The following is a 62,875-nucleotide window of genomic DNA, read 5'->3' on the forward strand; positions in this document are numbered from 1 at the left end:
ATATAAACACACGCAGGCAAGGAAGAAGTACCCACCCAACTGCGCACTGATGATGTCTCCTCGTATGGTGACGAAACGTTTGCAAGCCAATTGCCAAGCTCGGCGAACAGATCAACAGCCATCTGATCAACAACCAATAAACTCACCCGAGCTACCAAAATTTCACCATATTACCAGTTCAATAAATCCTGGGTCTCCCACAAGGGCCGACTGCCATTAGACCAACAAATCATGAAAATTTAGAGTCTGAGTATACCAAGGTCATCTCCATGCTCAAATTCACCGGCATTTTAATCCTGTCAACGGATGTGTAATCTGGAGAAAGGGGTCCGAAGCGTTTGTTCACTCTTTAGGTTTTATCAGCTAACGTAAATGGTTTTATTAAGGTTATGGTTGAACGCAACATAATGTTGGCTCTTAATACTCCATGTTATGTATGCTCTGCTCCTGACCTGGGAAGATCCCATGACAGGCCGGAATGTCGTCAGTTTTTGTGACTTTTCAACGTGGCAAGAAAATTATAGGTTTGGATAGCCACCTCAACGAATTTTAAAAGGAGTGAAGTTTTACTCAGCTTTGAAAGTAGTGACCTACACTACAGCTTTGTTTTCTCGACAGTGGCTCTTTTCTATTTGCTACGTGTTCGTTTGTGTAAGCTACAAGGATAAGCCCGTTTTGTACCCACAAAATGGGAAGTTTCACCTTGCTTCGATTCTGATCATCATCATCATCACCATCTTGAGATCAGAGTCAAGAATGTACTCATGACCACACGCAAAAATAACGTGGTTATCGCTATGGATCTGTCCAGTCGGTGTTGAGCAAATGTTTGTTAGTGTACTGGATTTGAATGTCAGGGACTGAAATTGACTAAAAATCGGTGCACCTGAGGCGTAGAATGGTTTGCTTTCAGATCATTTTCTCTTTGTACTAAGAAAAGGTTATGATATTTGTTGCTGTGAAGCCCTCAACTAAGTCGCCATTCGTCTACAAATACAAGACTGTTTTGGATACTTCAGATTTCAGAAGAAGCCATTCATAATATCTCCTTGCCATACAACCATTCATTATTCTGACACTCATGACTTTGCTTAAGCCATTTCTTTCTGTTGGGCCTCTCGTTATATAATCACCCGTTGAGATATCCACAATATGTCATCCAGATCTGGTTTTTTTGTTTGCGGATAACATATTTTTTCAGCGTACATTACAGTAAAGATCGCCTAACCATGATGATAGTTCCTTCTTTATGGAGAATCCTATTTATAATAACTCCATCAGTATAACACTCGACTAGCGGAATTGCTCCTCAGCAACTCTACACAACCATACATTCACTTTGCCTCTGAAACCGAAATCGACAGCGCCTTCAGCTTCTTGGACACTGAATTAGTCCGGGTGTTTTATTCGGAGATCTGCCTACACAAAACCAAAACGGATGGGATATTACACAAAATTCCATTGCTAATTCGCCCAAAGCCAACGGTTACCTAGATAGACTCAGAGCACAGAATACGTGTGGACGCCGTATCCAACCACTTGCACTAACTGTTGCAGATAAGCCTAGTTACTTGGATCTACTTTACAAACGACATCTGTTGGCATGCATATTCAGTCACAGATTGTTGTAGTTTGGCGCAATATGTTCGGTGGACGATAAGGCAACTCGCTAAGAGAACACGTGTGCATCTCTTGCTGGAACATCATTAGACCAAGTGGTTCAACCGAAAGCTTGATCGCACTACACATTTGACATCGGCCACGAGATCAATAAAAACGAGAAGTTTCGCGTTATCTACCGAGCATCTAATAGACTATCGGTGTTGATCCAAAGGTGCGAATCGACTAAAGTCGAGGAAAGGCGATTATGAATTCCGGGTACAATGCTGTCAAAAACGATTCGGTCAAGCAGTGAGTGTATCTTGGTCATATGACACGAATTTCTTGACCCAGTTGCTCAGTGACTCTTTGAGCCACCTCACAGGGTCTATTTAAATACCATAAGGGTTTTCTTGGTAAACAATCGTCCGTTTTCTCGCATTTTCTAATTTGTTTTGTTAGCTCTGACTGTTTACTGTATTATTTACTCATATTTTAACCACTGGATGTATACTGACCTGGCTAGATCGGACCTGACGAGGTCCCAAAAACATCAATGTTCAACACTATGTTCTTACTTGATAATGCCTTCTGATGTATGACCTATTGTATGACCACGAAATGACTTGATAGCACAGTGGCGGTGAATTTTGGCGAGGTAACATCCTGGCGTGATCATGCGATATCATCGGAGGAAAAGACAGACTAGATCCATAATCTTTGCTTCCTCATTAGTAGTGCACTCGAAATTTGATCTTCTTTATTTTCATCGTCGGTGGAAATCGCCCATTTTGCATATCTCACGGAACTCCAAATAGTGTAGAACTACGATCTTTGAGCTATTGGTTTGAAAACTTGACCGTCTGGCTACAAGCGGCTGATCAATAAAGTGGTTGATTTGCCCTTTAGACAGGATGTAACGTCACCATCCGTTCAAATAAGAATCCACCTCACGGGCTGCTGTTTTAACTTGCCGTACGAATGACGAGTTGTCAGACATAAGTTTCGCCCATCAGGTGAATTCTTTCATCCTCTGAGCTATTTGCAAAAGGTTGGCAGTGGGATTTTTCATCCATTCAATTGTTTTTCGTGCCATTCTGTGCGCAGTATAATGTGTACTGCGGATGATTCCCAATAAGGATGGAACAGCACACCTGATCGTAAAAATGAGAATGTATATTCAAAGTCTAATCACAGAATCCCTGAAGGTTACAAAAAAGGCACCATTAAGAACATCAACTAGACAGAATGTTTTCAGAGGAGGATTTCCACTTTGCGGCCGACTAAATATCAAAGAAACATCATAAAATACCGTGTTTCATAAAGCAGAAGTTGTATACATGAGGAGATTTCAGAGGCTTTTTAAGCGAATTACTTTTTTGTCTATTTGATAACAAAATGTTGACTATGTGCTCCGTCAGCCATTTTCCCGTTAAACGTAGTCCTCGCGATGTCAAAATCACCTGTTACCGATTACTTCGAAGCAGCGGAATTCATAGTTCGGGTTGAGATGTACTGTCAGAGGGTTACTGTAGTACATACGGAGACCACTTGCGACCACTGTTCCCAGCGATTACCTGACTTTACTACTGTTTTTGGTTTAATATATATGAATATGTGGTGCCGTGAAATGTGTAGGTTTACCCGGGATATCTGCAACTGGATTGTGGGATGGCCCCTTGACGTGAGCGAACTAAAAAAACTATACACTGGCTGGAAGGCTATCTACTGGTTTTCGTACATCTTTTGCTTGGTTACCCAAACAACTAATCTCTCAGCGGCTTCACCGATTTTTCCACGCGTCAAGGGGACTTTACTGTGATCTCGGTGCTCAATTATATGTGAGCTGCCACATCTCATTCAAGGACCCACCGGTTTGCCAAAAGAATCTAACACACAATTTCGATTTTAGTTTCCATTTTATTCCTTCAATTTCAGAAGCGATTCACTTGAATTTCTGATTAAATGTCTACTTTCCATGTGCATGTCTACATTACGTAGGATGGCGTCCGTTTTTAAGTGAAGTCCTGTACATGTTATACACGATATGGTGGACAGTTTCCGACGGTTACTTAGGTTAAATGTTACTCTCACTATATTTGTCAAGATATTCCACCGGCCTCAAGTATCAACAAATAAGGTGATTCAGATAGGGCTGCGAAGCGGTGATGCGAGATTACCACTTTTGCTTCCGAATGAAAGTGCGTGCTGTCAGATCTATTCAAGCAACCAATTCTATAAGCGAATGTGCTCTCGTGAGGAATACTAACTAGCACAACAAACAGCTTAGAAAACGTCAAACATGTAAGCGTTTTTTACCTGGATCTGTTTCCCGATTGGTCAGTTGGTTCAGACTGTCAACCAACCCGTGTGCGGGATACGGGTAGAAAATTGGCCGTGTTCGATCTCTCGCATTGATGTTTCAGTCGGACATTTAGTAGTTGCGGCATTCAGGTCTGTGCACAGATGCACACAAAGGATGAATCAGCTCATTGGGCCTTACGCTTTGAGATTTTGTGCTAAAATGTTGTGGCCAATAGGATGAGCATATTGTTACACAAGCTGTGGCCATTAACCATGGATAAAATTGGCCCGCAAAAGGAATTACAAAACTGTCTCACTTACACATCTGATTCAGGAAGTGAATTTGAGCGTACAGTTGCTAGCGCGGCCATCAAGTCCGAGGAAACTGTTAGCCCGGAGATGGCGCGGCATAGTGCAAAGTCTTTGAAAACCAAAGCAACGAAATGGATCGCTACTCACGTGCCAGGGCGCACACACCATCATAATCACGAACACAGTGATAGTGGAAGTACACCATGGGATACCGCGCATTGGAGTGAACATGCTAATTATACGTTCCATTTAACTACAAGCGACCTCATCGATATGCGCAAAGGATCGAGTAGAGCATATCTGAATGTGGGTGGTGAACATCATGAAATAATGTGGAGGACATTATGTAATTACCCGAATTCTAGATTAGGGAGATTAAGCTTATCCATGGATCCCTTGGAAATCACGCAGCTTTGTGACGATTATTCACCACAAAAAAATGAGTTCTACTTCGACCATTCGGCGCGATCTTTTAGCTCCATCCTGGATTTATATCGTACCGGACATTTGCATATTCTTGACGAGGTATGTGTAATGGCATTCATCGAGGATCTGAATTACTGGGGCCTCAACGAGTGTCTACTTGATGCCTGCTGTCTGACGCGATTTGTCCAGCGCAAAGATCGCATGGAGGAGGATATCAAAAAGACATCTAGTGCGGGCTTGCCAAGCGATGATTCGGAACAGTTTGGACAAGGAAAATGCGCCGAATTTCAGCGGCGATTGTGGGAGGTAGTGGAGAAACCGCAGACGTCTACTATGGCCAGAGTAAGTCAGTAGGATAGCTATCAAATAGGATTATCCAATGTGCAGAAACCTTTCATGTTGTTTTATTAAACAACATACTTCGGGTAGTAACAAATTATAGGTCGCAAAATATCCAATATGCACGAGGGTGTGAGCGTTTTTGTAGGAGGAATAGTCACGTCCGATTTGTTGAACCACGTAGTATATAGTATCTGTAGTATATAGTATATGTAATGATATAGTAGCAGTAGTATAGTATGTAGCATGTCGCAAGCATGCATGTAGCTAAAATATTTCTGCCACTTCTGGACTAAACTGGTTTTTGGTTAATGATAATAAAAACATTTGGTAATCCCGCTACTCACGCGATATGAATGCCGTATGAAGATCAAATTTTCGTGCCAACCAAGTGCATCAGAAACGTATAGCTGACATTTTGTTAACGGACTTGAAGGCCTTTGAACGGATTTATTTGTTCTGTGTGCATGAGGAACTCGCAGCTACATCGGTAGTACGGCGACGCTAGTTGATATTTTGATCCGCCACATGAAAATGTGGTATGCCGCATTATAACATAGTCAACGTGCAAATGGTGTATAAAAAGAATGGGTGGGCCACCGTGTCACTGGAACAATAAGTGTGGAAAATGTACTAACCTGTGAGTTACGATTACGTACGGGTAAGATTGAGTGACTTAGAGGCTCATTGACATGAAGAATACTTGAATTCACCATGCCTTTATTTTGTGGGGTCTGCGTGGCCCAGCAATAAAACACTTATGCTGGAAAGTTTACCTTTTTCCAATTTGGATTGTTGACGCTCAAAGAGATGTTGCTCAAACATCATTACATAGACGTAAAGTTGTACAATTTCCTTTCTTTTCACCGCTGGCTCATTTGCACCCTAACCCTTTATCTGTTTAGTGCACGTATTTTTTAAGGCTGCATATGCACACAAATTTTTTTTACCGCATGGTGAGCTCGGAACTATTCAAAAAAAGAAAATGCCGACTGAAACTGATGCTCCCATATTCGTTATTTTTGGTCCTTTCGTATGGACTCTTTTTGATGGTTACTAAGTATAGCGTTCCGTTAAGAAGAAAGTCAACCCAAAATAGCTAACAATGGTCTGAGAAGAGTTTGACATTTTAACAAAACATTTCGGCTACTCAGGTCTCTGACAACTAAAACTAGGTCATGTTTTTGTCTCAGAGGGGCTTTCACCCGGATATCTAATTGCCCTAATCTTCGTCCGGTAGAAATTTCATATAATATATACCACAGAAATTATGCAAAGTTTGTGGGCTGAAAAACCGATTAAAGATGCTCGGTAAGAAAAAGCGTGGACCATCAGTTAAGAAGATGCAACCCACAGTTTTGTTGAAATGGTACTGAAGTGGTTTTGAATCTGAAGGTAAAACAACAGCAACGAAATCTGCGACGATATGTCAAAATGGTGTGTGCCTATGTTTTTGTCGCAGTTGTTTCACCATTAACGATTTAACACCAGCTGCTCGGAATAATGTCCCCGGAAATTTATGACTGCTGTTTGATCTCTGGCCTACATCTAGTATTAGAACCCTGGTGAAATACTTGATAGACGCTAGTGTTTTGTAGCGGGTTGCAGTTGCTTGATCAAAACCCCACACGCCTGGAATATGCGTGTTTGTTATGGTGGATGTTGAATGTAGGAAAGTTAAATCCGCTTTTTCAGATGACTAAATTAGCCTTGAAGGACTGCGTGATACGAAAATAAACACAATAATCACGAAATTTAGTGTAAAATGAGTAAAAAGATACGAAAATAGACAAAATTTTCTGATAAGATGGTAGAAAACAGGTATGGAGTTCTCACTGTCACCTTGATATTGTGTTGATTTTATCGGATGTTTTACGAAAGTAAGCTTATGCAAGGTAGATGATGAAAGTGACCTTAGAGAATATGTGCTTTGTTGTCATCTGTGCACTGTTGACCTAAATGAGTTGACATGGAACGGTCAACACTGGCTTTATTTTTGATTCTGTTAGCAAGGATAATTTATGACCGTTGGATATCACAATGATGGCCTGTTCTGTAAATAACTGATGAGTTTTCGTCCATTTGGTCGGTTCGGCAGTTCCATTTGAGCGATGTCTGAACTTTGAAGTCTAACGAAGAAATTATATTTGCCCATTGAGAATGACTGCAGGGACAGATATCAATGAGCCGTAAAAAAACAAATAACGTTTGCTTGGGAGTAAGCCGATTACTCACTGTAGGTTCCGGTGTTCTTACACTATCTTTGCTAATAAAATCAAAGGTGAAAATGTGCATTTCTGTTTTTGAGATAAGTAACATCATTCGACATATCTAAATCGTGTACGTCTGTGGACACTTAGATCAAAAGACCTGCAAACCCAGCACTATTCAACAAGCAAACAAGGCCAAACTCAACTTGGAAATTCTGTTCCTCCTTCTGCGTTTGCGGCCTGTTTTCATTAAATTCAATTAGCAAAAAAGCGGTAACCGCTACTTTTATTCGAAATTATCGTCATTCTATCCTGTAGCTTTACCATGAGCACCAACTGAAAGCACATCCATCTCCTAAGTTAATCTTTTATGTGGTCTACTCTTGTGATCGCTTCGTTCCAATTTCCTTCAAGAAATGTGTCTCTCGCAGGAAGCCACATGTTGCCTACACTGCTGTTTACTGTAAATCAGCCTATTCGTGTTTAGGCTCGCAGTGGGCCAGCTTTCCAAAATCTTACGCACAATCAGAAATACATTTTAGACGCAGTCGGAATTTAAGGCGTTAGCTCGTTTTTCAACTCCGCTCAGGACTACCTCATGCATCAACTCACCTGTTCATAAAATTGCATCCAACCTAGATGACGTAAACAGGTTCTATGAATTTCGGTTTGTGGCACCGGCTCATTTCACCCGTGAGTAGGATTAGCATGATTTTTTTCAAACACCACGATTCAGAAGAGAACAGAACTGAACTCTTATGTTAATCGGATGTGACGTTAATGACTGAAGTTTTAGTGTTGGTGGTGATCTAGTGTCGCCTACGATACGTTTCTGAACTTGTGTATATATCGGAGTCAGTTGAGTGGTATTAAATTTCAAAGGGACACTTACTTAATGGCCTTGATAGCTGTGTATTCTTCTGAAGTATTTTTGGATAATCAAACATACCGTTTTGGTTTGTCCCTTCTCTTATCCAGGCGTTTAAGATCGTAAGAAATGGAGTAGGGTCAATGTGAATGACTGATTAGTCTGATTTGATTGTCATGTGTCTGGAATCACATGTGATTTACAACGATTTGGTGATGATATTCGAAATATGAGGTCAAAGTTTCCATGTGATGTGAATTAATAACCTGTAGAACACCTCTCGGTAAAGTAGTTTGGGTTCTTCGCTTCTTCCCATGACTTTGTGGATGGAACTACAAAAAATGCGTGCGGTATTTTGTGTGAAATCACATATGTTAAGTTACACATCACTGCTTGCGTAATGGCAAAAGAGTAATCAAATTTTTCGGCACCCAGCGGACAATCTAAAAAACCCAGTGCTTGGTTTTTAAATCACACTCCTCAAAATCAAGTCAACGATGTTATTTACCGAGCGACATTATTCCATACCAAGGCATTGTTCACATGCATTTTGCGGGGGAATATTTCGTTACCTAGTTTCCTTTCGCGAGAAGAAAAAGACCGCTTATCTGAAATCCATAAGTTTTTTCGGCCTTGTGCTTAGTGTGTCTTGGCATCTAGTATTTCAGTCCTGTTGTATGACTTGGAACGCTCGACACCCAGTCGAATGCATTAGATCATCTAAAAGGGGTTGTGAACTGGACATATATGGTCTCCCAGTTTCGAAGCTTAAACCCTCTGTACGTGAAGTCACCGGTTTTGTAGACTTAAATTTTTGCAAAAAGCAGTTATGAGCACCTTACGCAATCAAAAAAACAAAAATTGGAAGATCATGTTAGGCCATGAAATTCTCAAACGGCGCGCTTTGAATGGCAGACGAAATGTAAAGCTTAAGCGAGTTATTCTCGAAAAAAATTGTCAGCACTGGATCGCATGGCAGCGCCGCTCCTTTGTCCAATGTTAGTCAGCGAATAAAATTTATCACAAGCCCTGAAATCATCATCGGGATTTTCTGGCTGATTTCAATCAAATCGTATTGTTTTTCTTTCTTAACAATTCGTGGCAAAAGAAATTTGGATAATGAGTGGATTGGACATGATTAGTTCTGGGGAAGAAATCCCCCCTATAAAAGTTTGTTTTTAAATGCAGAAACAAAACAGGACCAAAGAAATGCGGCTTTATCGGTGACAATCTTTTTAAGCAACCCAAAATATCTTAGTGGTAATGTCTTTATAAGCCAATAAATTGTACAAATTCCACATAATATCATAGCCAAAAGACAACGAAAATTATGGGAAGTGGAACATCATCCTTTTCTTGAGGCTGAACGTTGTGGAGTACAAACCGTGTTTAGTCAAAGACCCCATTTATTCACAAACCCACGGTTAAGTGATCCAACGGGATAAAAGGAACTGTAGTGACGAGTACAGAAATCTACGGAAGGACGCATAAGAACGGCTTGGAAATTTGAATTTTTCCACACCATTAGCGAAATACACTCATTTACAAACCAATTTGATTTTACAGGAGGCTCACCTGGAAACCAGCTGAATCTCTCGTTTACGATGTTTTCAAGTAACTGAATGTGCTGCACCAAGCCGCCTCATGTTTCATTTGGTACGATATTCAAGATATCGCAATATATTGCAGACGTACCACACTACACATAAAAACATCATAAACGAGAGATTCAGCTGGATTCTGGGTGAGTCACCGGCAAAGCCAAGTTGGATTGTAAAGAGCGTATTTTGCTAAGTTCGTGAGATTTGGGTTCAAGAGGAACATAAGGTTGACGGAAACTCGGAGACTGCGCCTACCTGATGGGCCAAAAGTATGGCAAAAGCGGTTGGCTGTTGAAGACTAGTGTATTACGTTATCCACACCATGTTTGCAAAGCGTCCGTTCTGTCAATGTCGTGTTTTATTCTATCAGTCAGAGAGCAAGAGAAGAGGCTTTGCAAGTTTTGAATTGTACAGCAACCTAATCCTTTTGGTAATTAAACAGTGAGCTTCCTTTATTCATTCCGTCAAAACCGTCAGAAGATTAACAACATGTTAACGTTGATTTTGCTTATAAGTCCAAGGTCAAATGTAAACACAAAATCAACGATGCAGTAAGCACTAACAAAACGACTGTATTATTTGGTGCGCTTGCTTGTGGCGGAGGGATTCATGGTGAATTTGGACGAATATGCCTCATAAAATGGAAAGTTTGACCTTCCACATCACAGCTTCGTAATAACAAAAAACTTTCAACGTATAACTAGCTAAAGTGCATAAGATCAGCGATGATACACGTTTTAACTTAAAACTTATATTTGCAAGATGAAATTGAACATGTTCCAGCCTAACCGAGGCATATACTTAAATCAACATGTCCTCTGGATCTTAGTTGAGTATTGATCGCTAAGTGGTTCGGATCTCGAAAGACATAAAGCGACATATATCTGGTTCTCTGTCATGTTCTGAGATTACTTCCTATCGTTTATCAGTTGTGATGTTTCATTGTTAATCCTCCTATAGTCGGAAGTCAAGAGGCTGACGGGTGTGAGATTAATGCACCTTGGATTAGTGAAGTGGTGCATACGTTCTTGCTACTTAAGAGTCTACAATCACAAGACACCGTTGTCATAACAAACGGAGTATCTGGTCAGTGAATAGGTTGGTGATATCCTCTTACATGGTGATAAAATGCTTGGAAACAAATAGACAAACTAACAGAAAATATGCTCAATCTGTTAATGAGTCAACAAATTAAAATGAAATTTTCTTATTTAAATTTTTTCAACTTGGGTCGCTGACATACAAAAGCAAAGAGAATTTTCACCTTTTGTTTTATGCTTTGATGAACGCCCCCAGACAGAGCGAACAGAACAAAATTGGTAAATGCTGTATTTGAAAACGAATTAGCAACTTTTAGGTCTTTGTAGATGGACTGGCCTCGGCGCCTTTAGGGATAATTTACAGAAGGAATTTACCAAACGGCACACGTAATAAGCCAGGATAGGTTTAAATTACACAGCAGATGCCGGTGACAGATTCAAGTCACGCAGTTGTTTGAATTTAGGTGTCATCTATCGGATGTACCTTCACTGTGTCAGTTAGCGTCTTAGGAATGTTCAAAAGTCTTCTGCTGGAAAATTTATTCTAGTAGAAATCTGCCTACGCCAAACGTCACAATTAAGTTTTTGTACGAAGTTACTTCAGAAATTTAGTGAAAAAACACGCATTGTGCTCATGGACTACATATGATCGTCCTAACAACCACAACTCTTTCGGCGGCGATGTACATTCCTGAATTATCTATGCATTTTAGTAAAATTTAATTTCAATCAGGTTTACATGGAGCACATTTTTGAATGAAAAATCTATTGGTAAGCCGCGTTCACTCATGACGACCAATTTTGTTCAGTCCGAATTTTGTGGGATGCTATGTCTGGATCACATCAGCAGCTCAGTAACTTGGGATAGGCAAATGCATTCTTTTTTTAGTTCACCCAAAACCGTCTGGCGGAAGGGAGGCTGGTAAAAATTAAAACAAATCCCATTTGCATTTGAATGCACACAGCTTCACTGTCACGAAAAACTACGGGCTTATCAATTGAGCGGAATTCTTACGGTTGTTAAAACGTTTCGTGTCAATACATCGCTTAAGCAGAAAATGAGACTTTTTTCGGCAAAACGTTTACAATAAGCTGTATCTCGGAAACTCCTTTGGTTCGTTACCTAACACACATTTTCTATAGGTAGTATAGGCAAGCGCCAACAAACAGACTATTTGTTTTGGAATCCAGTCTGTCTTGGTTTCTGTTTCCCCAAGTTATAATATAGTTGGTATTATTTTATAGCCAGTACATTTGAAAAGCTTGGTAGATTTATATGTAGGGTCTCTTATTTTGCGTATCCAAGCTTCTTGTTAATTATCGGGTCTGTTATTCCACAGGAAAGATCTGCGTTTTGTTTGGCAACAAAACATTCTGAGACATACACGAGGATTTGCTTAGGTGGTTCAGAAAACCTGAGAAGTACCAGTATGACTGCCTTGGAGAAAAAAGATGGAACGAAGTGGAACTGCCCGACAGGATACAGAAATCAGGTATACAAACTATTTGCAACCTAAGTAGTGGTACTCCTCCTTAATCCAGAATGTCAAAGCACTGAAAATTCGACTGTTCCGAATTTCGCGTTTGACGCAAAATGGCCTTCTAGCAACTCATTTGTAGGCATTTCTCATCCAAACATTCTCTTGTTTAGAAAACAAAGTTTCACCATCTTCGGGTTTTCATTGACTCGAAAAGTTAGGTGTACTTTGAAGTACGTATGGACAAGAGAGTGTAAAACATCCAATGAAATTCATCGCCCCCCGTGATGGATTCTACAACAATAAGCACAAAATTATTTTAGCGTTTTGCTGTTACTGTCAAAGTCTGTTACATTTTCGTATTCGGCGGAACAACAACACAAATTCAAGTGTAGTTGGTACTTGGTAGACATTGTAGGTCAACATGTATGAACATAGTTGGACTTCCTCCTGTGCGTGGGCACTGCGCATCAATTCCATTAAATACTATTATTAATAAAAAGCTAACGAATGTTGCTGAAGATATAGAAAACGGATTAATGGATACACACGCTGAAAACTTAGAGCGCTTTTTGAGATATGGATCGACTGTTCACTTATTTGTTATCAAGCAGAGCATCAAATATTGTAGTACCTAATATATAAACACATCAGGTTATCCATTTCATAATAATTTGCATATACTTACAGTACATAAGTTATAATGATGTTTTATAATCACATGTTATGAACTGTACTGATGTTATATGCCATATATCAACTATTGCAACATCATAATAAGTCGTAGTGCTATGTTACCGTACATAAATTTGAAGCTTTTGTTTATATTCTATTATTCTTCCATAACCCAATCTAGAACTATCGTTAGTTTAGAAAATGGTGAAGGAAAATTGTAGGTCGAAAGTGCCTGTTGAGGTGCAAACCCTACGTGTGGACGTCAGAACTCAGACAATGCATTCTACTGGCGGTAAATTTGCCGGGGACTATGGATCAGTTGAAGCTATCAGCAACAGGCTTTGTCGCTGAGTCTACTGAGCTTTCATTGCATTATAATATGCAATAATTGCAACAGGACATGAAGTAAAACACAAGAAATAATGGTTAGGGTATAACTAAAGAGCGCGTGGTAAGCGTTTACACGCTTCGGTGGCCCAGATATTTTGTCAGTTAAATCGTCTATTAAAGCATACGAAATAAGTCCGTTCATGTTCAAAAAATTTGGTGACCACAGTAACACACTTAGAATATATATTTTTACTTAATTCTTGCTACTGGTCAAACACATAAGATTTATCTTTTAGTTGTCACACCTGAATAGACATATATGTGTGTATATATAGACAATCTAGTGTAGTTTGCTAGTGAACTGTGCTGATTGTTTTTTGATGGTGCTAATTAGGTACCGGTCACCTGAAATTCCCCCAGATAAGATTGCGGTTTTCAGGCCATTTTTTTACTTTTACTGATAAAGTTTAGTCCTTGAATTAGCTCATTTTTCCCGTCCTCTTTGTGCCACTATTCCCTTTGGTACAACATTTTTAGGTACAGGTTACACTACGATATATTGAGATGGATAAATCTAATGACAGCACGTACAACATGGAAGGTTATTCTACTACTTAGTGACAGATGGAAAATACTACCAGTAACAAGGTTCATAAATCCGTAAAAGCGACTTATAAAACTCAATAAATAGATGAAGATAAATATATACCCGTGCAGCAGCTACCAGTTTGTAGAATTAACTAATGGATGCAGCCCACACTGGTTTTGGTATCATATTACTGATAGGCTGATTAGGATGAATATTTCGATTAAATAACGGAATGTCTTCCGCTGGAACTTTGAAGAAAATCATTTTTGAATATTCCTAGATTTTACTTGGTAATGCCGAACTGTTTCTAAAGCAGTTGATGAGGCAGCAGAAATTCTATGAGGCACCACGCTGTACTTCCTGTTGGGGGACGCACAAAGTAAACCAAGTTGATTCTTCTGAGCAAAAAGCGCGAACAGAACAGAAATGAAAATTGTTTTATGCTCACGATTTTTGTTATCTTGTGATGTGCAACTGAAATAACACCGAAAAATTTACCTTTTGAATTGTAGGTACTGAAACTCTGCATTTTCCGCATTGTTTGTTTCACCTTCCGTGGTATGTTGCATTGACAAAAGTACAAAACTTCATTTCCGAACATGAGTGCGGCCAAATGGAGATTTTGTGCCTTAATACCAGCGCTCAAACGGCCCCCACGAATGACTGAGTGATAAGGCAGCCCAAGAGATATTCTGACTCCTGTATAATAGTGGTCGCCTTCTGTTTAGATGGTGATAATACATGAGTATTATCTAAGTATCAAAAAAAACCTCAGTGAATTGTCCAACATTGTGTTTGGATTTCGTTTGAAAAAGGCCTACGCAAAATTTGGACCCATAATTTTACAGGCACAAGCACCTTTAGTTAATTTGCTCCTTTTTTCTAACTCTCTGGTAGGGAATCAGAGGGTATAGCCAAGTGTTTGAATGCAAACTACTCAAGTAGTGAATGTCGAGATGGATATCATGTGCAAATATTTTCTGGTATTTCTATTTATGTTATATGAGTTATCCATACACCATTTGTTCTATGCAGATAATCTGTCATATTCTCTGGACGACTTTAAGTTTTCAACCTACAATGGGTTTTGAAGCAAATTCCTGTGAACTGGCCGTTTAGGACCAACCAACTAACCCCATGCATGTGATAAATCCCATATTGGAGTAAAATTTTAATAGGGTTTCAACTGTCTAGTACTCCCCACATAATTTTTGATCATCTGGGAATGGTTTTCGATTATATTCCATTGGGTCTATACAGCGCACACAGTGGGAAGCTGAATGCCTATTGGTTCGTTGGCTTTCGGTCTGGTTTCATGTGACACAGATTACTTCGTAAACGGGTGTCAGCTCACTTCGGTGCAAGAAAACCGGCTAGCCTACTGAATTGATGCAAAACACTCAGTTTCACTCGCTGTACTATTATGTCACATGCTGCAGTAAGGTAGTGATGATGTCGCTAAATCATTTAAGGGGACTATTGACTAAAAATTTTGCCCACTATTATTTAAGCTATGGTGAATTAGTTTCAGGCGCAGATAGTTCTCAGGCAGTTTGTCTATCTTTCGCGTCTATATCAACAACGTGTTTATCTTGATGTGCGAGGCTTTGATTTGCATGCTTTTGAGCTCAAATTCAAATTCAAATATGTCTTGAGGAGGTGACCAATATTACGCTGCCTTGCTAGTCGAAATAGGTTAACATTTACTCCCGGGTTCGAAATAAGCCTCAGCTTGCCTTAAACAAGTGATTAAGGAAATTGACCAGAAAATTTTGTCACGGCATTAAAGGACTAAATAACTATTTAATCATACATATAAACACACGTATACATAAGTCATTCTCCGTACTGAACCTCTACAGTAGATAGAGCTATGATTGAGCGTGGCGTCTAATGGCTCTTCCAGACTGTATAGACTGCTCTTACTGGTTCAAATACCACAAAGTAAATCTTGTATGGCAAGATATTATAAAAGTCAACTTTGGTTAGTATTTCTACTCTTTTCGTGTCATCGTGATGCTAATTAAAACATAAACAGACCTCCTCTTTATAGACCAGGTCATTCTGACTGAAACTGTCCAAATTAATGAAACACTGTCCCACCTTCTAAATGGGCAACTAAAATGAATAATAAATAATTGCTGTTTGGATTTTGAACCAAGTGGACTTCAGCAAATATTCGTCGAAATTCACGACTGCTTTAAAGCAAGATCGATTTTTATTCTACCCAGATGCTTGCACTGAGAGGCAACCGGCCAAATGACATACAGCCATACGACCTATGTTTGTACGCCATCACTGAAGAAATGGCCGCGTATCTTTCCATGCAGTATAAGCAAGCTCTCTACATTCACTCCCCTCAGTTTCGTTTTCTGTCTACCACTGTTGGTGTGACACAGTTCTTCGCGGTTAATGCATCCATCAAGCCGTGGATTAACATGATACATGAATCCGAAACAATTGAAGTTCACATTGCCAAGCGGCAAATAAAAAATTTAAGATATCGACGACATTTTTATTCGGTTTTATTTAGATTTCAAATATACAATGGCAAAAATGTGGCAAAAATTGTTGTGCAATTATGTCTTCTCCAGTCATATTCAACGGAGTATTTGACACCTAGCTCACCCTTAATGGTACACATCAACATTCTAAGGCGACGGAGTCTGTCAAATCGGGCGTCCAAAAGCTTCATCCAGTAAGCTTTCATGAAGAAGTCGATTGTTTTGGAGGAGAAAATGCCGCCTTATGGGCCTTACTCATGCCAATAGCGATTGACCTTGCCGTGGTACGTGCTTGGTGATGCCGATCACCGTCTATCTAACGGAAGTTGAGAGGAATCAAACTGAACAAAGTTGTATCTGCATTGGCTGACGGACAGTCTTGAGGCCCTGAACGTCCCACACATGTTCATCAGGAGGGCCTAACGGGTAACCTCTTGTGAGCTCTACAACTGTTTCCACTTTTCGTTTGCTGTTATCTTAAAAGTTTTAATCATCTAAAGATCTGCACTACCATAAAATCTTTTCGCCACTACATTTGGTTGACGAAAGTGGCGTGCCTAAAAAAGAGCTGAACTCAGCCCACGCAAGAATGATCAGTTGAACTAACACATTCAATTTTCAAACGTGTGTGGGCTTTCTATAAAGTCAAAATCCATTATTCCAAATGGTCGCAAAGCATGAAGCCATGTGATTAAATGACGATATCGCGTTCCCTGTTCTTAGCATTTTAACCTAGTCCATGGATTCACGGTTTATATCCTGTTGCTATGTCGATATCGATTAGCAACTTTGTTTTTTCTTTGCGATAGGTTCACACTCAGAAAGGCGTTTAGAAAACACCTATGAATAAACGTTTGATCGCAGACCCACAGCAAGAGAACATGTTAGAAGTTGAAGCTACTCATTCTCTCCGTTCATTGTCCTTGTGCGCGGTGTTCTTGAAGGTGACATTGTAAATTATGGTAATTTGCTGCGTTTTTCTGGATCTATGTTTGCTCTGTAGAGTTAAATAATGAAACCGGTCTATTTCTTTATTGGTTTGATGTATCAACTGATTTTACTCCTCTAGAAAGCTGCATTACCAATAAAAACGTTTGATATAATCAGTTGCAGCAGGTTGGGATGAGACATTTGAACTAGAAATCGAAAGACTCAAGTCGGGTCAGTAATAGCTCGTTGCTTCCAAAAAATAGAAGCTCAGCGTATGTAATAGAAATATATAGAAAAAATCGAAATATATCCAGTTAAATAGCAAAAATCGGTACTGACGGATTGTGTTCAGCATAAGAACCTGCCCTAGAGTAAAATGAACCAAATGGAAGCTCAAGAACGCTGAGGATTGGAAAGTGCCCTAATAAAGTTAAATGATGATCATAGTAGAGAGAGATGGGAACAAAAATGGATTTTAAGTTGTGCTCCTCCTCAGACAGGTGAGATACGGAGGTATCTATCATCAGCTTGTCAGTCTATCGGACACCCCAGCTGAGAGTCTATTGGGAATGTGTTCCATGACAGGAGACATTATACAACTTGTTACCGGGTAGTCCAGCTGGAATTCATTACAAGATTTAAACTGATACGATATTATAAATAGGAGAACGGAAGGAACGGCACCAAGCATCTTGACTGATCAGACCGATTCAGAGCTAGTTTCAGGAAGAACAGCGGAAGAAACAAGTAGGGCCAGTTGGCCAATGACTAGGCAACATCGAATACGATTCGGACGTTGGCCATGCAACGGTATGAGGCAGTGCTTGCCAGATATGTAGTTTTGTTCTCGGATTAAGCCAAACACAAAAAAGAAGCTTGACAGTTTGATAAATCAGCTGTGTCCTGGTGTTTTACATTAAACTCACATGGATTTATGAGTTTGTTAAATTATTAAACCGCGTAAGTAGTATAGTGGTAAAACTGTCAGAGTAGTGACGGGAATATAATGTTCAGCTTTACCCAAAATAAGTGCCAGTCAGAGGCCACCAGAGCTGTCAGAGGATCACCTCACAACTCGATTCGGTTTTCACGGAAGACTCAACTGAATCTCTTGTTTATACTATTCTTCAACTGAATGCGCTGCACAAAGACCGCCTCGTGTTTCATTTGGTACGACTGCAAGGCATTTTCATAAAGGAAACTATGTGCAATTTTCCTGGCAACTCTTCGACAGCCAACGACCAGTTCAGCTCTTCTTAGGACTCATCAGGCAGGCAGGGTCCCCGAGTTTCCAAGCCAAGGTGGGCAGTTCAAGTGTATCTACTTCTTTTTGGTCATTACAATCAAATTACACTAGCATTATTTTTATGTATTCATATTCACGTAAATGATGTCCAACAGTCAGTAGGAAAACTTAATGACTCAATAAATTTGGCTGCCGTCTGATACGGTTAAACCAGTTATGACGAAAAAATTGGATATGAAATTTAGAGCCCTTATGCAATTGCAAATGATTACAGTCTTCAGACCTCTTGGATTCATCAACAATAACTTAGAATCAGGGTGGATTCTACTAGATTTACTAACACTCTACCTCCTTGCTGCTGCTTGAAGGGTCGTACGTGTTCTCAGATCACATAGTTAACAATGGGTAAGAGCATTCATCACAGCTACCCACCTGATCCCTTTCACATGTGGCTACTCGTCTCAAGTCCACTCTTCCAAGGTATACGGTTGCTTCTCCCAACTCTTAAATGTTCCATGATCACGAGTCTTTTCATAACGTCAGCATCCCAACAATCTACCCCAAATTATGTCCTAACGTGAGCTGTCTGCTTTCTACCATTACTTTCCAAGTTGACAGAATTTCCTCGCCTAAAATATACCGGCTCCTCTAACATGCAAGGCTTTTTAGTCTACAGAGATGATGCATGTTCTCCACTTCGTAAAACGGGAAAGCAAAGGTCTTATTTATCTTTCTCTCAGAAGAACAGTTAAAAAGGTGAATTTCCCGGGCAAGTTTTGAAATCTAATGAATAATCTATGTGGTAAACGATCACTGCGTAGCCCTGAAGTCAATAAATTTAATCACGAGTCCTCGCCAGAATATATCTATGTTCGGGGCCTTTCCAACAGCCTATTCTCACTGCTTTAGTTGACCCCGATAGCATTTGCAAATAACCACGAAGAACGAGGGCTAATAAGTCATGCGGTGGTAGTTCCTAATCCATGGTTGTATTGGAGAACTACCCCACGGAAATTTCAATCTTACCAGCCAAATTGTTAAACTTGCTCTTGTTTTGCGGACTACTGCGGTCTACTGTCAGCGAACAGTCAGTAAAATAACAGTACAATAACAGGTGAAACAAAGTTTCAGGAAGTTTCTTGCGCATGTTTTTGACGTACCGTTTCACTTTATTACACATATGTTTTACGATATTCAGCACAGAAGCTTTCAGCCACTTTTCCTTCGCCGATTTTTATGTACGTCCAAAAATGCCATACCATCCAATGTATTTCATAACCTGACTTGGAGAAAATGTCAAACCTACATTCTTCCCGGTTAGAGGGAATGTTTTTGACACCTATTCACGTCTCCATCTCGTCAAACACCAACGCTTGTAAGAAACGAACCAAATATTGATTGAAGTTTGAACACAGGCGCATGAAAAAACACCCGGAAACGAGAATTAGCAATTCCATACCACAGTGGCGTCAGACAAGCCCGAAATCGGTTGCGTAAGCCTTAGGCGCAAGGATAAAACGTCAAAAGTTAAACAGAAGTTCATTGATCATGCGTGACAAAGGTCACGCACAAACGGAACGAAATTCCATTGTATCGCGAATAATCAAGAGAAAAGGAAAAATCCACTTGTTTCGAAGGTTTATCTGAAACTGACAATGTTAGGAATGGGAACAAAGCTGTTGGAGCCAAGTGATGACTGCTGGTTCTGAAAACCGAAGTACACCAACAAAAAGACTGAAGGGAATGATCATACACGAAGAAAAGTCTAAATTTTCAAGCAAGTTAGGGAAGAGTGAGTGGAACAGCCGGGAAAACTTGCACGTTTTACCCATACTGTTAGTAGTTGAGACAGATATGTGCTAAGCCACAGGTTGTCATGCAGTTACTAAAATTTCAGTAAGATCCTTCTAAACATGCGGATTACGGTAGAAGCCAATAACCGACTAGTGTTGGTTCCGACAGGACTGCTAGGTTGAAGGGATATCCACCGGCACCCATGTTTCGGAGGCTTTAAAAACAAAAGGACTCTGCTTATGGCACACCTTTCAAGGAGAAAGCCCTATGCAATTAATTTCAACTCAGAGTGTTTAACCACATTAGTTTCATTTTAACTGTCATGACCAATTCTTTTAATGGAAGGTGAGGTGCAACCCGTAAGCTTTATTATTGACCGCAAGAGGTTCTTCACTGACAGTTTTCCACAATATCAGCCCTGTAACCAAGTCGTTTCTGTATTCAAGTTCTTGAGAAACTAAATATTCCAGTCCACGACCGGTTTCGCCCTTCTTGAGGCTCATCAGGTAGGCGCAGTCCCCGAGTTTCCGTCAACCTTATGATCTACTTGAACCCAAATTGCACTGTTTTCGAGAAATACACTCATCTGCAAATCAATTTGGTTTTCACGGGAGACCCAATTGAATCTCTCGTTTGTCATGTTCTCCAGCTGAATGTGCTGCACACAGGCCGCCCCAGGATTCAGTTGGCACGAATATCGTGCCAACTGAATCATGAGGCGGCCTGTGTGCAGCACATTCAGCTGGAGAACATCATAAACGAGAGATTCAATTGAGTCTCCCGTGAAAACCAAATTGATTTGCAGATGAGTGTATTTCTCGAAAACAGTGCAATTTGGGTTCAAGTAGATCATAAGGTTGACGGAAACTCGGGGACTGCGCCTACCTGATGAGCCCCAAGAAGGGCGAAACCGGTCGTGGGCTGTCAAAGAGTTTTCAGCAACCTTGTGAGTAGTTTCCTTTATGAAAATATACTTCGATATCTCGAATATCGTGCCAACTGAATCATGAGGCGGCCTGAGTGCAGCACATTCAGCTGGAGAACATCATAAACGAGAGATTCAATTGAGTCTCCCGTGAAAACCAAACTGATTTGCAGATGAGTGTATTTCTCGTAAATATTCCAGTGTTTTTTATTCATGAATTGTCATACCAAACAGTGATTATGAGTGGAGTCATGTTGATTTTTGAGACTGCAGCCCAGGGTCTTACAAATCAAACTTGTTTTCCATCATCGTCATTGAGAACAGGAATTAATATTCAACGCTGATCATTTGCTGCCGTCCAGCCATAGCTAGTTTGAACTCCAAATTGTGAAGAAAATGCTAAAAGTGGACGAGGAAGAGAATTACCTTACAACAATTATTTCGATTTGCCGACGCTTCTAGATACTCACTCAAACAATCTGTATAGAATGTGACAACAAGAACGCTATTGACATCAATTAGCAGTTGTGTATTGCAGCGCAACCAACCAGGTGCACTGTGGACCACGCGGCGTCCATCCTGCAGGGTGAGTGGCGTTCCGTAATCTTCTTCAAGCCCCTCTTCCAGGTCAAGAGTTGGTCACCCCTCTGCTTCCACCACCTTGAATTGGGCATGGAAAACTTTGTTCGGGGAACTATGGTTAGCCATACGCACCAAAGCACCTCTTGGTGCTGGACAGATTCTCCAATGGAATTCTTCTTTGTACAACCAAGAATTAGCTTTCTAATCGCCTTGTTACAAATATCCGACACTAACCCACACGGACTATAGTTCTGAAGCAGTGGGTATCGAAGACCAAAAGACGCCTCAGCTGACGCCTTGAATATTTCGTTTCATTCCATTGAGATTATGTTATTGCGTGAGACCTCCCCACGGCTACCTACAATAAGCCAAAGAGTATGTTGTTTAGTCATAAGCTTAAGCTGACCTAGCAAACGAGTGATGATGATTTCCACTCTCATTTCTCCGTACTCCCCCTTCTACTGGATTGTATCGAGAACTCCAAATAGTTTTTTTCGGCCATTTCTTTGCTTATATCTACTGCTCTCTACTGCAGCAAGGCTTGCGATAGATGTCCTCTGTGCGACTTCCGCTTAGCTTGGTATCCACTTCATGTTGCTCAATACGTATGCCGCAGCAAATTTCTAATCGTCCCCCAGCTCTTAGACATTGTCTTCCTATCCTCAGTGTTACCATCTCTTTGGAGAATTTCTGGAGTCTTTATTTGTGGATGCGTGGCTGTTTATCACACCGGAAAACCTATCGCCACATATTGCTCACTTTCACTTAGCCCAGTGTTTCTAGGTCTGTCTTGAACAAACAGTCCTTCAATAAGCTGAAAAAAGCAGCATCCTGAAACACAACCCATTCGGGTGGAAGAATCGTTGCAGTTTTGGTGGATTACCGACGCATTAAATAAAAGTGGCATAAATTGATGTATCGAAGGCTTAAAAATCAACCATCCCATGTGAATTAGTTTAGCAGAGTGCTAGTGCAAATACTCCAAGAAATGGATTGAAACTCTTCTAAAAAGCACTTGATTTCGGTATATGTTGACGGCGTTCTGCTGGGTCCCAAGTGTTCAGATATATCCCCCTTTATTTCTTTTTATTACCAATTCCACTTACTTCGTCTCTGATTGGATTTATGCTTTTTTAAGTAATGTACTCCTCCTTATTTCCCCCGATTGCTCATCTCAACGACCTGTTGCAGCTAGTTTGGCTCTCCTTTGTCAGGACTCAAGACTCTCTTTGCTACCAGTGGGTATGCCGCGGATCCGTACCAGTATGGGATATTTCTCCCATATCATGTTTGTGGCTCTTTGTGAATCTTTTTATTTCTAAACAGCTTCATTCCCCCCTGGTTACCACCATTTTCCAAATCGTTTCTCGCCACCAGGACAAAGCTCATGTTCTGTCATTTTTTTCTAAAACAACTACGGTCACTCTCACGCAGGATTTACTTATTCTGTCTTAACTAGACTACTAACCTACAAGCTGACATGTTAAATTTTAGTCCTAGCTTGCCAAACTGGATTATGGTCTTTGTTACTTTGCCCACGAGTGTTTTCTTCTTGAAGTCTATCGATAACAGTCGTCAGACTTCTGTTTCCAAACTCCAACCAAGGTTTGCCCTCATACATTATTCGTGCTTTACCCCTAGTTTAAGGGTTGGAAACTTTCCGGTTTTTCTTAGACTATTTTATTTTTTAATAGTGTCGTGTATGCAGTATTTGGCGACTTTTTCATTGGTTCCTCGTGAACTAGTTTGTAATTAAAAAAACAAAAAATCATCATTTCTGATGTACACAATCGTATTGTAAGTAGTGCTTTGAAAAGTAGATAAATTGGTTTGTAATTGAACATAGACAATCAAAATCCCAGGGTGTCACTTCGATTGCTACCAACAAACATTCCTTAGCAAGTGCACGGTAGGTATAAACTACGACCGAAATCGATCACCTGCCCACTTTTACGTTCGCTCTGGTTGAACAAAAAACCATACAGTGCATACTGAATGGAGGCAAGCTGGTAAACCTGCATTTTGTGTACTGATTGACAGGTTGATGGAGAATCTGGTCAGCACCAGCATTCTAGAAAAAATACCATTTGAATTTTTCCGGTCAACTTTGCGATGTGCGTACCCGATCGTGAGAGTTGCTACAGAACAAAGTTGCGTTTCACTTGCTATCAGAAGTGTAATGAAAGCCAGTCCCTACTTGCTGTGTTTTGGTCTTCATCACAATGAGAACGACGGCGGTGCAGCAATCGGAGAAAATACACGAGAACTTCACTGGCTAAATTCATTTTTCTCGAAGTTAAACGAATATTGGCGATGAATCATTTTATTTCTCATAAAAAGCCTAATAATGGTAGGGAGTCCACATAAAAGTAAGTACGATTTAGTGAATAATACAGGCACCTCAGTCTTCAGTCAGTTGACATGGTCAGTGCTTGAATAGGTTATACTAATGCCATGAATGGAGATGAAAATGTACCAATTAAAAACATGTCCCTTTTGCATCCCGGTCAGTTGATTTAGATGATAAATTTTACGAACAGTCAGTTGAGGTCCGGTGCATAGGGTAGCACTCTGTTGAAGAACCCATTCTGGTGTCAATTTCTGAAAGTTCTGCAGTCGTCCCCGGTTATGCTATAGTGTTTCCCATATGTGGCTCCAGGTTTGCGGCTCAATTCTGCATCGTGTTTTTTATCTCTATTGTTTCTTTACAAAAATAAGTTTAGCTCCATACTGAGATAACCATAAAGAGATTGCAAAATTGTGTAGTACCAATCTTGTTCCAGAAAATATGGAGAAGCAAACCGATACCTTCCAGTTATATAACTGAGAATTTTTCCATGCCTAATAACCACTTCTTTCGAGTTTCTGTGACTTCTGGTCGCCAATTTACACATACTGTATTTGGTTACCTTTTCGAGGTGGACATCGGATTATCCTGCTACCAAGTGCACTGTCTGGATGATCGCGCTAGCATGGGTGTAGAACTAGACTTGACCAGGAGAGAAGGTTTGATAAAGTACGACTTACAGAATCAGATGGTGAAACTGGTAATGAACCATTTTGGCAGATATGCTGTGTGCCCATAAACGCTTGGCGCAAAAATTTCGGCCGTCATGACCATCCGTTCGAAAACATGTACAGCTAACAGTACGGAAGCCTGTTTCGTCATTGTGTCTATCAAAATGGGTGCAGCTATTGCTGATAGGTGCGACAGTGTGAAGGCCAAATTACGGCGACCTTCATAGGGCGCCGTACTTGGCCTACCCGCTGTGAGGAATTGTTAGGTGTGTTCTTGCCTTGTGCGTAGTATCACTCCATTAGCCTACTGTTATGCCTTCCAGACCCAGGCACGTGGTTGTTTCCTGACACGATAAATTTAGCGCCTATAAGCAAAGACTGAATTTACTTGGCAGCGGGACCAAAACTGCTTTTCGTTCCGCGTGGATAGCATGGAAATGGAAGCGAAGTGAACGACGGAGAGATAAAGCAACTAATGCTGTTTTAAAGAGGAAAATTCTTAATCATCAGCAGGAGATCCAAGAAAAATTCATAGTGTAATCGTTGGGATATCTCTAATCGCTCATATTTTGAGATATTTCTCAGGTCTACCAACTGCCGAGGCTGGATTTAATGTAATAAAAAGAAAATGTTTTTAGTCGCCACCGAAACAGTTCGAGGTAAGGGGTGTCCTTTTGAGCAAATCTGTGAGGTTTTTGAGACATTCTTGTCTGTCACAATCGACAGCACTCCGTCCGTTAAATAGTTTCTGGGTGTACGGTAAACCCTGAAGTGTTGAACATATTTCGCATTGCTCCATGTGACTTCGTTGGAAAGCAGCTTCGCCATTTACAGAATATAACTGGTTCAATCTCTGCTACCCTAAAAGTCTTCTGATAGAAAGCACCACAAAATCTGACGGCACTCAAAGTACAAAGAATATTATTGTGCTTTTATACAATGAACAGTATCAAAGAATCCAATAAGCTCCACTGGCGAAACTATGCAAGTAGATTATACTTACGGAAGGAATGCATCAGTGTTGAACACCAATGTTATGATGTCGATGATGATGATATTAGGATTTAAAATATTCCTTGCATATATATGCAGAACTAGTTTCTGGAATAAGATATCACTGATGACACTATTCCTTTGTAAAATGATACATCAACCCATTGCTCTCCCGACATTACGTTCCAGTCACAACTAGGAGATATATCTTTAAGTCTGAAATCTCTATTGTCCAGTAAAAAACGCTACGTTAGAGAAACTGTCCTTATAAAATTCCTTATACTAGTTTTTGCCTTTTGCCGAATTCGTGTCAGTCACCAGTGAGTTTCTACTTTGGTTTAATTTTTGTGAATTTTATTTAGTAACAAAAGCAAAGAATTTTTGTATCTTCCGGATAAAGGGGTAGCTAAAAGCTTTCCGACGATCCATATGAAACATTCCGAGGACCACGACCACGAATTTTCTGAAGGCAATTCTAGTTCCTTTCTGTCTAGGAAAGACTAATTGCTTTAACATGGTTCTCCACTAAAAATATATAAAATTAGTTTCTTGATGATCAGAGATTTTGCTGACAATTAAGGTATTTCCCAACGGCAGGCATTGACTGTTAACAGTGTTACACCAGTGCATGCTTCTCAGCTCCCTGTTAACTGAGGAATTTGCTCTTCCCAAATCCTGACTTAACTTAACAGAAACGCTTGCGGTGGATAAGTTTTGATACGATAAAGTAAAATATAAACTTTTGCTTCCAAATCAAACATCACAAGATCTTGACGCCTCCAAATTTGGAGACCACCTCATTGTGTTTACGCAGAACATAGCATCTCTAGTAGTTTTTGCCTTGCCAATGTCTTTCTGTGTCTGTTCACCATGCTGTTATGGGATTTCCGAAAGGACATTGTGTCAGTCGCACCTTAATCCAAACGGTATTCAATTAAGACGGTGCAGTTGTAAACGAATAAAACTTGAATGAGAACATTTGTTGCGAGATAGCGCAGACTTCACACCTTTCAGTTTTTTCTCTGCATTTTAAAACTGAAAACACTTTATAAAAACAACGCCTGCTCACATCGCTAGCGAAACTGACGTCATGGAGTTTAATTATGTGCACACAGTTAGACACTTTGATATAGAAAACAATGGCTGAAAAGGTTTTCCAACAGCGTGTTCCCCTCAAAGATGAAAAACTTTACGCACAATCGCAAGTTAACGGAGCTTCAGTCTGATGATTGACGGTTGGTGCAAGGACATTCCAAAATTAGGAGGCCACCCTGGTCGTCAATATCGATTTTTTTCAACCATTTTGTCAAGTCACTAGTTTGACTGCTGGTGAAATGGTGTGTTTGAAGTTCAAAAGGTGTCTTCAAAGGACTGCTATCTTTTTAAAAGGAGATATTCGTTGAAGAAATTATCCACGTAACCGGCCGCTCATTCAGCGTTTTTTAACGTCCTTACTCGCTAAATCCGTAAAAAGAGGTTGAGGCTTACATAACATGAACGAACGTAAAATGGCTAGACTCACCAAACTCACGAAGAGGCAGCCCAACAAACAGCGACTAACAAAGCCAATGCTTCATCACACAACCCTTTCAGCCAATTTGCCATATCTCAGGATTGCGTTCGCTGCACCATTCAGTGAGTTGCATTTAAGCAATTAACATGCACTATTTAAGCCTAGAAAAAACAACCCGAGGTTTTCATCAGAAAAAATATTTTGTCTTGAGCGGTAGTGTCTTCTTACCAAGATTTTGGATATAAACAGACATAGATGTGTTAAGTCAATCAAATATACTAAGCTCAGTGGTTTTGAATCAAACATGTTTAACTTATTTGCCTTCGGAAACTAAAGAGTCTGAAGAATTGTTTTATTCATCTATTTTTCTCCTGCAGGTGTTTGCCGCGGTCTCCATCATTTTTGTCATGGTCTCAATCGTGGGCCTGAATCTGAGCACCGTGCCTGGAATAGGCGAAACCGCAACCAATCGAAGCGATCCAGCCTTAGGCGGCGAAGGTCAGTGGGTGCGCAATCCTCATTTGGAAGCCTTGGAGTTGATCTGCACCATGTGGTTTACGTTCGAATACCTTATTCGATTTGCTGCCTGTCCGAACAAACAACAGTTTGTGAAGAGTTTTTTAAACCTTATTGATTTGGTTGCCACCTTACCATACTACGTTTCAAAAATTTTGGAAGCCTGCGTAGATTTCTCAGTCACATCGCTTGGAGCTGTGAACGAAATCGTCCAGGTGCTACAAGTTCTTCGTGTCCTCCGTGTGTTCAAGTTAGCAAGACATTCTAGCAGCCTTCAAGCTCTTGGTCACACGTTCTTCAAATCCTACAAGGAACTTGGTGTGCTAGTTTTGTTCGTAATAATAATTGTTTTGGTATTTTCCACGTTGGCTTATTTTGCTGAGCGAGACGGAAACAGAGCCTCGTTCAGTAGTATTCCAGCTACATTTTGGTGGGCAACGATTACTATTACCACTGTTGGCTACGGCGACGTGACACCACAATCTCCTCTCGGAAAATTTATCGGATGTATGTGTTCTATTTGTGGTGTACTTGTAATCGCCTTGCCTATCCCCATCATTGTGAATAACTTTGCGGAATATTATCAAGATCAGGCTCGACTGAAGAAAGCTGCAAAGCGTAGAGAACGAATGGAAAAAGTGCTGGCATTCGGACAGGAAAGTAAGCTATATGCGCGAATTAGAAGAGGAAGTCCACCAGGATCGGATGCAAGTGTCTCCGTGAATAGGACGAGAGAAGAACGGAGTGACAAAACATCGATAAATTTAACTGGCCCAACACTCAGTTTTACACATACGGACGCGAATCACGACAATAAAAACTACACTGATAATGATGGTGGCCCAAACTTATAATTTTTTTATTATCATTTTGTTCAAAACCAGAACATTTGAGACCACCACGGCTTGCAAATCTATTTTTCTTGTTTGATGATCGTATAACAAGCCTTTGTTTTCCAATGTCTTTCATATGTAACAAATGATCATATTGTTTATATCCATGAACATTTACTACAAGAATGCAATCTTCAATGTTGCTTTCACTTCATACGGTTATTTACACAGTTTCCAGGAATCTCGAAATATAATGAGTTTACATCAAAAGTGAAACCACCGTTAGCACAAGTCACAGTCAACTAAGCTGCAGATCGGTTGTCAAAACTGTGTCCCCGTCCAGGATACATTTTCTGAAGACATACTCAGCTGCAAATTATATTGGTGCTATAGGCTGCTCAAACCACACAATATGTGGCTTTGATCAACCTAGTTTATCAAAATATTTTCCAAAGACAGTTTTGATTGACAACCATCTGCGAGCTTATATTCAAACTGCTTATTCTTACCGCCACAAAAAACGAATCAAGTGAATTGTCTTTCAAATAAGCCAAAACTTGCTTTTATCTTTCATGGACCAGATTACACAGAAGTAGGTGCGACGCTTCTACCACAACCGACTGCGACAATTTATCTGTATTTTGTAGGATCATTATCCACACTAAGTCGCTTGGAGTCATTCATGCAAATGTCCCTCTTGGGTACCTGATGCAATAATTTGGTCCACTGATCCACTGAACATTACAGTATTTTAACTAGCAATGTTGACATAAATAGAAATCCTAACCTATAATGTCACAACATTTGCAGTGCAAAGCTTTTGTTTGTATTTCGACACATACAGTGTCTGGAAGCAGCCGCTGGGTTGACCGGCGGTTTGCAGTAACGTGGCCACTAACTGGGCGGTGTAATGAAAATAACTTGGGGTGTTGTGAGAATTTCTGTTTGGTCCTAGGGAGACAGTTTTTCCCGTAAATGTGTCAGCACAGCTGCAATTCAGGTCATGTGATTATAGCATTTCATCCGACAATTTGGTTGCATTCTGTGCGACACTTCCTGTCAAATAGGAAATGATGTGGATTAATCTTCTTTTGCAGGGCAAAGCAGTCAACATTTTGATGCGCCGCTGTGCCCAAACACGTAGAATAATCCAGTTCGCTATGGATGAATGGACTTATTGAATGCCTAGTAACATAGAGTTGGTTAGTTAGCTGGGCTGAAAAGTTAGATTGCGAACGTTTCACCACCAATTGGTAAATTACCGTCAAGAAGACCATCGGAGACGTCTATTCGACCTGTAACAAAACGCTTGCAGCCTAATGCACCAGATCTCAGGACTACCCGGCGACCTAAATTATGCTGTACGACAACGCTATGGGTCAAAAACGAAGCAAAGATAGGTTGTTTTCCATGGGGCTAACTTAGGAAAGAGTAACGGACCTCCAATGAACTCCCACAATAAAAGGTGTTATTAAAAAGTCATGATCCAACACGGAATTGATTAATACAGGTTAGATGTTCGTTGGGTTTTTCTCTGAGGTGAGCTGAACGGTAGCGTAGCACAACCACCAACCCACCGCTACGCACCACTACGCTCCCCAATAATGAAAAGATGATATCACCTCGATTGGCGATGAAATGTTTGCAATCAAATCGCCCAGCTCATTGACACAAGTCAACGACCATCTACGCTACCTGGGCTACCGAAATTTTCCTCTATACGGAAGAAGGATAAGACACCGCGCCTAGTATTCCGAAACCGCAGAACATATTACTTCATAGGTTACCTTCAGTGGTTACCTTCATATGGGAAACAGTTGTATCAATAGGGAGTTTGGTGCTTGCGTTAACTATGAGCTTTGCACACGATCTTCGAGACAATTGTGAGGATATATTTTATTCCAGAATCGAAAAGTGACCTGAAAATTGAATTAGACCTTCTCTACACACTGAATTCATGTTCTTTATGGCTCCCATGTATTCCAATTCCCAGGACGATGTCATGAAATAGATTTGTAGAGGTATCTGAATGCTAAAGTAACGCTGAAGGGTTGTCACACTAAATGGAACGGAAATGTTGATTAACCTACAGGTTAATATGATGAGAGAAGTAGATTAGTTCAAAGGGAATTATACGAGTACCAGTTTCCCTTCAACAAGTATTAACGCACTTGCCTATTCAAAACAGGGATTCTGGAGAAATCTGGCCTGAGTTGCTTTCTGAGTTGAATTCCTCGGAAAGCGATATTTTTTCAGCTTACCATATGTATTCGCAACTTCGCATTCAACAAAATTCAGACTGCGCCGACTGGTAAACTATTCTGGGTTTATGGCCCAGTCGCGCCCTCAATGGCGTTCATGCATCTAAGCTACTGCCTTCAATACTCAGCACTTTTGTTATCTCTCCACACAATCAACCCATTAACATGTATTTTATGCACCAATTTATCAGCTCCCGCCTCCAATGCATAGCTAGTTCTCCCACCTCCCAGTGCTTCAATGACTTCAATTGAATTTGAATTATGTTACAAAATTTCAGTGATCAGATACCTACTTTTGTCTGATGAGATTTACATCTTCTACTTGAAACTCTATTCGAGCTGAAAAAGATCAGTTTGTTCTTTGCGAACCAAATAGCATTACACGTGAACAGCAGCAAGCAGTCTGAAACAGGGGAAACTGATTTGGTACCAGTTGATATGCTCGCCGAGCTCGGCTATTGATTTACAAACGTTTCATGTAAATTTAGTGGAGACTCACAAGGAGATAGGTGTTTTCTCCTTATCTGCTTGCGTTTATAAACAGAACAAACGAGAAGTTGGCATCACAAACTTCTACAAGCCTTCCATTTAGCCTTACTCAGATTTCGGCTCACAACGGTCAGTTGATGCCCTACATCTCAGAAATGCGCAGTCGGCTCACCCTGAAAGCATGGTAGCCAAAATTTTGGATTGCTGTTGTGCAGTAGAATGCACGACACGGCAGTTGTGCGACGGATTCAAGGGGCACAACCAGTTGGGCAAGCAACTGGATCGAAGAGATTTGGTACTAGCGACGTGTTTGCTCACATTGCTAATAAAGTACCGCCCTTCAAAAATTGCGCAAACCACCCACATATAAGCCATGATACTTTTATTAAGAACGACTGGCCACTACTGATACAACTGCGATTCGCTCGCGCAACCCAAGGTTGAGCACCCAACAACCGTTCGTACGCTCAGTGACTCTTTTATGACCTATTTTCATGAACTTCGTCTACTTAAGCCAGGCGATTATGACTCAAACAGTTTTCGCACTCACTCACACACTCCACCTTGCCCCTGTTCTACTTGTATGTGTCACTAAGCTTTAGATTTATAACCTCCAAATCTGGTCAGAAGGCGGGAGTACAGAAACAACGGTGTCCGCTCACTTCTGTTTTCGGAAATTGATAATTTTGCTTGATTGGCTGGTTGAAGAGCAGCTTTACCTCAACTACATAGTTCTGGCAAGCCCAAGCACGCGCTGCTGATGTCTTCTCGAACGGTAGCGCACCATTTGCAAGTCACTCGCACAGCACGGTGTATAGATCAAAAGCCATGTGATCGAATTCCAATAAATCTGCTGTGGCATCAGTTTCAGACAGTCTATAGGAATATCAGTAGCATAAAGACTGATAAACAAACCACTAATCCGGTACAAGGAGCACATTCCAGTCGCATTTTTATTTGACAACCTTCACTGCATTATCTGATTCCGCTTGCAAAACTGCATTCCTCCATATCCCGAGATATGAAAATAAATGAAACAGAGGACAGAAAAGTTCCTCTCCATGATGTTATATTCAACACGATAGGCTCACCACAGATAGTCTGTTGAGTGAGAAATCCATCTTAAGAAAGTTCACGATTGTCTTCATTTATGGAATGGTTGACGATGTGGGACTCCGTGCTCTTGGCAGTCAACCGAACAAATTCTTCGAGAGCATACGGGAATTCGTGGCATGCAATTTCAATGGAACTGGTAAATTTAATTTTAGATATCAAAACAACAGTGTTTCAAACACAAATGAAAATGTTGTAGGAATTCAGCATAATCTTTTGCTAAATCGTCAAACGTTTGATTACGCTCTGACTCAAAACGATGTTTCAGTGTCCCTGATTAACGTGTGGCGTCATTTGTGTTTTGCTATTTTGCTGCTTTGATGGCATACTTCCTGCAGTCAGAGAAAACGTAATTATCTGTAACTGATGGCGTGTTTATATGTTTCTTTACACAGGCAAATTGGTCCATTACAGAGACATATACCGGGAGCGATAGGGAAGAGTAATTTAGATCATCCTTGTCAAAACGCGACTCTCGGGGAAATGTGACGTTGAATTTGCGTGACGCCATTTCACTGTGGTGCTATGACGAAGTTTTAGCATCGCTCCTTTCCATGGGCTTTCTCGCACAACAACGAAAAAGGTTTCAGCCATCTCGCTCCACAGAAAAATATCCCAGTCATACTAGATAGTCTGTGTTACACGAGTTTCAAAATATTTCCTCTCTATTTAGTGTAGTCTGCAAATAATACTTGTTTGCTACTTTTTGCACTAGTAGCCTTAAAAGGCCGTGACCGTTTGCGGCAGTTTGTCCATCGTACGCTTGGATACTGCAAAGCTATATTCCACTGTTCTGTTAACCTTTTATAGAATCAGAAGTGTTTTTGTCCAAATATATTATACGCTTCCCAGTTCTGTATTCAAATCAGTGGACTTTTTGGCGGACGTCTTGAGCCTAGGCACTGCAGAACTAAACACACTGCGTTATTATTGCACTGTAACGACCATATATAAGTAACTCCAGCGACAGAATGACTTTTGTGGTCAGAATACACTGCTCATGAGTTTTGGTGCTCATAAAATTTCGTTAGACAAGTACTTTTATATGCAGCAAAATACACTTATTACCACATGAATATGGTGCTGAGGAGAGACTCACATCGAACCCAGTAGAATCTTTCGCTTGTGACGTTTTTAAGTGACTGAATTTGCCGCATCAGGCCGCCTCTTGTTTCAGTTAACACGTTATTCGAGATATCGCGATGCATTGTATAGACGTAATATACTACTCATAGGGTTTCTGAAGAATATTCAACAGCCAACGACCTGTTTCGCCCTTGGGGCTGATTAGGTAGGTACTGTCCATGGGTTCCGACAGTTTTACGTTCTGCTGAAAGATATCATAGACGAGAGCCTCAGCTGCTTTCTAAGTCAGTCTCCGTCAAAAAACTTGGTGTGCAAATGAGTGCATTCCAATAATTTCGTGAAATTTAGGTTCAAGTAGAACATAAGGTTGACGGAAACTTGGGAACGGTGCCTATCTGATGAGTCTCAAGAAGGGCGAAACTGGTCGTGGGCTGTCGAAGAGTTTTCAGCAACCTAATGGACAGTGAATTATGGCTAACATCGGGGGAAACTTCATCTCACATGAGTCGGTGAGTTTCTCTCGAAGAGATATCATATGCTGATCAAGACAAAATTATTGCCTTAACGCGCCTTTTTGACGTCAGTGCTGATTGACGTAAACTGAATACAGCCTCGTCTGTCATTTTGAGTGCATCGTTCTAGGTGAACCTCAGTAGACTGAACGCTGAACTAATGAGGTAATTTCTCTTGCTGGCTGATATCGGTCACCTGGATTGCATTTGTTGTGGTTAGGTGTTTAGCTTCGGATGCAGGAAGATGGACGGCCAATTATTCTATGTGATAGACGCAAAACCGCGTGACCCACATAGTTTGCAGTAAAAAAATCGTGGCAATACGTCTTATAGAGTTGCCCTGAACACGTGGGTATCATTGAAGTTAACCGTTTATTTTGCACCAAGTATTCTTCGGAGAGAGCCTATTAGATGGTATGTGAGGATTGTAGAAGCCTTTTGAATAGATGGCAAGTGTAGAATGAAATGTGGGAATGAAATGAACCGTAATTAAGTGCCAGCTCTATATCAGCGCCTTCACAGTTAATCTTAGTTCTCGTGGTCTTTTGTGCTTGTTTTCTGGAACCAATGGATGCCAAAGTAAAGTTTATTTGTATCACATAATCATCGTTTATATTTGAAGGGCTTGGCCACAGCCACAAGCAATGAGGATGAAATGTATACATCAGAATGTGGTACAAAAAAGAAGAATGTCTCATTCGAAGTCATCTTAGCAGCATTTCCAGCCAGATAAGATAAATCCTAACGTATGTAAGGATTTTCGTATGGAAACACTCGTGTAAAGATCAACTACAGAAAAAATGACAAACAATGCTGAATGCTCCTTAAGGCGCCGTATGCGCTAGCACAGTCAAGCCTCGCACATCAGGCACAAAGTGTCCATCACACTGGGTCTTGTGTGCGACTCAATGGCAAGAAGGTACACTCAACGCCATGTGCCACGTATAAGGGTGCAGTAAGTCGCAAAGGGCTCACAATGACAAGCAAAAATAAGTCACTGTCTGTGACCTTATGAAGCTACAAAATTTTTGTATTAACCAGACCAAACTTCACTTATGATATACACCCTAAAATGGCTTCTAATCTAGTCAATAGGTATTTAGAAAGTTGAAAGCTATCACTCGACTCATCTTCTGAACCAAAGTTGAGCGCAATGCGCACTAAGCTGAGAGCAGTATCTTTGTTCACCCTCATGTAAAAGTGAGAAAAAATTGAACTGGAGGTACTGGTTCTTTTTGTCTGCATGCAGAAATGTGTGAACACAATATGTATTTACCTGATCTTTCGTCCATATGCAATATCCATATGCATATATCTGAGGTATAACACAAGTGTACTGATTCTTGTTTTTGACATGTACAGGTCGGAGTAAGTAGGTCAGTAAAAATCGGTTTGACTCACCTAAAATACGACATCCCTGTCGATGCAAGTCCATCGCATGCCCAATATTGAGGCTAGGTTAAATCATAAAGAAAACAGTTGCTTGGTGGCGCATTTTCAGGAAGGTAGTACCCGAAAGTGAAACGAACTGCCCAAAGTTGAATATCGGGACTGCGGACTGAGTATCTTCCAGGCTTTGTCGAGTTCTGCTGTTTCGTAGAAACCATCTTCATCATTACAAATCTTCTCACCTCGCCTGAATTCAAGAAAATCCGCGACCTAGCGAAATAATACAAATATGGGGACAGAGCGGTGATAAAATCTCATTCATTTTCCTTCTTGAGGCCAACATTGCCTGACTGAACGTTCTTCACACGGATTCCATCTCGCGTTCAAACGGTACAAATATTCAAAAGACAACAGATGGTATTTTGTGTCATGAAACAGAACAGATCATTTTGGAAAATCTCGATAAGCCAGGTCACTCCTTTGATTTCGCAACCGGTAGCGGTAATAGTTCAGAATCATTTATTACACCAGCATGTTGTCATTTTATCCATTAGCGATGCAAACAACGAAGTAAAAATCTATGCAAATAAGGCATAGGTTCTAAAGATGTGTTTTTCAAGGAGTTAGATCACCCTACCACAGTATTTCTTCTTCACATCTGCCATGTCTTTGATTGCGTCTTTAGCCGTTCACATCGTCGGCCGATGAAGGTACTCATGCCAGAGGCATGTACATATGATCCCACAAATTGCCGCCTATTCGATGCACCCAATTCCTGCTAAACTGCTGTAAAGTTGTTGCTGCTCCTTATTTAGATATGTGGAGATTTGGGGATTCTGGTGGAGATTTCTCTATGTAAGTAAAGGCTACCTATGCTTAAATACAGATAAATGCTGCACAGATGTTGCATTTTTATTGGGAATCATCAAGAGAACAAATCTTACGAGAATCTCCAGAGAGTCTTTTGAGATGCACATTTTTGATGATTCCCTACAAGGATGAAGCAACTCTACAATGCTTACCGGCTTTTCAGCACAGACTGATTTCATTTGAAGATGAAATCTCCACCACGAGTCAAGATTGTGTGTTTGCATTTCAGCATGACCAAAAATCAATGTTATGCAAACATTAGTCTTCCAAATAACCTCCAGCGGCTGTTCTCTCATCGCAAGCAGAATATATCAAATATCTTAAAGTTAACTTATATACTAATCTGTCTTGGTACGATCAGGTTGAGGACGTGTTTCTAAAAACCCTTTGACTGGGTCTTATCAGATGGCTGAGAGCCATGAAGATTTAATTTCGGATGAAAGCTTTCATTTATGTCATCATCCCACATAATAAGTTTCCCCGTAATATCCAGTTGAACGTGAGCTTTTGGAAATCGAACTTATGCTCATTGAAAAGTGCAATAAAATGATGCTTCCACTTTCTTGATATGGACTGAAAAATGAGAAATTGTTTAGACTTGCAATATCCTGCTTGCTGAACTAAGAAGCCGTTTTTCCATGAACTCCTTTAGGATTACGGGCTTAACTGTATGAACAACTACGCGGTATCGTAGTTGGGTCAAAACAGAACTGTACGTTTGTTTTGAACTCGTGAAGTTTTCAAGAGGCCCTCCGTATTAACTAGTCTAGCCTAAATTCACTACTCATTTATATGTATGGGGCCCCATTCGGTTACCTTGGTGTCCATTCTTAAGTATTCGTGTACTTTCACAAATAATTCGAAGCGCCTATACAATATTCTGCCATCATTTTCGAATACGGATCACCTTCTGTCTTGTCCCTTCAAATTATATTTCATTTCTTGATGCATTCTGCAGAAAGCATCTTCAAAAACCGTGACGCTGGTGTATATGACCTTATCTATGCTTCGTATTGATGCCACTTGATCTTGATATATTGTTTCGCCTTTTAATATGCTGACTAGAGTAAAGTACGCTATTCAAGGAGCGTAATCATAAGATCAGACTCAAACTGCCAACCGTAAGAAAATTGACACACACAAAACACTGCCGAAGCCGCAGTGGGGATTGTGCATTAGTTACAGGGATATTTTGGGGCGGCAGTAAGCGCCGAAGTGTTAGTTCTTTGGGGCAAAACCAACCAAGTAGATGTAGTATTAAACTATTGAAGGACACAGTGTGAAAATCTTTCGTGCATGCCAGCAAATACAATGCTAAGCGGGATCTGCGTATCAGTGACTGAATCAGGTGACTGAATCAGGTGACAATACTGTGTCTGGAAAAAATGGTGACATTATCGCACAGAAACATTTAGTATTCTTATGCGACGAAAACTGTATATAGAATCAGTTCATCAGCTGTGAAACTGAGCAGCTTTTATCTGGGGAGAACTACCTAACTACCATAAATCTATGCAGATTCCTCGTACAGGTGTCTATCTCCGGATTTATTACAACGGGTAAAATTTTGCGGCTAAATTTATTTTAGTCAGTATAGGAGAACCTTCATCTCTAACTGAGGCAATTAAGAGAAAATTTGGCTACACTTGCCTTGTGCTAATGAGGCTAAAACTGTAGAAATCAGAAACCTGGCTGACGCTCCACCTACCGAACGTCTGTCGTTTCAACCTGATCTGGATGAAAACTACCTATTTCAGCTGCACTATGCCTAAATCTATTTGTTTCTTTTTGCGCTTTTCGAGGAGTGTGACAGCCGTTTCGTGAGACTTGTATATCTTCCGTGAATTTTGTGTGTTGGTTCCAACCGGAGTGAATGTCATGGAAAAATTGGCAAATGAAAGCAACCGTTTTGTAATTTTGATTTTAAACTGAGGAAACCACATCCAATGGGAAATTGTGAACAGTGAACATGTTTGTTTATTTGTGAAAGCTTCATCACCCTATAGTACTAATTTACTCGGTAAATCGTAGCAAGCTGAGACGGGAATGACTTGTTTTTTTTGCCCGACAAAAATTACGAGTTGCCTACGCATTCAGACACATTTGGACAACATTGTTAAAAGCGACAAGAAGACTGCCATTATCATCGATTAGCAGCCACATCTAGCAGCCTCCTGGCTGAGCGGAAGAAGGATCACGTGGAGTTCATGCAGAAGGGCGAACAGCACTAACCTTTGCACTTCGCAGTTGCTATCGCACACGTTTGTCAGGTCAAATGTTGGCCATCGCTCAGGTTGTGGTACTTTAAATAAGGCACATAAAAATACACTGTTCTTGGTGGATGGTATCTAGACATGTGCGGTATACAGCTAAAACATCTCATCCTTTGGCACTGCACGTATGCTATGAATACCGTCGTTTCTTTCTAGACGAATATTTGTTTACCAGTTGCTTGATCGCGTATTCATTGACAGCGCATTACACTAGACACAGTTCTGGGACCATGTTCCACGTTGAATCTTAGTCAATGCTGAAAGATCAAGAACCACAAAGCTGTTCTACCCTTATTGGGAATCACTGACCGTGCGCATCTCAAAAAATTTCGTGGGGTCCAGAACTCACAAGCATTTTATCAATAGTTTTAACTCCCAATCGCTCGGTTACAAGCGGCTGATCATCAGTGTGATTAACTCGACCTAAGCAGGATATAGAGCAACTTATACTTTAACCACGAAATCTGTATTTCCTCATCGCTCAAAAAGCCTGTCAGCACGTGACCACGTGATGTGGGTTCCGTAATGAGGAATTATTGGGAATCACTGACCGTGCGCATCTCAAAAAATTTCGTGGGGTCCAGAACTCACAAGCATTTTATCAATAGTTTTAACTCCCAATCGCTCGGTTACAAGCGGCTGATCATCAGTGTGATTAACTCGACCTAAGCAGGATATAGAGCAACTTATACTTTAACCACGAAATCTGTATTTCCTCATCGCTCAAAAAGCCTGTCAGCACGTGACCACGTGTTGTGGGTTCCGTGAATGAAGAATGAGTGAAGATATATCCTGTCTAAGTGTCAGCTAATATCACCATTTCCCAGCAGCTGATGGTCGAACGGTTGTGTTCAAGCCGGGAGTTGACGAATTCAAAATATCCCCGTGAGATTAGTAAGATGTGCATCACTGATAAAAGGGATGAAAAAGCTGCGCATTGCTTCTCGGTTTTTCAGCACTGATTGATTGCTATTGTAGAACGAAATCTCAACTGCAAATTCCATATCTTATCACAATACCCACAGTCCAGTAAATCAATATGATATACGCTGACATTCCCAGTTTGTCTGAGTGACCTCATTTCTCCGATTAGATGCAAGTAGGTGAGAAAAACATCAAAAATTTGCTTAACATCCGTGGTAAATGCGGATGGTTGTAGGTTGTCCGTTAGGTTTCTTGAATTGCTTCCAGAATCCAACTGAATATTATTTGGCAGCAAGATCTGTTGTTCAAAACTCAGCCATTGGTTCGACAGGCTGATTATCGGTGGTTTTACCCCGAAATAATTTTCAGAACATGTCGCACGGTCTGTCTTGGAAGAATCCTCAATGAGTCCCAACACTTGCGTTTACCATTCCTTCATGTTCAGAAGGCTCCAACATGCATGCACCAATTCTTAACTGACGTCCTCTAATCCACTGGGATAAAATTTCTTTCGGAACCGAATAACGTGTCACAGGGCGCTGTTGGGTTCTCTGATGTCTGCGCCGTATCGCTAGTAAACCTGCCAGCGCTACGTGTGGATTGCTATGCAATTCTACCCAGGCGAATGCCCGATGGACAAACAGTTGAAGGTGGGTCTAGGAGGTCTAATACACCACTCCTAAGTTTGGGGAAAACTCTTTGACCGTCCACGACCAGTTTCGCCTCTCCTGAGACTCATCGATAGGCGCACATCCTGAGTTTCCATCAATCTTATGTTTTACTTGAACCCGAATTGCACGAAATTAGCGAAATGCACTCATTTGCAAACAAATTTGGTTTTACGAGAGACTTGCCCGGAACACAGATAAATTTCTCGTTTATGGCATTTTCGAGTAACTGAATGTGCTGCAGCAGGCGGTCTTATATTTGAGTTGCTAAGAGATTCGAGATATCGTGATACGTGTAGAGACGTGATTCACTACTCATAAGGTTGCTGAGTCTCCCGCAGAACCAAATTGGTTTGAGAATAAGTGAATTTTGCTAATTTCTTACAATTTATGTTTAATTAAAACATGAAATTGATAAAGCCTCGAGAATGGTGGAACTGGTCGTGAGCTATCGAAGGATTTATAGCAACCTTATGAGTAGTCCATTACGTCCCTACATGTGTCACGACATCTCGAGTATCGTACAAACTAAAACATGAACCGGCTTGATGCAGCATATTTGGTTGCTTGAAAACACCATAAACGAGAGATTCGGCTGTGTTCCAGGTGATATCTTGCAAAAAATTGTTTGCAAATAAGTGCATTTCGCCGAGTCCAGGATGTATTGTCGACGAAGTCATTTGAACTCTGTAGCTTCAAGCCTCTCACTTGTGAAGCAAGTTTTCCGGCTCAAAACGGGCGAAAAAGCGGCGACTGAAAAAGGCCTGATCAGAATCTTCACAAATGTTTCAGAATCCATGATTATGATGCATACCATAATCACCTTGGTGGGATTAAATATCCGAGGCTGGTACATTGATGGAGTGCAGACGATTCACCCAAAAAAGCGAAAGCAACAATTACAAAATTGGCCAAATAGCTGTTCGCTGACTATTTATCATATTTTTGGTTTGTAAGATTCGTCAATATCAATAGAATCCATGGCACATATGCTCTGATCACCACAAACCAAAACAAACCAATGGCGGCGAGACTTGTCGAATAATTTTTGACTATCTGAAGCTCTAAGTGGTCGTTTGTTGTCACAAGTCGCAGACCAGGGAGATGGCGCTAAAGAGTGACCAACAAATGGGCGCTGTAAGGGTGAAAGGAAAAGCGCATAAAAGAGGAAGAAACAAAACGGCAGGATTTTTCGCTTCCCCGCAATGCCGGATCAACAATCCAGAAGTGTGCCTGAGGATGGATGTTATTCATGGAATGGAATAATACCAAGGTGTCAAATTCCACCTCAAGGCAGAAACACTTGATGGGGTCTGAAGCATCACATCAGTTCACAAAAAACAGGCGGCCACACGTAGTTCAGTACACAGCCTGGTTGGTTCGGAGACCATATCGGTCCGACCTTTAACACCAAACCGAACTTTCATAATGGACTCTATAAGTGTTGCTGCACACTCCAGAGTGTGATTTGCTTGGCTGCGGAGAAGCAAAAATATCATAACATCGTAGGATCCGGTCATATTCTGGCATCATTGATTGGCTGTAGGTTATTCACACCTTTGGACACTCATGTTTTTCTTACAAGCGTCGGCGACTGGTGCCCGGCAGTCGGAAAACCAGGGTAAACAGCGCCGTATACATCACCTGGCATAGCAACTTGTTCCCACACATTTTGGACAAAGCACAGCCTGACATATAAAGTTTTCGGCATCAAGATATGCAACCGAATCTGGATAATGTCACGCAGAAAACTTGCTGTTGATCATGGGCAGCATCTATTTGGTAATTTAGTATAAGCTCGTCGTACTCCTTCAGAACAACTTCACCGCAAATAAATGATACGCTTTCTTTAAGTTGTATGCGATGCGCATGGTTGGTCTGCCCGCAGTGTGTAGTCGTTAAGCCACCCAAAGGAAGCACGTGGGCTGAGATACTGCCAGGTTACCCTGGCCTAGACAGGGGAAATCGAGAGGCTGAGGTTGGGTTCGAACCACGGGCCTTCTCGTCCCGCAGTGTGCAGTAACCTATTAATCTAATGTAGATAATCTCAAGGTTAAATTGGATTTGAGAAGGAATAATTTTGACCATTGTGAGTAACCCACGATGTTTCACCAACATTGTGAACAGCAACTTTTGAAGATACTGAGAATTTTATTATTCATGAAATCCTGCTAACCCTGAGTAGACGTCTGGCTAAGCTCAATAATAACTGTTCGTGTTGTGGTCCGTCGTGATCACAGACCTCAGGAATTATTTGGAATTTCATGAATAGGGAGTCAGCGAAAGTTTTTGTGCAAATTGAATAACCGCAAAAAACAAATTGAAAGTTAAATTTCCAGGATGGTTAAATCAACAGCTTCTGTTTATTCAGTTGACTGTATAAATTGCAAGGGGCCATTGGTTTTACCTGCTCACACAACTCGGCTGTACATATCCAACCATTTTGATTTGACTTATTTGATTCTCCGTCACCAACACGGACCTAGCCCGTTTAGCTAAATTACGGTCTTATGTAGGAAGCCTGCTGTGCATTAGTGTTTTAGTTCTCAGGCTCTGATTCTTTACCCGGCTCGCTATGCCCCTGGTATGCGTCATTCTCTCCTGTTTGGTTCTGAGCGTATAACACAAAGTATGTCGCTGAAGCCCATGAAAATGTATTGGTTACAACCTTGTACGTTCAACTTAGAATGGCTCAACGAGTTCATTTTAAGAACTTGATAGGATAAGTTGAATTGCATAGGTAAATATAAGTAGTACTGGTTTATGCTGGGGAGCCATAACGAGACGCACCTGATGTAATTGATGCAAAAACTGCCTTTGTATTACACTAAAATTACATTCTTATCACACAAAAAATCATTTTGCAAATGGGATTGTAAAATTTTGTTTTCGTGGGTCAACGAGCATTGAAAAATCCTGATGGGTTACTGAATAGTAGTGAACAGAGTAGCAGCATTTTATGCGGTCAAAAATTCCGCAGCGGTATGTTGCAGTCGATGGTAAGCACCTATATTATTCCACTGCTACAATGCCGGTACAAATGTCTATAAAAAAGATGTTGAGGAGTTTTCAGCAATTTTTGAGTAGTTTCCTTTATGGAAATATACTGCGATATCTCGAATATCGTGCCAAATGTAAGATAAGGCGACCTGTATGCAGTACATTTAGTTGTAGACTTTCATCTCTTGTGAAAAACCAAATTGATTTGCAATTGAGTGCATTTCTCGAATAGAAGAGTTTCACTTTACACACCTGTTGCTACGCTGGTCCGTACAAAGTGTTCGCAGACTAATACATCGTGCAAAACTTTACCAAATTAATGAGGATGTCAGATGGAGAATTTGGGTGCTCTGTTAATTGTACTGGGGTGATTTATCACCATTTGGCAGATTTAAAACATTTCAGGTGGATTTTTGAAAATAACCGGTGTCCATCTCTCTCCCCCACGAATATTCCATGAATGACGAAAAGACAGCCAAACAGCTACTGTGACAATTTTCGTTGTTTCAAACTTGAAGCGACAAATGAATGAAAAGTGTATATCACAGGTGCAAATTTCTGACCTACTTAACCGGGAATTCCCAAGCAGGTCATCGGTTTTGACCGATTTCATGAATGTTCATTTTAATGATTACTCACGGCATATGATTGAATGTTTTATCTGGCCAGTTTTTTTTACATATGCCACAAAATTTAGAAAATCCTGAGTATATTCAGATGAAGTGATTCCAAATTTTCCAAAGACATCTACGGTTTCTGTATATGGTTGGTTCAGAGGCAAACAAAATCTTTTACAAAGTTAGCTATATCGTACGAAAGCGTAGCAGACCAAAAACTGGTTAGCAGACGATGTCTTAAAATTTGTAACTTGGGAACTGGTGAAGTCACAAAATTCAGACTCTCTCGGTGATTTTACTAAACATAATTTGCGAACACATTGTATTGCATTTGGGGCTTTGCTACACAGTTTGTCCCAGGCTTCTGTGGACAAATTTATTCACGAGCAAAACATGGTTCTAGTCACTCGCTTTTTTTCTTTCGCCACTGGATAATGCGACTGATACGCATCATGGCAAAACTGACATGTTATGGGGAAATAATGTGTCTTCACTCGAAGCAATTATTGTAAGGTATCTGATTTAGTTCAACGCATTGTTGAGCGTTTCCGGCTCTTTATCAAGCTACTGACACGATTATTCTCTTTCACTTTAGCCGGCACAACTCACAAGCGACGAGTTCAAACTATAAAGGTTTGAAGCCAAGTAAAATGTGAGCTCAAAGATAAATGACTATCAAAAAACCTTGAAATGTTCTCTTTTTAACTGTAATTTAAAGTGTTATTTTCTTCAAGTGAATAACTCTGCTTTTAGCTAATGTATGGTCGTAACGTGGCTTTCCGAATGCATGCCGAACTGCTCTTACGGAGGACAGTTTTGCGCATCACACTGAGACAAGTGACAAATATAATTATACGTTTATAAGGCACTGATGAATTTTGAGTACTTTCGGCAACGAATGGTTCAGGTGAGATTCGGACGAGTGATTGATATACAAAGCAAACTCACCATAAGGATTAGAATTGGGAAAGGCAATGCCTGGTGTAACGCAGTCAAAATAGGTAGTTAACAAACAAGGCGAACGGGTTACATGACCGGAATAAACTGTTAGAGTTAGTTCATGAAGTCCAAATACACGCAAAGCTGAATGCTTATGGGGTCCAGGTACAATGTCTTGCGCCCTTCACGGTAATCAGGGAGGAAATCCTTCATGGTGGATGACTGGTTCACTCTCAGTGCTTATTGTGTTGCTTTGCATGATACGTTTTTTCAAGGCTTGAAAATCATTTATACGACTCCAAAGTTTTGCAAATATTTTGCAGTCACGGAGGATATCTACTCCAGACTTTGTCGCACTTTGAATTTGGATAAAAGTGGCGATACAGACTGGCACACTCCTTAAGACGATATCAAAAGCCTATAGGAGTTTCCTTCTGAACACTTAAATTGTGATAAAGCAACACATTATCTCTCAGTATAAGCCTAGAGTCTGCCAGTAATTTAGTGACTTCTTTACAATGTCACCTTTCTAAAGTGCGCGACATGCTGTACGTTTGTCGACATCTTACATTTCTAGGTTTAAGCCAGTTTGGACTTCAGAAAGTAGAAATGGTGACATTTTAGAAAGTGTGGCAAGTATTTTGATTTGAATAGTACTGGAGTTTGTTGACTTCAGCAGCCTAAAAGTTCAACATTATCAGAGAACAAGAAAAATACTTCTCTTGCGCTTTTTGGAGAAGGTCATCTTAGTCACCAAATGTCTGTTTAGGTGCTTGTTTTCGTTCAGAGAAGTAGCACATCTATTTAATCCGAGCAGTATTCTTTAAACGCCCATTACATAGGCGAACTAGTTTAAAATTACAGGCAACTAAGTATGTATCCGTTGCTTACACGCAAAGTGGCTTTTAAGGTTATTTTAATACTTGTGGGGATACTTTTCTGCTTGTAGTGACCTGTTGAGAACGAACACGGATATTTTTCACCTTGTACTAAAAATAGCTGGTACATGAATACTGCCTTCATTGCAAAATAGAGGAATACCCAAAGATGATATGTTGCGTTGAATTTTAGCGTGAGTTGAAATTATTTATAAAGACGGATTTTCCTGTGTGCAGCGGAAAGGCAGTTGAAGTCATTTACAAGTGAACATACCACCGCTGGAGTCCTATTCAGCTAAGATCCAGAAATGAATAAGTTGTGTAAGGACAGTTGCTCCATGAAATTCCACATCATCCTTTTGTTCTCGATTCTGGACAAGTTACTGTGTGCATTGTGATTGGCTCTTCACCAGTGACACACTGACAAATGCTTATAGAAGGCTTTCTCACAGATGGGGGACTCTGTCGGTTAAAGTGAAATTAAGATTTATTGCAAAACTGCGTGAAAATTCCTACCAGTCCATCGCAATGCTGGTGAGGAAATCATCCCTCTCCATCAGACTATGACCACTAGTGCACTACAAATGTTTCTGTCTCAAATTCGCTTAGAGGAGATGCATAGGCACAATGGTGCTTGTCAACGTGAGTTATATCACCTCCGGGCAGTATTCGTGCCTTTTGAGGAATAGCGTTTGGACATTGAGATTTCGCGTCATCGATATTACACTTTTGATGAAATGACCAGCGTTTTAATCTAGGGACGTAGAGATAAGCTGGTTGTTTTCTAGATGCCGCGCTGCTTCAAAATATCTCTAATAGTGAGAAAAAGAAAACCTTTCGCCGTGAATTTATTTATCAGAAAAAGATAACTAAGCGGTTACAAGCCATTGGACAGGAAAATAACCGTCTCATGTGCACATAGTTTTCAAAAACTGAACATTCTTTTCTTGAGTCATCCCAACTATTCGTTGACTGCAACGCAAGGCAGCTCCACAAGTTCTATGATAAACTTCACCTTCTATTAGACACGGGGCGGGGCTTCGACACGACCACTGACTACTCGCATGCCTCATCAGAAATATGCGCCGTTACACTGTGACCATTGAGAAAAATATGAGAATACTTCCGGCAATTGGTAAATTGATGTAACTGCCGCAACACCTGATAGACGGTGATTAGTAAGCTGTGGAATGATCAAGGCCGTGACATGTCTTTCTGTGGACATCCGATACACCTAAAATTAATCAACATTCGATTAAATGGAGCGCCGTTCCGTCAGAGCCCTGAGTGAAGCAACCAATGTTCGTGAAATGTCCTCAAATGGTTTTGCGTACCCTGCAATGCAAAATCTGCGATGGAAAAAACAGGGGAAATTCGGTACCCCGTAGGTTAACGATTTCCTGCCTGGTTGCAAATTCAATTTTAACGAAAATTACCGCCAACGGATGGGTGGCCTGCCTTTCCAGGTCTGAGGTCAAAACTTCACCGGCTTCTGTAAAACAAATAGTGGTCAATTTTTTGGTCAAAAATGGAATCAAGTGATAATGACACTCTTACCCAGTCTTTCAGTGGTGCAATAATACAATTTAAACCGCCGTTCAATATATGCGTCTTCTGAGACCCAACGGTGAGTAATTTGACCCCATAGGTAGTGCAAATTTACAAAATGCAATTTTAGCTGTTGACAATATACGGTGACTTCTTTCGTCCCACTATATCGGAGCTAATGGAAATTTGGAGGTACATAAATCGTTCCAAAGCATTCAGTGTTATTCCTTGATTTTTTAGAAGTATCTACAACAACTTTCCTTCACGCAGAATGTTTCTTTACTTTATGAGAGCACAGCACATGCATAAGGACTTGATGACCTTGATTGACCTTGCTAGTGTTGCTTTAGCCTCCCGCGCTTTTTCGTGAATGAGAACCATGTGGCGTCAATATTTCAGGTTGACGAGGTTCGCGTTCTGAGAGATCTGAATACCAAGGCTTTGGAGAACTGGCTATGTTTGTTTCACTATTTTATCAGCTCCAAAACTTATTCATGTATACGAACATATAAACGAATGAATTCCGGACTAGACTTGCCGGCCGGCAGTGGTCGAAACGGTGGAAACTTTGGTACATCTTCTCGGAATTACATAGACTATGTGCGGAACAAAAGTTAAAGCTGTGCTTAAATACATGTTGAGAACTTTTCCGTGGCCCATAACCGGTTTCGCCAATCTTAAAGCTTATCGGCTAGGCGAAGTAATCGAGTTTTCATTAACTTTATCCTCTACCTTATCTTTTGTAAGCCACGACCCGTCCCAGACTTGCTGGCAGAATAATGGGCATGGGCAAAGGTGACTTATGCACAGCCTTCACCGACTACCAGAAAATGATTTAGGTTAGCTCCGAGGCACCATCTGGTGGATTCCAGGTGGTACCGAGCAAGTCTTTACTGTGCGTTCGACATCTGCCCGAAATATCTTAAGATATATTCGCACACGCTGAAAAACCGAAGCAAATATCGCCACTATAAAAGGGAAAACGAATGCTAGATAACCTCAACTAAGTGCGTACAATGGATGTCTCTCATTTTCCATATGCAAGAATGTAAGATGGTTAGTTAGTTACAAATTTTTAGCCCCAAAAATTTTCTTTCAAATGACTTATTTGACATCAAAATGTCAGCGTTACTCGTCAATTGTTTTACTCTTCAACGCGATGGGATAATAAACCAGGAGTCCGAGTTTCTAAAAAATACTAGAAGCCGCATCAGTAGCAATCAGAGAAAAGTCGTTTTGAGGTTTGGGTTTCGGTCATTCATTTCAAGTGGCTCAAACAGTCAAGTTGGATTTGTATAACTTTGCAGTAGAACTGAACAAGATTTGCACTTCGAATGACTTCACTGTTGCTTATTTTGACCTTTTCCGTGGTCTGAAGAATCTTGCACGAACAGAACACGTGAAGTCGGCTTTGGAGATCGACTTGCAAAATCTTCGTCACCATGAGAGGAGATATCATTAGGGCCCACTCAAATGAGCATTGGTGATATCTTCTGGATTAGTGACGAAACTTTTGCAAGTCAGTGGCCATTCGCGGGGTACTGATCAAAGACCACCTAATCAACAATATTAAAGTGTTCCTTCGTCTTTTTTCAGAAAGAAGTGAATGGATTCAGCCACAGTTTTCTATGCCTTTGGTTGTGAATGAACACTGCGGGTCGTGTAAAGAAGCACAGTATGTCCACTTGGGTGCAAAAGTAAAACCTTGGAATCCAACTAAAATTATAACATTCTCTTTTTTGAACCTGGTGACGAAGCAATACGAAATTTTCGCGTCTATTTTTATGACTCTTCTCTTTAGAGCGTTCAACAGTGGTCGGAGTCCCAACCAATTCATCGCATTTGCTTAACCCAGGAGGCCATCTGCTCTAATTCAGTGTTTTAACGTCAACAGACTTAGGCTTGTATGTCTCATTTGTATGACTACAAGTCTGTCACGCGCCACATACGGTATAGAGGAGTTTAGTTAAATCGGGTCTGAAATTTTTTTGTGGAAAACCGATTTTTCTACCACTCGCACAACTGCACGTACTAGGAACCGCACTCCTTGATAATGATGCAACTATCTGTTGCTCTAAGGATATCGGCTGGATAAAATCACATGAATTACTACATTCAGTCATTTTAGTGAAACATTGCGTGCACAAAAAAACAGGCAAGGTGGTTATTGTTTGTTCACAACCGGTGAAAATCAGCTAAACGATCTGTTCCCATGGACGGATACCTGATGCGGAATTAACAAGCAAGACGGACTTTTAGAAAAATGTTCATCTAATGAACACTTAATTTTAACACTTAATTATAACACAAGAGTGCAGATGTAACAGTCTCGGTTGGCTTTAACTAACTGAGATATTTCAAATAACATCGCGTTGTTAACTTCATTTTAAATCATGCGTTAGAGGACATACATACCCCATGTTTTCCGTTTTAGGTTTCAAGGACGTTGGTTTCATTAAAACTGTTCAGCCGTCCAACAACACCCCTTACATAACAGTTGTGGAACTTGGATTCACCTTCTGTAATGCGTAACTGAATCTCCTTGTTCGAGCTGTATAATTAGGAACCTTTTTTCCAGTGAACCAGCGAGTTTGTGCAAATTAGGGGCAAGTACACCACGCGTTTCTCAGTCGACCAAAACCAAGTTGTAAATTTACTAGCCTAGCCTTCATTCATGGTTATGTTTTGAAGAATTGTGAACACTTAACAATCAACCCATTAATGAAGTGACGCGAAAATGGTAATTGTTTTAAGGTGGTAAACTTTCGTCAAACATTTAGGTTAATTCAAACCGTGGTTGGAGAATGACAATTTTCAGATATTTACCTACCTTTGAGTAACATTTGATACAACCTAGCTTTTCAGCCATCAGTCCAGCTCAAGAAGTTACTGACTTTCGCGGAGCTTAACATGGTGCTGGTTGGAAGCCGATATGGACCCAAAAGAATGAACTGTCATGATTAGATAGGATTTTATCACAGTGTGAGGGTATGTGCACCTGTGTGACCCAATGCGTTGTAATGCCCGGGGTCCTTGCGACGCTCGCGGAGCCAACGGTCGGGGCTCCGAACAACACAGTCTTGTGGTTCCCCACGTTGGGGTATCGGAACGTGTGTACGGGTTCGTTTCTTAAAAGTGGCAATGCGTTTGCAATTCTCATCAAATCACTGCCCTGAGATCAGACTTTTGAGCCAATGACTTTTGCCAGGACCCTTATTGTCAAGATTTGGGCGACTTCATCGTATCTTGCCCAAATATAATCATGATCCTTTTAAATAACAGCGCGCTGATGCCACATGGATTTTCGTTTGATGTCACACGCCGGGATGTCCTACTTGCTGTTCACAGCAAGGTGGACAAGCGAGACCTTTGCATAATATAGAATTTTTAAAGTGAAAACATAACGTATTGCAACAAGATTCTGTAACCATCTGATTGCAAAAGCCCTTGTATAAGTTTGCCTACGACAACCGAAACGTCAAAATACATCTCATTCTACGACAATATGTTTTGACTTAAACCGTTATTATACACCACACTACGCTCAGTCTTATTTAACACTATCCGGGCCAAATATGGACCGAAACTTTTGATATCTACGCTTCCCCATTCTCTCACCGCATTAATAAAACTCTTTTCGTGTGCCATTTAGTTGGGACTGATGATATCATTTTTGTTTCATCAATCTTGGCCGCAACATCTGGAAGGCAACTGGTGCCTATCTTGCTGGTGTTATCATTGACGATTGCCGAAGGTGTAAATCGTTAAGTGACTGCCGCTTGTTTTGGGATACCTGTATGGATTCAGACAATTTTCTCGTCCGAAATCGATTTTCACTCTGCTTTCCGGGGCGGTTCATCGGCCAGATAGCTAGCATAGCAACTGAGAGGTTTGCAGATCTGGAAGTAAGATGAATTTGTCCTCTTCACTTTTCCGAGCACTTCGTAGTTGGAGGTCATTTCTTACAGGAACAAGTTGACCACATACATGAAAGATGTCGAGAGGTTCTCCCCAAACTCACACTTGAACACTGTGTATCAGTCCGAAGAGTGACACTGGTTTATCCCTGAAGAAATGTCTCCACCGGTTCTAAACTTAATTCAGTCAACGAGATCTCAGAGGCCATGTGAAACCCAGTGTACACACAGGCTGCGAAACCGAGCTGACAGGGAAGGTTAAGAAGCAATATACAAAGCTGAAAGCTACCTGAAAGTTATTTCGCGTGATCCGTGCGACCTATTTTCGCAAAATGTCAATGAGAAAAACCATCAAGGAACATATTTGGACGACCACTTTCATTGACAATAAGCACTCCGTACTGTCGGACTTGTGGGCATATGAGAGCATACACGGAACTCTCCAAAAGCTTTCAGAAACAGAAAGGTGACCGCACAGGTGCCCACTCTCTTCAAAATCTTCAGTTTTACCTAACAGCTGTAAAAAATATTGCCGGTTTGGAATATGCAGATGTTTGCGTGCAGGTATTTTTGAATAGACTAGTAAAAGCCATTTCATCCTTCGGTTTGTGCACTGCACTCACAGAATTTAATTCATGCTGCTCAACAGAATGTCCGTGAACAAGCAATTTACTATCGAAAAGGGTTGACTAAGGTTTTCCTGCACAGTAGTCATGGTAGTACCGAATTTAGTGTGACAGATTAGGCCGGTATACCAATCATCAAGTCCCGGGGATTGAGACATCCTTGAGTGAACATGACATTATCATAAATCTCAAGACACGTGCCTAGCTGGCTCTTCTGATGTTGGGCTATGTAACTTAGACCTTGCGAGCTGCCGAACTAGAACATCTTTAGGCCTTGATGGCCGTTTTTTTTTTCAGAAATACAGCTCTTGAGTTCTGGTGCCTACGAATAGGGAACAACACAGGAAGTGAGTGTTTGACTAGGTAACAGGGACTTCAGTCGAAGAATGTATCCAGCACCAAAATGCGCGGTGTTTAGTCCATGCACTACGCGCTCCGAGTAATTGTTTGCCGACATACGCACTATTTTCCGTGCTCCATTCAGAGTGGCTCATGTAGAGAGGTCGCCAAACTTTGCATAGGGATGTGAAATCTACTACGAAAATTCTAGGTGCTGTCAGTGTGACTGGAGTTCCAGGACTGGAGACGCTAAATGATATGGCCGCTGACCAATATCAGCGGAATTGTTATAGTCAGTTACTATCCAGATTACCTAGTTAAGCATATGGAGTTTTGACAGCTCGGATTGGTTGTTCCTGGCTAACTCCAAGTCTCTTCCTCGTACAGTTCTGCTAATTTCTTAAGAATAAAGTTTTCAAGTAAGTTATGGTTGTACGGCACTAAAGCGTCAGTGTGGCACACCTAGTATTTGCTATAGATGACGATGTTGTTGATGATCCAAAGAAATGAAACCGGAGAAACACACAGACATCTGGTTTACGTGTCAGTCATCCCAGATATAACGGTAAGCTGGACAGAAGTAGGATGCACTAGATGTTAGGCACTTTAAAATCCACACACTTCCTGCGCTTTGATACTATATAGATGTTCAGGGAAGCCTCACATTATTGTTACGTTTCGATGATAGCATATAACACCATAGCACTACACCGGTAACATTTTTAATGACGTGACATGCACGACATTAATTAAGTTGACCGAATTGGCATCACTCCACTTGTTCATACCAAGGGGGTATGAGTGAGAGTAAGCTGGCAGACCGCAAGACGGATTCCACTAAATCATGGTCATCTGCATGTCTAGAGGCTTCATGTAAATGCGGTAAAGTTACGGAGATTGAATCCCAGCAAAACCACTGGCTCGTTTCATACAAATGCGGCACATCAGCACCCATACCTTTTTCATTCTTGCATACACGGTGAGTTTCGGACTCCTTGAGTAGGAATATCACCGGCTGACAGACACAATATGCTGCTTAGGGCCACCAGTGAGCCTAACAGTGTTAATTCGTTTGCAAGTATTCGCTGGTAAAATCTGTCAATCACTTCAGATTTCAACAGGATACACACTTCTTCCTACTACACTTCTCCTACTACACTTCTTCCAGATTAATTACCCGAATGGTATATTTCCGGAGAAAATCTAAAATTCTAATGAGAACTGATCTCTAGGCGATAGAGCAGCGGTTAAATAAGCAACCTAATTTTTATCACACAATACGAGAGTAGAGCTCGATGTGCGGCAGAAATGGCTGTCTATCAGGGCAAGTAAATTCACCAATGCTTCCTTTTTCCTTTTCAGTCAGTGACAATTAGCTTGACGGATTGCACTCAAGAATCTGTGCTTACAAGTCCATTAAGCTGAGCTGTCGCTCAACAGGGTACAGCAGTTATTGGTCAAAGTGCTTTCAAAATTGGGCTACACTAAACCGTTTGATCTACGTGCATGCCAAACGAAAAAGTTGCAAAATGTTTGTACAATTGGCTTTGAGACCTTTGAGTCATTTTAGGATGATTTACAGTAGTTACATTTTTAGTGTCCAGGGCTTTCCATAATTCCACAAGCAGGACACGTGAAGGCCGGTTCTGTTTTCGGCCTCTTCACTGCTGCTTATGAACTGCAATACTAAAGAAACTCATGTTAAGCCGCGCTGGAATTTCCAATACATCTTCTTTTGGAACACCAGATATGGTCCTGTAAAACGGGTTTTGCCTCTTGTGAGGTGAGCTGATTCATCGCTAGTAACCTTTTTTGGTTGACTTCCCTCTCATCCAATAAATATCCTTGATGCATTGCAGGAATTTTTCGTTTTCAGTGTGAAAAAAAGCCAAGTGGTGGTTTTTGCAGTGGAATAGTAATCTACCGAGTCTTACCACTTCGGCGGGTAAGCCGCCTTTTGTGACAGTCCGTTTGTGTTATGTAGCATTTTTTCACTTAAAAAATCAGCGTCTGCAGGTGGATTGAATATATTCGTCATTATTGCGTCTTCGAATAACCGTGTGAGCTAATAGAACCGTATATAGGATGGACTGTGCTCAGAAATGTAATTTACAAGCAAACAAACTATGTTTTGCGGTGTCAACGATTAGGCGGATTTACTTATCTGGATGTACCAGCGATACCGTATTATGGTGCATCAATTTCTTCCAGTTCTCAAACTGGAAGTCAATATGCACGTTTTCAGTTCCCTGTAACCCGAAGTTTAAGATTTATCCACGCGTACGGTTCAAAATGTGGTCATTGTACTGGTCCCTTCCATTCCACCTACTTACCAAATGTTGTGATGAATTCATCCAGCAAAATTGGTTTAACTGCATTATTTTTGGAGAACCGGCATTTGCTGCCTTTTGTTTCTGAACACATTACAGTGCATTGACGTGATAGCTTGTTGTAGCCCCTTGTTCCTTTGAGGTGTTCTGCGCCATCAATTGGGACATCCTTTGAGCGATATTTTTTCCGTGGAGGCCTCGGTAATGCTAGTCCGTCTAACAGGAGAACGTTGGTTATAGTCTTTGGCGGCGATTTTGTGGCAAAACAGGGAGACTACTACAATTTTCTTTGTGAACTTAGCGTTTCACAATGCCAAACATCACTTTAGTTATCGGGCTTTTCTGCGATTCCTTTATCGGAAAATGATGCGAATGAAATTTTACTAGATTTCCTTGGTTGAATTCAATTTGTGCTGCACGTATTTACAGGATTGAACCATATATTATCAATGGAGATTTCCATGGTGACATATTGTTAGTAATTTGCAGCCAGTCGCGACAATGGTTTGATGTGTGTGACACCAGTTTGGGGTTTTAGATCAGCCACCCGAGCGCTTGCTGGAAACTTCACAAATTCCTACAGATATCTTCTTCATGCTTGCCTTTTGGATGGAATATCGTAGAAGCGTACATATCAGAGGAGGATGCGCAAATTCTCTCGGATATTTATTTGCTTCACGCTGACTTGATTTCGTTCAGTTCATTTTATTTCATTGACTTGGTGAAAAACCGCTGGTCCGAAGCAATGTTTACATTGTCTATGCCTTGCTGTTCCGAACGAAGTTAATGTTAACGCAGGTTGTTGTATTCTTTCTTGTATGGCCAAATAATTTTTTTGGAAACAGGTAGGTTATCGGTGTGGTATTAGAACTTTTTGGCATATCTTTCTGGTCTACGGTCATATTACCTATTAGTGACTAAAATCGTCTTTGTTGTATGTCAGCGGTTCTTAATCGTTGAGTTCAAAAGTACGAGCTAAAACCTGAGCAATTGCTGACTGTTCTCAAAACCGTCTACCAAAGCCGATGGCTAGAAGTTATGAATCGTTCTTTGTGATTCAAAGACGAACATAACCCAAAAGTGGGAAACCGATGTGGTTGGGTTAGTCAAGAGGACATAAAAACGCTACCCTGGCGACTTAGCGTTATTAACGTTTACGGATTCGACGTGATCAGTATCTTCTAAAGTTATTGAAAACCCTAAACTTTTCTTTTCCCTTTCCTTCAAACTCATAAGGAATTCATTTAATAAATGTTTAAATGACACAGGTAGACCAATAAAGCGTTCTTCCGTACAATAGTGCTTTCGCAAAACGCCATTTTATTTCTCTCATAGAAACACCTGTCTAATCTGTATCCGGCAAAAAGTCCTCGGGCCCGTTATCAGATAACTGCGTTTAAGCAGCAAACAAGTCAGATGTGCTGAAAAATGGAGCCAACAATGCTACCAAGATGTCAAAGTTTAAGCTAGTATATCACGTCTTTGAACATCAACTATGGGCTCAATGGCAGACATGATAATTGGGCAGGATTCACTCCCTCTGCAGCTGAATTACGTTTACATACAGGTTTGTTACAACCAACCACTAATCCAGTAAATTTTAGCTACTTTGAGCGCCGAATGACCTGAGGGTGACCAATCAATCGGCTCAGGTGAAGGTGAAACAGGGAGACAGTAACGCAAGGTGATTTTAGGTTCACGGAAAATTCTGTTTAATTTGAAGAGATTCAGCGAGCTGATTCATCGGACTCACTGAGCTCAGTTCTTCATGGTGAATAAAGGGATGTGGAAAATGTCATGCGGTCTTGTTACGTTTTGAGCGAAACTAAGGTACCATGCTCTAGATTTCAACTCGATGACATTCTTGAATCTAGAAGTGCATCCCAAATCAAAATCTGGAAATCGCTCACAATGCAACCTACTACATATTTAGGAGTAAACGTCATAGAACTTTGATGTGAAGGCCACTTTACGACGTTAGCTTGAAGTTACGGACTTCACATTCTGGTTGCTAAGTTCACCTGGCATCTAGTCTCCTCACATCAAATTGCAAAAATGCACCAACAAATGAGGCTTTTTAACAGTTTCCATTCGCAAGTTATAATATCGTTGAGCAGAAAATTAGACTACCCAGAAAGAAAGTACTGCGCATGCTTGTGTCCCGCTGATGCCTCTGGTACTAAGCTGAACGAACTTTTGTTGCAACAATGGTCATATTAGCTAGAAAATTACCTACAGATGAGTTTTCAGCCGTAGTTTGCTGTCTTCTTTAGGCAAATAAATGTTATCCACCACGTTTCATGCTACAACTGCGTTTGGCGTCTGGCATAAATCACCAACGCATGTAAACTGTTGAAAGGATGACTGACACAATCTGATTTCCTTGTAAAGATCAATGGACAGCCTCTCTGCAAACCTACCCACCTGCTGGCAAAGATTATCTTTAGCATGTGTAATTCTCCAAGCCTTCTGAAAGCAGAGGTTGGCATCACCTTGGCCGCGTTGGTCCAGTACTTCGGATTTCAAGGTTTTGCCAAGAACTTTAATTAGATGGCTATTCAACAGTCTCTGAACTTATGGCATCTCGAGAGATAGAGTTCCACGTATGTGTACGATTGAGTGCTGGCTACAGTCTCCAATGCACCTGAAAAATGTTCATATTCATGGACCCTTAAACCAAAACATCAATACGGTATGTGGATAATGGCACTGGAGTGAGAGCTTATAACGGGAAGAATAACTTTAGTCTGCGTTGTTCGACGAGCTATAAATCATTCCAGTCTAGTGGAAACATAGACGAAACTCAGATGCCTAAGAAGCCTAAGGTACGATGTCTGAACAACGTGGATCCAAAAGCGCAATATCAAGCATGTCTGAGATTTGAAGGTTTCAAAACTTTGAAAAGGAGACCACAACACAGAAATACAGTCACTACATGAGCATTTCAATGTTAATTTTTGCAATGAGCCAGAAAAATACAGAGCAAAATTCAAATGGATTTCTGAAACTTCGATTTGGTAATGCTTTGTTGATTTCACGTTCCTTAGTAAACTATGTTCGTATATTTATTTGGTGAACTGAGATGTGGTCAAATGCAAGGTGAATAAATGCATTTAACCAGAGTATGGTGATACGTTTGCGGAGCCGGAAAACGTTTTCTCAGGATTCATTCTCGGTTGTACAGCTATGGAAACAGAATTATGGACATTTAAATACACACAGGTAGAGTGGAAGCTGATTTCTCATTTCCAAACAGCCGACTGTCTCAGTGTAAGGCGACAATTTTATCAATAACCAGGGTCCATCTGCTTCTTAGTTTGAAGGCCGCTTGAAGGTCGAAAAGTTGAAAAAGCGGGCTCTAGAAACAAAACGCTTATACAAGGAACTGTAAAACTTGCTATTCACCTCTAGTTGAATCTTGGGTTTGCCAGTGAGCAGCAACCAGACCTCACTGTAATACATGGAAGTGTCAAGTACTATTCGCAAAATCTGGATAGGCTTACATCACAGGGTATGCGGAGAATGAAACTGATCTTATGGAATTCCGAAATTCGTACCCGTGATTTGCGATGTTTGGACCCCAGTATGTTTGCGTCATCAGATCTGACGCGATAGTCCTCGGGTGCTACATACAGTGAGACAGGTGGGCCACGCTTCAGTTTGCTCAATTGGTTCTGGTTTCTCGAAGTGGCAAGAGAGTGTCGTTTATGTTGATTGATTCGAACATTCAAGTGTCTGCGGTTTGTCCAGTGAAAATATAATCACATTGAATCTTGTAGTACAGTACGGTCATCGGGATGAAGGGGATTTTTCGTGTGAACTATTTCCCTCTATACTGTTGTGTAAATAGAAAGTGGTGTCTTGTCAGTTGTTTCAATTTTCTCTCTGGTTGTTTGCCCGATAAATATGTCGACAAAATCCTTTGGACAGCTACTGTTTCTCAGTATGTATTTAACACGTCTAATTTCGATTTTTTAAAAGCGGGGATCGGTGTGCGAATTCTTTCTTTTTTTTTCTTAGTGGACCATCATATTCAAAGTTCGAGGAGCGATCTGACCGACTTGATTTGTGGTAAACTGTGCTTTCAAACTCATCGCCTCTCCGGGGCCTTACGAGCAAGAGAAGCGATAGTTCTGCTGGGCATCTCGTGCTCAATAGTAATGCGAATGACGTTACAGGGGCTGATTAGAACCGGTTCACACAAGTTTTCAGGACACAACATAATCAACTGCCGTTGTAACTGGCTAATGAAAAAGAGTTCCAGAAATCCTGTAAACAGAATGGCCGGTAAACTTCAATTCAAGTGTATTGAATAACATAAGAATTTGTTCGCCATTCTATCCACAGGATTTTTGCGGTCACATTTTGCTGCGGCGAAGCTGGGACAAGGCCAGGTATGAACATGAAATTTGCGCTGTCAGAACAAACACTGCGCATAAAAAAGATTTCATCACTCCAAATAAAAGCCGGGTAGCGCTCAAATTTTTGTTGATGCACTGGCGGGGAAATCCATCCTGTTCTGACATATTCGAAGTTTGCTGCGTGACCAAACACATTTTTATCTGACTAACAATCAATCCCATATTTCAAGTAACACACTAATGATAACACATCAGCTGAGATAGCATTAAACGGATTTTGCAGTTTTATAAGTAGATGAATAGATTATTCGGTATTGTAAGCTAAAAACATGTACTGCATTTTAGCATCCCTGCTTAATCGTCCTAATGACGCGGTTTCAAGCTCATGATCCACCACAAATTCATAAGGGTGATGCCAGTTCGACCTGAATAGAGGTGTGGATTAGATTCCTACACATGTTTGTTGCACTAGCCAAAACTAAACTGACTAACTGGTTCATTTCTGCAGTCACCTAATGTGCACGTCGATATCCAAGTCATACTCCGTAAGAAACTTTGGAAACTAGCTTCGTTTTCACGGTTGTTTCTTTCAGGTGGATATAATTTGACGATACACCCGATTCGGACTTGAAAACGAAAACTCCATAATCTTACTACCAGAGCTTGCGTTATCTCAGTCGTTCTGGTTCTATTTCAGTTGTTAGAATCCAGGCAAGCAACAGTCAGCAGAAATGACTAAATGCCAACTGGTATCAACACTCCCCAAATGACACAAAATTTGGCTATCACTTGTCACATGATCCATAACTATCTCTGTCCGTTGTTTAGCAAAGGTTTCTTTCAAACCCCTGTGTGGCCGAGGTATCCTGGCTTTCACGGTCTTCCTACATTCCAATCTTTTTATTTTGCAGCGTGACTTTGTTCAGTTGGTACTGCAGTTGTGTACTGAAGTGCGATGGCGAAAGCAGGGCTTTGGTTTTCTTACGGGCAAACGTGCATCTAAAAGAAGTATACCGGAATTGCGGTGTTTTGAAGTGTTTCCTTTTGAAAATGTGAAAAATGTATTCCATTCTTTATAAAAAACGCGGCCAAGAACTTTGCGCTAAACGTACTCGGTGTAATGGCCGAATGTTGGCGAAGAAACCTTTTTGGGCTACCGTATGCTAAATGCAACCTATGCACGGTATTTAAGATATTTATTAACGGTATTTATCCAGCCACATCGCATCCGATGACTGTCGTGCTAAAGTTTCCAACCCAGCTTAGGTAGTGCAGAAGGCAGGTTTATCGGGTGAGACGATGGAACACACCGAAATTTTGATTACGGTAAACTTTGCGTCCCGTAAACTAAACTGGTAACGCCTGAATCAAAAGAAGAATTAGGGTATAAAGGATCACGTGATGATGATTAGTGCCAAAAACACTTAACGTTCGTTATTGGTAACAACAGTACTCACTGAACAGTCTGACTGTTTTCAATAGAGCAGAATAAATTATCAGGCTCAACATAGACTGCGATGACAATAAAAGATATCTTTTCTGATTCTTCCCTTTAAATGATAGAATGATCTTTTTCTGGTACTGTACTTGGATTTAGGTAAGCTTTCAAACTGGCTGTAAATTGACAGGCGAAAATTCTGTCTCAGGATGATAACTAGCCTACTAATAACTTTTGTTTCGCTACGCTGACTGAGCAAGCCAGATGTCTTACATCTGTTCTGAAATGACAGATCTCGATACGGGGACTAACTGTATAACAAGAGCGGGTGTCACTTACTAACCAACAGTGAATCCAATTCACAGAGAATCGTCGATTAACATTCGAGGAAATGTTCCGGTCGTCAGTGGCTTCAGTGTCCCTTCCGAGCCTCAATGCAACATTTAACTTACACAGTTCCTGAGTATGCTCATAAGAGGACATCTCAAGTATCTGCAGCAAGTCTATCACCCTGAACAACACTCGCTTTGAAGTTGAAGAGGTACACCAAAGATTGTGAGAGAAACCTGACCACTATTTTTGGCTCATTCGTAGCTTCTCCAGATTATTACACTTGCGGTTTATGCAGCTGTGTAGTTGCCGTCACAAGGCGACGTATATTCCAACTGGCCCAAGTTACCTGATTGCTCGTGACCCTAATAAATAACTTGTTAACACAGACTTGCTCGGCAGATGGTCGTCCCCAGTTAGCGAATAAATGAGTAACGCTCCAACAGACTGATAAAATCGGTATACTGGAAAGGTCCCATTCCACCAGCGACACTCTGGCGACACGTATTAAATCCAAAGGACACAATAAGACACCAGTGTGACAGTACGCTTTGAGGATCGCATAAACGTGTGTAGGCTATCGACCCCTTATGATAATTAAATAAGCCAACTGTTTGAAGGAGGGAGATCGATGTGGTGGGTCAGTTTAAAGAGTTTTGAAGGTTAAAACATAAATTCCATTTATGCCCCGTTAGACTACTCAAACTGAGCTGTTAGCCGTCATCAGTTAGTTAATTAGCGACCCGAAATTGAGGGACGTATCAACGTAAATTAACTTCCATCACACGAATAAAGTCAAACCCTTGAAAACGAGTTACTAAGCCATGGCATCAGCGATGACCTTCTAAACTATAATAAAAAATATGGTGTCGAGAAATTTCACAAGAAACTGTTCACCGTTTAGAAGCCCCAAATCACTAAGGAGTTTCGGGTTTTGCGCTAGGCAGTGATAGCATCGATTATCACGAGTGAGAGTCTTTCAATATTCTGGAAAGCATCTTCCTTATAAAATTCCTTGTTGGAATGATAATTCTTAGTTAGATCTCATTTATTTTACTCTTAGATACTTAGATTTCTGGGGGAAATTAAAGAATCCCAAAACTAGCCAAGAATTGGGAGAAAGGGAAGTATTCTCAGTACTTTTCCTGACGTTTTCTCACAAGTAATCTCCACCATATAAAGTCGAAAATCTGGGTTCAGAATGCTGTTTCACTACGATATCTACTAACAATAATAAACCAATGATGATTTTTTGACGGAAGTTCATCAGCTAATTTATTTGCCAGACATTTGATTTTTGTCTCTCATGTCTTTTCTGTGATAGGCCAAGTATCCGATATGACACAGCACTGACCATAACAAATAAAAGACCTGCTATCTTCAGTGATGATTGCTTGGGTTTGCGATTGTCATGTGGTGGTGTAATAGTATGTGTACGGAAAAAACCACGAGCACATATTCATCACCAGTATGTATAGTGAATGCAACTAGGTTTTCCTTCTATGTGACCTACTTAGCTAGAAAACACTACTAGCTAGCTGACTGAGTTCATTCCACTGGTACTCAGGATGCAACCGAGGACGAGAAAGCTCGCCTCTTTGCACAATAGATTAGTTATAAGGAAATCAGAACTAATACAATTCCCAAGGATACTTGTATTTCGTATCTTATGTAGGTATCCGTTAAACACAAAAATGGAACGTTAGATGGATCAGGAAGGTAATGTTGCTAAGATGAATATGGGTAATCAGTTGGCGTACATTAGTCCTTCTTAAGCAGTATGGAACAATATGAAATTGAGCCGGAATGCGGACACAAAGTTTGAACTGATGGCTTACTTGGTCATGCTTAGGCTGGAAGCATGATTTACAAGCCCTGTTCGGATAACCTGATCATAATGCAGCTCCCGGCCGCCTCGTTTTCACACATAATCTGGGTTGGACTTAACTTCTGAACCCCAAACACATGCGAACGCTAGTTTACTGAACATGACAGAAGCATACACGACTGCCAGTTTCATGGCCGCTTTTCAGAAGGATAATCTATCGGTCAAGTCCTTGGATGTTTTGCTTCAAAATTCCATCAGCGTTTGCATTCACATCGTCATGTTCGGACAGCAAAGTTTCCGTCCATGTATACGTAATTCGGAAGAGCTGGGATACAAATACACTATAGTTTGTGTGGCCTTTTTTAAAATTGGGTATGCAAGGATACTCACCAATCAACTGTGGTACAATGTTCAGTGAAATTGTGGCTCTGTCATCCCCCGTGATGGGGATACAGGAAAGAAATCTACTATATTTTGTGTTGGCTACTCTTTTTTGCACAGTAATATCTCTCCG

The 62,875-nt window shown here is 40.8% G+C and overlaps 1 protein-coding gene across 1 annotated transcript; it reads left to right on the forward strand.

The window, feature by feature from the left end:
- Positions 1-4,176: 4,176 nt before the first annotated feature.
- T265_10920 (hypothetical protein) lies at positions 4,177-28,646 on the forward strand (the record flags this gene model as incomplete). Its single annotated transcript, XM_009177436.1, has 2 exons — positions 4,177-4,983; positions 27,654-28,646. 2 exons carry the CDS (start codon positions 4,177-4,179, stop codon positions 28,644-28,646), a joined length of 1,800 nt encoding a protein of 599 aa, XP_009175700.1.
- Between the last annotated feature and the right edge of the window lie 34,229 nt (positions 28,647-62,875).

The sequence above is a fragment of the Opisthorchis viverrini genome (genome assembly GCF_000715545.1).
Source record: "Opisthorchis viverrini unplaced genomic scaffold opera_v5_421, whole genome shotgun sequence".
Taxonomy (NCBI): Eukaryota; Metazoa; Platyhelminthes; class Trematoda; order Opisthorchiida; family Opisthorchiidae; genus Opisthorchis; species Opisthorchis viverrini.